The 72,089-nt window shown below is 46.1% G+C and overlaps 1 protein-coding gene and 4 non-coding genes across 5 annotated transcripts; 1 reads left to right on the top strand and 4 right to left on the bottom strand.

Moving 5' to 3' along the window:
* The first annotated feature begins 1,083 nt into the window (after positions 1-1,083).
* On the top strand, positions 1,084-1,157 carry trnat-agu (transfer RNA threonine (anticodon AGU)). The gene has a single exon. It is a non-coding gene; the product is annotated as a tRNA-Thr (tRNA).
* Positions 1,158-17,211: 16,054 nt separating this feature from the next.
* Positions 17,212-17,300, bottom strand: trnaq-uug (transfer RNA glutamine (anticodon UUG)). The gene is given in 2 exon segments: positions 17,212-17,247; positions 17,264-17,300. It is a non-coding gene; the product is annotated as a tRNA-Gln (tRNA).
* Positions 17,301-35,325: 18,025 nt separating this feature from the next.
* On the bottom strand, positions 35,326-35,397 carry trnat-cgu (transfer RNA threonine (anticodon CGU)). Its single transcript has one exon. It is a non-coding gene; the product is annotated as a tRNA-Thr (tRNA).
* A 29,408-nt stretch (positions 35,398-64,805) lies between these two features.
* LOC137361734 (histone H4-like) lies at positions 64,806-66,650 on the bottom strand. Its single transcript, XM_068026411.1, has 2 exons — positions 66,519-66,650; positions 64,806-65,108 (listed from the first exon to the last, which is right to left on the bottom strand). The coding sequence occupies exons 1-2, from the start codon at positions 66,648-66,650 to the stop codon at positions 64,806-64,808; spliced, it is 435 nt and encodes a 144-aa protein (XP_067882512.1).
* A 3,212-nt stretch (positions 66,651-69,862) lies between these two features.
* Positions 69,863-69,945, bottom strand: trnal-cag (transfer RNA leucine (anticodon CAG)). The gene has a single exon. It is a non-coding gene; the product is annotated as a tRNA-Leu (tRNA).
* Between the last annotated feature and the right edge of the window lie 2,144 nt (positions 69,946-72,089).

Raw genomic sequence — 72,089 nt, 5'->3', positions numbered from 1 at the left:
CTTGTATATCGGTTCTCCCTGGCCTGCAAGGAGTTTGGACTGACGATCAGCATCAGGAAGATCAAAGTTATGGGCCAGGACTAGAGACTCCACCTTCCATCAACATCGACAGGCTCACTTTGGAGGTTGTCAACAGCTTCACATACCTTGGATCAACAATCACCAGCAATCTGTCCCTTGATACTGAAATCAGCACCAGGATTGTCAATGCTGCAGCTGTCATGTCAAAGTTGAGAAGACGAATGTGAACCGACAGCAAACTGATCGAAAATACAAAACTCCGCGTGTAACAGGCTTGTGTTCTCAGCACCCTCCTTTATAGTAGAGAAGCATCAACAACTTATGCAAGCCAAGAAAAGCAGCTGAACAGCTTCCACCTCCACTGTCTCAGATGGAAATTGGGCATCTCCTGGCAGGACAGAGTGCCGAATGCAGAAGTACACCAGCGTGCAGGGACCCGCAGCATGTTTGCCCTCTTGAGTCAGCGGTGACTCTGTTGACTGAGTCATGTGTGCTGAATGGATGACGGTCGCTTTGCCAAAGACACGCTCTATGGTGAGCTTGCTATCAGCACGAGACCAACAGGTCACCCACATCTGTGATACAAGGACATCTGCAAAGCGAGATCTCAAGCTGACTGGGATTGGAGTCAATGCATGGGAAGTCCTTCCTGCTGACTGGAATTCCTGGAGAAAGGCATTCAGGAAGACCATGGGAAAAGCAGAGGACAAAAGAAATGACCAGATGGTGGGAAAGAGAGCTCAGAGGAAGGAAAAATTATCAGTCGACCTCGGGCCAATGATATTCATCTGTACCAGCTGCGGAAGGGATCGTCACTCACGAGTCATCCTCTACAGCCACAACAAACGATGTTTCACACAGAAGTGACGTACACCCCGGGTGTAGCCCATCGTCTTCCGAGACAGACGGTTGCCTATTACAATTACAACTACAGCAACAACTGCAAGAGCGAGTCAGAGGCTGGGAACACTGCCGTGATGAACTCAGCTCTTGACTCGCCAAAGCCTGCCCACTATCTACAAGGCCTTCCTCTGATTTCAATTGCACGCACATTCGTGATCTGGCTCTGTAGCTTAGTTGGTTAAAGCACCTGTCTAGTAAACAGGAGATCCTGAGTTCAACTCCCAGCAGAGCCTTATTTCACAGTTGCAACATGCTTGAAAAGTTTCATGATCAACACTGACATCTGTGTCTTGTGAACTTTAATTCAAAATACTTAATGAATTTCAATCACATAAAAAAACAGCCTTGGTGAAGGATATGAGTTTGGAATGGCTGTTTCTCCTTGCACAGAATTTCAGTGCGAATACATCAATGTTAACTTCTTTGACATCAATTTGTTCACAGTTCCATTCAACCTGGAAAACAGCTTGATATTAATCTCACTGAAGAAGAGTGTTTGTGTCATTATGTGTTGCTTTTAACCGAGACTGGGACATGAGGCAAGTGGGAGGGTTTATCTGAGGTTTGGAATATTTGTCAGTCAGGAACAAGAAAAATCAAAGGAACCAAATAAGAAAACCTAAGTCTCATGTGGTTACCGAGAAACGGTGAGACGATATTAAACTTTGTTGTATTTAATACAACTGTGTGAACTTTGATCTTTGCGGCCTTTTATAAACAGTATTTGAAGGGTCTCAGTAAAAATGTTCAGTGTTGATGAGAGTGGGGTCTGGGTGAGCAGCTGCTTCATGTGACAGGGTCAGGACTGGATGCAGGAAGTTCTCTGACAGTCTCTTTCTGATGGGTTGAGTTGATTTTCAACTGGCAGCTGTTGCTGTTTTGATAATTCAAGTTCCCTCCACCGATTTTTTTGGACAGACAGTGCAGTATGAGGATGTTAAGGGTTAATGCTGAAAACAGTGGGATTAACCCCTCCCACAATCAGAGTGATGATGTAACAGTCACATGAGATGAGGTTTGGGAGGAGAGAGCAGCACCAAGGATGCTAGTTTCGGTGGCTTGATGAGTGTGTATATAGTATTGTGTAAATTAGAAAAGAGCTCTTAGTTCTTTCAGCAGGAAATGTGTCCAGAAAATATCACGAAACTCACAATTTCATTATTCAGGAGTTGGAACACAGGGATATTAACTCCAAGTGACAGTAGTGGTTTCATTTAACAAAAGAAAAGGAGAGAATAATATTGCTCATTGATTGAAATCCCCCAGTGAGGAGACAGTTAAACAGGTGATCTGTTGGGGCATCCTTCGATCCAAGGTTTCGGCAGCATTTAATCTCCCTTTTTGGTGAAATTCTCTGTTTTTTGCATCTTTTTTAATCCAGCTTTTATGGACCAGTGAAAAAACTGAAAAAAGTGAACAGATCTATCCTTTCTTTTCTTCCTTCTTCCCATCAGTTTCTCTTTTCTGTCCCAATTTAATCTGCTGTTTTATCCATTCCAATCATAATTCAACATTCCAATCTAATCTATTTGTTATTCCACAGTGTCTCTCCATGTGTTTTATTCTGTTGTATTCTCTCACAGTCTGTTTGATGATCAATTTTACATCTCACTCTCTGTTCTGGTGAAGATCAGAAGCAGTGTTATCTGTTTGCAACACCCGACAAGTCGGCCTGAGGCTGTGTCTCATCGATAATGTGGAGTTAGGAACATAGGAACACAGGAGCAGGAGTCGGCCATTCAGCACATCGAGCCTGCCCCACCATTCAATATGATCATGGCTGATCATCCACTTCAATGCCCTTTTCCCCACACTTTCCTCATATTCCCTTATTTCACTTGTATTTAGAAATCTGTCAATCTCTGCTTTAAACATACTCAACGACTGAGCTTCCACAGCCCTCTGGGGTACAGAATTCCAAAGATTCACAACCCTCTGAGTAACAACATTTCTCCTCAAAACTGTCCGAAGTGGCATGCCCCTTATTTTGAAATTGCGTCCCCTGGTTCTCGACTCCCCAACCAGGGGAAACATCTTAGCTGCATCTACCCTGACTGACCTTTAAATATTTTGTAGGTTTCAATGAGATCACCTCTCATTCTTCAAAACTCCAGAGAATACAGCCCCAGTTTCCCCAATCTCTCTTCATAGGACAGTCCCACCATCCCAGGAACAAGTCTGATGAACCTTCTTTGCACTCTATCTATGGCAATAATATCCTTCCTAAGGCAAGGGGACCAAAACTGCACACAGTACTTCAAGTGCAGTCTCACCAAGGTTCTATACAATTGAAGCAAGAATTCACTACTCCTGTACTCAAATCCTCTTGTGATAAAGGCTAACATACTATTAGCCTTCCTAATTGCTTGCTGCACCTGAATGTTAGCTGTCAGTGACTTATTACCATGGATACCAGGTCACCCTAATACTCTATACCTCAGTTAATAAAGGAAAGGATTCCATTTACCTGCTGAACCAGCTCATTGACCTGCACTGCTACTTCAGGGATCTGTGGACATTCACTCCAACGTCCCTCACTTCCTCTACACCGTTCAGTGTTCTCCCATTAATTGTGGATTCCTTTGCCTTTTTTGACGCCTGCTCTCGCTGTTCCCTGCTCTCCGAGTGAACTCTTGCTCCCTCTCTCTCCTGGGCTCTTTATGCTCCACTCTGCTCTCACTGTTTCCCGCTCTCTTAATGTATCAATATTTCTTTGTCTTGTGTTTAATTTAAAATATGGATTAACTGTATTTTACAGTTGTAGGTTTTATTTGGTAATCCTGTGCAAGTTGTGGATTGGTATTCAATATTAAGCTCTGTGAAAATGATCGTGAATGAAAATATAACTTTCAATCTTATACATGGGCTGGTCTGCAAGCTCCAAGTCCTTCATTTTGTAGTAATGGCTTGATACTGTATCTTTCAGTCTTAATCTCTGTGGGATTTTTGAACTGGTATGTAATGCATAACTTGGTCTAACGTTCTGATGTACATTATTGGTATTCATAGGATCATAGGAAATAGGGGCATTAGGCCATTCAGCCCATCGAGCCTGCTCCAACATTCAAACAGATCGTGACTGATCATCTACCTCTCCGCCATTTTTCCCTGCCATCTCCATATCCCTTGATCTTGTTAGTATTTAGAAAGCTATCGATTTCTGTCTTGAATATGTTCAATGATTGAGCCTCCACAGCCCTCTGGGATAAAGAATTCCACAGATTTCTCACCCTCTGAGTAAAGAAATTCCTGCTCATCTCAGTCTGCCCTTATTCTGAGACTGAGTCCCCTTGTTCTACACTCACTAGACAGAGGAAACATCCTATCCATATCTACCCTGTTACACCCTGTAAGAACTTTGTCTGTTTCAATGAGATCACCTCTCATTCTTCAAAACTCTAGAGAATTTAGGCCCAGTTTCTGCAGTCTCTCATCATAAGACAATCCCACCATCCCAGGGGATGAGACCGGTGAATCTCTGTTGCACTCCCTCTGTGACAAGTCTATCCTTCCTTCGATAAGGAAACCAAAATTGTACAGAATACTCCAGGTGCGGTCTCATCTAGACTTCATACATCTTTACTCATGTACTCAAATACGCTTTCAATGAAGCCAACATACCATTTGCCTTCCTAATTGCTTGCTGCACCTGCAGACTAGCTTTTTGTGTCTCACGAACAAGGACACCCAGGTGCCTTTGGACATCGACACTTCCCAGCCTCTCACCATTTAAGAAATACTCTGTCTTTCTGTTTATTCGACCAAAGTGGAGAACTTCACACTTATTCACATTATATTCCATCTGCCATGTTCTGCCCATTCATTTAACCTGTCCAAATCCCCTTGAAGCCTCCTTGCATTCATTCTGTACCTTTGAATTCTGTAAATTTTGCCTGTTCTATTTCAGATTTTATATTTAAAATGTGGCCATGGTGACAGAGTTTATTTAGATCTGATAGTGAGTTTGTTTTTGGACTGTGATTGATGTATCAACCTGTCAGCTGTACTGAATTGGAGTGAAATAGAAACAACTTCTGTCTCTCCTGCTGTTGTTTGACTGTTGGATTGAAAATGTGTCTCTCTTGACTTTGGGATCAGTGTCTGTCTGACTACATCTTTTGTTTGTTCCAGTGGAACTGATGAGCTGGCAGTATCTCTATGCTTTGGGAGTGATCCTGTACCGACTGTGTGTTGGAACGAGATCACTGCACTTTTCCTTGTGTCCAAGAATCACCACATCCAGTCAGGTTCCTTCATGTATTTTCCTGCAGGAATGAAAGAACTGGTGAGATAGAAGATACAAAAGCGATCAATGTAATCGTCCCAATAATAATCATTATGAACAATCATAAAATGAAAACCAGGAACACAAACAGTGTCAGTGTCTGACTCCACTGCAGTACTGCAGTATTCAGCTTCTGTTTACCAGGTGTTTGCAGTGGATTTACAACAAGTTTGTGACATTCAGAAACAACACAAGCCCTGCACTGCTCAATGACTGGGACTGTCCGATAGAGCAGTGACCTTTACACAGTCACATTTCTATTTCAACGGAAAACAAGCAGCCACTATTTAAAATGTGCCTTTCACACTTCTCACCTGGTGTCTGCAATAAATGCTCTTTGTCTAACTGTCCACATCGTTATTTTGCGGCTATTTTCCCCCCACTGTTCACAATCCAACAAACAGTGAGAGACTGGAACTAAAGCAGGAAAATTCCCTCTCCTTTGGGTGGTGAAATTGTCAGTGATTTTCAATAGTGATTTCTTCCCATTGTGTCTCCCTGAGCCTGTACAGACACTGTCCGAGAATGAACTCTCCCTTCCCCGTGTCCCCGGCTCACTCCATGTTCCGGGAGCAGCTCCTGCTCCACAGTTTCTGTTACAAACACTCCCCGACTCCCCCTCAACTTCCCACCACTCAGTGCTAATCTCTGAGCACATCTGCGGACACGCTCCCAAAGCAATGGCTGCTGGAAGCAGATGCTGTTTGTTCCCTTCCCCCGGGCCCGGGAAGTCTCCATTAGCAGCTGATTTAAAGCATCTTCCCCTGATTGAGTGAATGGCCTCACAGACTGGGTTGGGGAAAGGATGCGCAATGGCTCCACCCCTCATTGTGACGTCCCACTGGGGGCGGGGCAACACAGCGCGTGCGCAGATCTCTGCAGCAATTCAGCATTCAAACATCAATGGGAACTTTCCCCATTTCACCCTCATCAAAGTCCCAAAGAAAGTGAAGAGGGGCTTGGACTGGAGGGAGGGACGGGGTAGGGGGAACCTAGAACCCAGAAAGCTGCCCACTTGCCACATTTTGATGCTCAATTTGCGGTCATTCCCTGCAGGGGGTTTGTTATCATTGAGCCCCTCCTGGTAAAACAATCCGATAGAAAGAGGGGAGAAGGGAGGGAGCCGGTGTGTTTGCTGGGACCTTGCAGAATTCATTTCAGCAGCAAAAGTCCCGGGTTATATTAACCCGAGTGAAACACGCTGTCAGTGAGAGGAAAACCGAACGGCCCTTTTCATCTTTTCATTGGAAACAAAGTAGAGCCGGAAGTGCGGCGAGCAGAGCAGACACACAAGCTCAATGACAGGAGAGCTCGGCCGTCCCTGAGTTTCAACTCCCGGCTCTTCCATTTCCTCATCCACACTGTCTTTACTGTGGATGTTCAGGGGTTCCTTGTCGGATCTGAGGACTGTATCCATTAAACATTCTGAGTCAGGAGATCCACACACTCTCTGTTATCAAGATTTATGGGCAGGAATGTTTCAAAACTTTGTCTATTAAATCATTGTATTATTCACAGAACTAATGAGGCAATTGGTTCATTATCCAGGCCTTGAACTTGGTTTGGGTAGACCGAAAACTGAGAGGTTCAGCACCTTTTCAAACATGCACTGCTGGCTGTGTGGCCTAATGGATAAGGCGTCTGACTTCGGTGTATTTAACGAGGTTATTGGAACATTGTAGGTTCGAGTCCTGCCACGGTCATTTTGGGCGATCAGTGTTTCGCACCGCAGCCTCACAGCTCCAGCGACCCGTGTTCAGTCCCTGTGCGCAGTTTGTGTTCTCCCTGTGACTGCGTGGGTTTCTTCGCACAGCCAAAGACTTGCAGATTGATCGGTAAATTGGCCATTGTAAATTGCCCCCAGTGCAGGTCGGTGGGAGAAGAATGATGGGGCTGTGATAGGGAATATGGGATTAATGTCGGATTAGCATAAATGGGTGGTTGTTGGTCGGCACAGACTTGATGGGCCGAAGGGCCTGTTTCAGTACTGCGTCTATTAATAAATAACTGACTTTTTTGATGAAGTAACAGAATGGTTGATGAAGGGAAAGCAATGGATGTTGTCTACATGGATTTTAAGAAAGCGTTTGACAAACTACCACATAAAAGGCTGGGGAACAAAACTGAGGCTCCTGGAATAGGAGGGTCAGTATCTGCTTAGATTAAAAAATGTATGAAATATCAAGAAAAGCGAGTTGTGGTATTTAGTTGTTTTTCAGAATGGAAGATGGTGGACAGTGATGTCCACAAGTGTCAGTGTCAGGACCACCATATATATAAATGACTTGAATATTGGAATCACAGAATCACAGAATTGTTACTACACATTCACAATGCTTCCAATTTTCGTATCATCCATAAACTTTGAAATTCTGCCCTGTACACCAAGGTCTAGGTCATTAATATATATCAGGAAAGGCAAGGGTCCCAACACTGACTCCTGGGGAACTCCACAACAAACCTTCCTCTAGCCCGAAGAACATCCATTGATCACTACTCTTTGTTTCCTGTCACTCAGCCAATTCCATATCCATGTTACTACTGTCCCTTTTATTCCATGAGTTATAACTTTGTTCACAAGTCTGTTGTGTTGCATTGTATCAAACTCCTTTTGAAAGTCAATAAACGCAAAATACTGCAGATGCTAGAAATCTGAAATATAAACAAAAAGTGCTGGAAATACTCAGCAGGTCTGGCAGCATCTGTGGAGAGAGAAACAGAGTTAATGTTTCAGGTCAGTGACCATTCAGATGCTGCCAGACCTTTTGAAAGTCCATGTACACCACATCAACAGCATTGCCCTCATCAACCCTCTCTGTTACCTCATCAAAAAACTCCAGCAGGACAGTTAAACATGATTTTCCCTGAAGAAATCCATGCTGGCTTTCTTGAATTAACCCACATTTGTCCATGGGACTATTAATTTTGTCCCGAATTATTCTTTCGAGAAGTTTTCCCACCACCAAAATTGAACTGACTGGGGAGTGAGACGAGGTGAGTTGCTCCAACAGAGAGCCAGCACGGGTTCGACAGGCCGAATGATCTCCTTCTGTGCTGTCGCCATTCTGATTGTATGATTCTAGCGACAACTGTTGGTGGAGAGGCAGTGATGCAGGAATGTGTTGACAGAAAGGTGAAAGTCTGGGCTGGTGTGTGTTTGCAGCATTTGCAGCTTGTGTTCGGGTTTGTGAATCAAGGTGATTTGGAAGCTGTGTTCCAAATTGAAGTGTTTATTGGAAGCAAGAAGTTGATGTAAATAAAGAGTAAAACGTGTTAAGATGAAGCGTGGTGTGAATGTGGATAGCAGCAAATATAGTGTTGGTGAATTATTTGTGTGAATAAACTTCCACTGCGCCCTCTGCTGCAGGCTGCTGTTTATATCCAGCTGTGTATTAGTGCTGTGTGTTAGCGAGATAAATGTTTGTTTCAACGCTGTTTATAAAGCAATAGCATTGCACTCAAACAGTCCCAGACATAGCAACACACGTACAAAAGCAAAATACTGCAGATGCTGGAAATCTGAAACGTAAACAGAAAATGCTTGAAATAGTCAGCAGGTCTGGCAGCATCTGTGGAGAGAGAACAAAGTTAATGTGAGCTAAGGAAACAGACCTGAACTGTTAACTGTTTCTTTCTCCGCAGATGCTGCCAGACCTGCTGAGCATTTCCAGCATTTTCTGTTTTTATTACAGCAACACAGGTGTTGGGAGGCTCAACCTGGCTACACAATGTTACAAAGACGCTGAGTAACACCATCGACAACAGGACAGAGAAAAACACACAGAAAACCAATAGACTGTGAGGAAGCAAAACTGAGGGTCAGAGAGAGAGAGACAACGAGACTGAGATGGAGAAACATGATTGTATTCTCCCTGTTGTCTAAAGGTATTTCCTGGTGTGTAAATATGTTTCTGTTGTGTAAAGATGTACCCTGTTGTTGTGTAAAGGTTTTCCATGTTATTGTTTTATTTTCTGTTACTGACCGTCTCCTCACTGTGACCATTTGCCCTGGTTTTATTGTGGCCAACATCACCATCTGGTGGTGGAGCGGAGGCTCTGCAGGAAGGGGTTGACAAAGTGGGAGAGACTCGGCTGGTCCGTGTTTGCAGCTTGTGTTCGTGTGAGCAAAAGTGAGTTGTTGCTGATTGATGTGTTCACTGGAAGGAAAAAGCTGATTGCAATAGAGTGCCTTTGGAAGCATCTTGTCATTTTGGGTAAATACTTGACGTTTTGAAAGTGAACGGTTTGCATTATTGCAAAGCATAAATAGCAGAAAAGGGTTTCGATCCATCGATCTCTGGGTTAAGGGCCCAGCACGCTTCCGCTGTGCCACTCTGCTAACTGCTGCATTAAATTGTAGCTGCCTGTTAGTGAAATATGTTCATTTCCCCCATGTTTTTATGAAAATAGGATTGTCGTCGGATTTCTCAAGAATCCCGGACTCAGCAACACACGTGCTGACGGACTCACCCTCATTGCACAATGACACAAGGACACAGAATAACAGCACCAACAATGAGGCAGGCAGAGAAAGACACACAGAAAACCAGGAAGAGATTATCAGGACCCAGAAATGAACAGACAGAGAAAGGTAAAAGCAAAATACTGCGGATGCTGGAAATCTGAAACAAAAACAAGAAATCCTGGAATCACTCAGCAGGTCTGGCAGCATCTGTGGAAAGAGAAGCAGAGTCAACGTTTCGGGTCAGTGACCCTTTGAAGTTTTGAAAGGTACAGAGAAAGAGACTGAGCAAACCAGCAAGAGACAGCGAGAGACTGATGAACACCACTTGGAGGGAGCACTGAGGGTGGCAAGGGTCCAGAATGTACTCTGCCTGGGGGATTTCAATGTCCATCACCGTGAGTGGCTCGGTAGCAACACGACTGACCATGCTGGCCGAGTCCTAACGGACATAGCTGCTCGATTGGGTCTGCAGTAGGTGGTGAGGGAACGAACAAGAGGGAAATACATACTTGACCTCATCCTCACCAATCTGCCTGCCGCAGATGCATCAGTCCATGACAGTATTGGTAGGAGTGACCACTGCACAGTCCTTGTGGAGATGATGTCCTGTCTTCACATTGAGGATGCCCTCTATCGTGTTGTGTGCCACTACCGCTGTGCTAAATGGGATAGATTTTGAACAGATCTAGCAATGTATAACTGGGCATCCATGAGGTGCTGTGGACCATTACCAGCAGCAGAATTGTTGTCAACCACATTCTATACCCTCATGGCCCGGCATATTCCCCCACTCCAACATTACCAACAAGCTGGGGGATCAACCCTAATTCAATGAAGAGTGCAGGAGGGCATGCCAGGAGCAGCACCAGGCATACCTTGAAATGAGGCGTCAGCCTGATGAAGCTACAGCCCAGGACTACTTTCATGCCAAACAGCAGAAGCAGCATGTAATAGACAGGGCTAAGTGATCCCACAACCAACGGATCAGATCTACACCCTGCCACATCCAATGATGAATGGTGGTGGACAATTAAACAACCAACAGGAGGAGGTGGCTCCACAAATATCCCCAACCTCAATGATGGGGGAGCCCAGCACATCAGTGCAAAAGACAAGGATGAAGAATTTGAAACAATCTTCAGCCAGAAGTGCCGGGTTGATGATCCTTCTCGGCCTCCTTCTGAAGTCCCCAGCACACAGATGCCAGTCTTCAGCCAATTTGATTCACTCAACGTGATATCAAGAAACGACTGAAGGCACTGGATACAGCAAAGGCTACGGGCCCTGACAATATTCCGGCAATAGTACTGAAGACCTGTGCTCCAGAACTTGCCGCGCCCCTAGCCAAGCTGTTCCAGTACATCTACAACACTGGCATCTACTCGGCAATGTGGAAAATTGCCCAGGTATGTCCTGTACACAAATAGCAGGACAAATCCAACCCAGCCAATTGCTGCCGCATCAGTCTACTCTCAATCATCAGTATAGTGATGGAAGGTGTCATCGACGGGGAAGTTGCTTTGCAATAACCTGTTCAGTGACGCTCGGTTGGGTTCCGCCAGGGCCATTCAGCTCCTGACCTCATTACAGCCTTGGTTCAAACAAGGACAAAAGAGCTGAACTCAAGAGGTGAGGTGAGAGTGTCTGCCCTTGACATCAAAGTAGCATTTGACTGAGTATGGCATCAAGGAGCCAGAGCAAAACTGGAGTCAATGGGAATCAAGAGGAAAACTCTCCAGTGGTTGTAATCGTACCTAGCACAAAGGAAAATGGTTGTGATTGTTGGAGGTCAGTCATCTCAGCACCAGGACATTACTGCTGGAGTTCCTCAGGGTAGTATCCTCGGCCCAACCTTCTTCACTACTTCATCAGGGACCTTCCTTCAATCATAAGGTCAGAAATGGGAATGTTCACTGATGATTGCAAAATTTAGCACCATTTGCGACTCCTCAGATACTGAAGCAGTCCATGTAGAAATGCAGCAAGACCTGGACAATATCCAGGCTTGGGCTGATAAGTGGCAAGTAACATTCGCGCCACACAAGTGCCAGGCAATGACCATCTCGAACAAGAGAGAATCTAACGATCTCCCATTGACATTCAACAGCATTACGATCGCTGAATCCCCCACTATCAACTTCCTGGGGGTTCCCATTGACCAGAAACTGAACTGGAGTCGCCTTATAAACAGTGTGACTACATGAGCTGGTCAGAGGGTAGGAAGCATGCGGTGAGTAACTCACCTCCTGACTCCCCAAGCCTGTCCACCATTTACAAGGCACAAGTCTGGAGTGTGATGGAATACTATCCACTTGCCCGGATGGGTGCAGCTCCAACAACATTCAAGAAGCTCGACACCATCCAGGACAAAGCAACACGCTTGATTGGCACCCCGTCCACAACATTCACTCCCTTCACCACTGACGTACAGTGGCAGCAGTGTGTACCATCTACAAGATGCAATGCAACAATGCACCAAGGCTACTCAGGCAGCACCTTCCAAACCTGCATCCTCTACTGCCGAGAAGGACAAGGGCCGCAGATGCATGGGAACACCACCACCTGAAAGTTCTCCTCCAAGCTACACATCATCCTGACTTGGAACTATATCGCTATTCCTTCACTGTCGCTGGGTAAAATTCCTGGAACTCCCTTCCTAATAGCACTGTGGGTGTACCTACCCCACATGGACTGCAGTGGTTCAAGAAGGAAGCTCACCACCACCTTCTCATGGGCAATTAGGGATGGACAATAAATGCTGGCCTGGCTGGCGACGTCCACATCCCATGAAACAAATAATTAAATGCAATAACAGCTCATCTCAATTCCTAGTATTTCTAAATCCCACCAGTCCAACATAAGCTGAACAATTATTGCATGTTGTGATTGACGGTCTGGTCTGTAAACTGCACTGTATCACAGATTGCTGACATTTGCTAACTGGAAGTGAGAACTGCAAAATCGGGACAGTAGTTCACATAGTCTGTCAGTGTGAAAGAATCAGGCAATGTGAGGTAATAGAATTTGTCTGTAAATGTTACACTCATATTGCTTTATATTTTTATATTGAAAATAAAAGTAATCATTTCGTGAAAATAGTGACATGTTGTCCAAACTTTGGTAGCCAGTTGTTTTCGTCTTGCACTCAGCAGGGCAATCTACAAGAATACCAATTTAAGGGAAAACACCAACTTTCTTCTGTGTGAGAAGAGAGTGCTGATTGGTTGGCAAGTGAACTCTGATTGGTCGAGGCATTGCCATTCAGAATGCATCAGTTTATGGTCATTGACAGATAACTGCCCAGCTTTGTTTGAAGTTTAAACCAGGCAGCTTGACTCTGATTGGTCAGGGCATTGCCCTGTGGAATGAGCCAGTGAATGGCTGTCACTTATTTTGTTTAGCTTAAACTGGCACAATGTGTGTGCATGTTCTTTCTGTCTGCAAAGAACAGGGCCCTGTGTATTAATATATGTAGTTTACAGTACACACCAATGCACCACACTGCGAGCCCTACTGACAGTCTTAAATTGGTTGTCAGTGTAATTCTTAGCACACTGAGAATTATTTAGCAAATGTTGTCCTATTGTGGAATCACATCTCATGTTGGATACTGTGTTTTGAGTTTTGCAAGCACGGGTTGGTTGGGTAGGGCCCATTGCGAACAGCGGAAGGGACATGTTATTTGATACAATCCGCCAGTTTTGGGATGTACGGTCTAGAAACCTAGCATCACACTGGTATTGAAATTCATATATCACGTTACTTATTTGTGTGATAGGCAGGACGTCTCTTTTGTTTGACAGCAGCATCCTGTTAGTGGTGAACACCACACTTGTTGCTCCTGCATAGTAACAGCAGGAAACAGCTCGCTTCACCTGTTACTCAAATACTGGGGTTAAATTACCCTTCCAGGGTAATTTGAGGGAGACTGGGCACTTTTCAGGGCTCAAAATGACGTCCTTCAGCCCGTTTATAAGTTTGTGCGATATACAGTGAGAAATGATCTGATCAGTGTAGCCATTGTAATGCAGGATGTCTTTGATTCGCCCTATTTCAGCATCAAGCTTGCATGGAGGTGGTTACGGAGGGAGGGAGGGAGGTGATTACGGAGGGAGGGAGGTGGTTACGGAGGGAGGGAGGGAGGTGGTTACGGAGGGAGGAAGGAGGTTGGACAGGTGAGAACACATAAGGACTTAGAAACAAGGATGAGTATTTTGAAATAAAAACAAGAAATGCTGGAACCACTCAGCAGGTCTGAGGATTTTGAGGTTGAGTTGTTGCTGGACCAGGAGCCAATGTCGGTCAGTGATTGGTTGCCGATAAGGCCAATCTTATCGCGCGTGGAACTGTAATAATCCCAACGCGTGTATTGACCAGTGAAGGTAGGTTTGCGGTAGACCGTGGTAGAAAACCCCTTAGCAGATTTCTCAACTAGTACATCAAGGAAAGGGAGCTCATTTGACAGCTCCATTCCAAAGATGAATTTGAGTGCAGGATGGAGCCCATGAAGACGTGCAAGGAAATTATTTCATGCAGCTGCGGATTCAAATATAGCAAACGTATCATCTACATATTGGAAATATGCAAGAGGTCGGAGGTTAGGTGTCATTCCCTTAAAAACAGGTTTGTCATGGAATCCAACAAAGATGTTTGTGAGAACTGGGCCTAGAGGGGATCCCATGGCAACACCAGCGATACATGGTGTCAATAAAACTGAACTCAACTGTGCAAGTTGCCGAGTTCATAAGTTCAATGAATACTGATTCACACAATGGTGGCGGGTCTAGATCACCATGATATAGCACTGCAGTGCAAATATCTATGGCTTCCTGAAGTGGTACATTGGTGAATAGGCTAGCAATGTCAAATGACACATGGACACGGCATTGCTATCAATATGCAAGTCCTGGATGGTCTTCACAAATGTGAAGGAATCCTTCACTGTGTTTGTGGAGAACTTGCTCAAAAACTGGTTGTAACAATTTGCCCAACCATTTGGCAAATTCATTTCAGGTTACTATTTACATTACTTCAAATAAAGAAAACACAACGACACAAAGAATTGAGCACAACGCTGAAAGTTTCACAGCAAATAGTCAAATGGGAAAAGGATGAAATACAGAAAGAAAAAGCCTAAAATACTGAAAACACTCAGCCAGTCCGGAAACAACTGTGGAGAAGAGAAGCTCGGGTTAGTGGTCCAGTTCTGTTACCCTTCTATAGACCTGAAACATTGCTCCTACCTTCCTCTCTACACAGATACTGCTGGAACTGCTGAGTGTTTCCAGAATCTTCTGTTATTATTCAGGTTTCCAGTGTGTGCAGTATTTCTCTTTTTGAAAATTAAATATTCCCTGAGAGGAATGGAACTTTACATAAAAAATAGGAGTAGGCCATTCGGCCCATCGAAATAGCTCTGCCATTCAATAAGATCACAGCTGATCTCCTACATCAACTCCATCTTACCACACGAGCACAGATCCCTTGATTCCCTTCGTATCCAACAACCTATCGATCTCTCTCTTGGATATACCCAATGATTGAGCATCCACATCTCTAGAATCACAGAGAGATACAGCACTGAAAAAGGCCCTTCGGCCCACCGAGTCTGTGCCGACCAATAACCACCCATTTATACTAATCCTACATTCATCCCATATTCCCTACCACATTCCCACCATTCTCCTACGACCTATCTCCACTAGGGGCAATTTACAATGGTCAATTTACCTATCAACCTGCAAGTCTTTGGCTGTGGGAGGAAACTGGAGCACCCGGCGGAAACCCACGCGGTCACAGAGAAAACTTGCAAACTCCGCACAGGCAATACCCTGAACGGAGCCGAGGTCACTGGAGCTGTGAGGCTGCGGTGCTAACCACTGCGCGTAGAGAATTCCAAAGATTCACAATACTTTGAGTGAAAAGAAATTCTCCTCCTCAGTCCTAAATGATGGAGCCATTTATACTGAGACTGTGATTCCTAGTTCTAGATTCCCCAGCCAGAGGAAACATCGTCCCAGCATTTACCCTGTTAAATCCCTTAAGATTTTTAGGTGCCAGTAAGATTACCTCTGACTCTTCTCAATTCTGAGGAATATCGGCCTCGTCTACTCAATCTCTTCTCATAGGACAATCTCCTCATCCCAGGAAGCAATCGAGTGACACTTTGATACACTTCCTTTAAGGCAAGTATATCCTTCCTTAGATAAGGGGAACCAAAACTGTACACAGTGCTCCAGGTGTGATCTCACCAAGGCTCTGCCTAATTGTAGTCAAACTTCTTTCTTCTTATAAAAACTCTTCACAATGTTGAACACAACTATTAACTGCCCCATTAACATCTCTTCTCTAAGAAGAAGGACCCCAGCTTCACACAACCCAGACCCCTATTCTTTCCACATTAGCTGAATTCCTGCATCTCTGATACATTCTAGTAAATCTCCTCTGCACCCTCTCTAAGGCCTTGCCATTCCTGCTAAAGTGTGGAGCATGGAATTAGACACAATGCTCTAGCTGAGGCCTATTACCAGTGACATTTAGAAAGGTTCAGCCTCAATTCCTTGTCTGTGTCCCGTACTCCCATTTCTGGTTTCTGACTCAATGTCGGCTCTGAGCTGTTGAAACTGCCTGAAGAAACATTTCCACCCAACAAAGCGCTCGGAATGTGAGAAGGGACAAAGTGAGTGACCAAGTACATCAACTCCAAGTAAAACTCCACCGTGTAGTGAAAACACTCGAAACACAACGGCTCTTTTAAGAGCCACCCACAATCTCTCTGAAAAAGCTGCACCAACATCTCTCTAGAATTGGTTTATTTCATTGGTTTTAATGCTCAGTAACTCTCTGGAACTTTCTCACTGTCTTTGTGTTTTCTGTTTCAATCTGGTATGGAGATTCTGGGAAGATGAGTTTCACTGCCTGGGAGGATCTTTGTGGTTTTCCTGCAGAAACACAAAACAAAGTCTCTTTTCAGAGTCAGCCACCGCCTGATCGGGACAGCAGTGACATGGGAACGGGAGCTGGGGTGTGTTTTATGCCGGAAATATCAGTTAATGATTTATGTTGTGCTCTCGTTATAGTCCAATCTCTGAATTGAGCCTTTCCACCGCACCAGGTTTATGGGGAGAGTTTTCATCGTTTCTTTTCCAAACGTACAGACGATGTTATAAAGTTGCTGATTTACCCAGATGGTGGATTCTCCCCTCACAGTGAAAAGTAACATCACACCTTCACATCTGCCCATTGTTTTATAATTGAATAATTAGTCAAATGGAATTATTTGTGATGTTATTTCTCCCGAGACGGTGTTTCCTGCAGTGAAACTGATCAGTTTCAGCTCAGTCATTCAGGGACCTGGAATTCCTGCAGTTTGAGCCCGCTGGAACCCCAGCCCACTTCTGATTGGTCACCCTCTTCTCATGAAGTCAGTGACAGCACATGAGGAGTCCATTCGCCCCATCAAGTCCATGTCGGGTTTCCAATCTGTTCAGTCCCCGACTTGATCCCCAAAGCCCTGCAGAATCCCTTTGGGTCAAAATGACTGCGGCAGGACTCGAACCTGCAATCTTCTGATAACATCATCGAATATACCAAAGTCAGACGCCTTATCCATTAGGCCACACGGCCATTAGTCCTCAGGAATGATTCAATCAGAGAACCTCGAAGCACAAAATACAAAAAATCATTGGTTGAACCTGTCAACCCGGCAGAATATTTTAGTTTGTGAAAGCCGCCAATTTCACTGTGGAAAAGAAGTGATCAACTGGAAAAGTACATAAAAATCTATTTTCCCGTAGCGGTTTAAATAAACTTTTAAAACACAATTTTGCTTTTACCGACTCAAATTTCTGGTGCTATTTTATGAACAGCTTTATTTTGCCAATTTTTGTCAACTTCTCATCTGTAACTGACAGTAAAAGACTCCGTTCAGCAATCTTTCACACGACAAATAACTCAAACTCGGTGTGGAAGTAATAAATTACAGACTATTGGTAATTCCCCTTCACACAGGCTTCAGGGGGACAGTGAGAAGCCGCTGAAATAGTTGCTTCATCCTTTTAAAGGTTCCCATTCTGTCCTGTTACTGACATGTTGGAATCAGATTTGTATTTAACAAGATATTTCTGTGAAAACAAAATCCTCAACGGACCAGCTGGGAATCTGGGAATCACTGAAGTAAAATAAAAGGCTTTTGATTGAGAAGACGGGACCTTCTCACCAGCAGCCGGGTTACATTCCCCTCACATCCTTACACAGTGAGCTGCTCTTTCCCTCGAGAAATAGACAGCAGCAGTTGGAAGTTCAGTAAAAGGATCGGTTCATTGAGACAAGTTTCTGACTGACAGGTGGTGCTGAATATTAATACAAGAAGGTCCTGGAATGGGAAACAAGTGTCCAGAGTGGGGTCTGAAATCAGGACAGGGAAATGGCCAGCACTGACACAGATCATTTCATTATTGCATTGATATCTGACTGTCTATAAGGAGAAGCGAGTTAAACACATGATGGTGAAAGGAATGGGAGATGACGCTGGTTGTTCTCGATGAAGAGGGATAGACAGAGGTGTGGGTACAGCAGACTTCAGACAGTAATCAGCCCTTTCAGATACTGTGGGTGGATCTGAAAAGAGCCTTTGGGATAGGGAAAAAAGCTCTTTGTTTAAAAACCCTCAAATAGCTACCTTATAATTGGTCAGGTTACTAATGTTTTAGTTAGTGTAATTTATGAATAATTACTAATTAGAAAGTGCTGTTTGGACAGAGTGTAAAGCTGTGAGTTGATGTGTGAGGGACTTCACTGACTAGGGGAAGGAGGTGCTCTTTGGTCTCTTCTCTGCTGCCTTTTCAGCCTCCATGATACAGGGGAAGAAGCTGATCGGTGAGTAACTGGTAAATTATTCTACTTATTACACGAGCAATAATGAGTTTGTAAAGCTAAGTAATGGCAGGGCAGCTCGAAAAGTAAAAGTTCGAAATTGGGGGAAGGCAAATTTTACAAAACTGAGAGGTGATTTGGTGGATGTGGACTGGATACAACTAGTTGAAGGAAACCCAAAGATGTTTTATCAGTCCATGAAGAGCGAGAGGATAACTAAGGAAAGGGTATGGCCTATCAGAGATGTACAAGGGAACTTCTGTGTGGATCCAGAAGATGTGGGCGGGGTTCTTAATGAGTTTTTTGTCTCTGCCTTCACAAAGGAGAGGGGTGATGCAGACATTGTAGTAAAAGAAGAGGAGTGTGAAATATTGATAAGCATAATGAGAGTGGAAGAACGAGAGGGTCTGACATCCTTGAAAATGAATAAATCACCAGGGCCAGATGGTTTGCATCTGAGGTTGTTAAAGGAAGCCAAGGAGTAAATAGTGGATGCGCTGAGGATCATCTTCAAATCCTCACTGGATATGGGGGAGGTGCCGGAGGATTGGAGGTCTGCGAACGTTGTACTATTATTTTAAAAGGATGTGGTAAGTCTGACCTCAGTGGTGGGTAAATTATTCGAATCAATTCTGAGGGACAGGATAAACTACCACTTAGAAAGACATGGATTAATCAGGGATAGTCAGCATGGATTTGTTAAGGGAAGGTCATGTCTCACTAACTTGATTGAGTTTTTTGAGGAAGTAACAAGGAGCATTGATGAGGATAGTGCGGTGGATGTGGTTTACATGGATTTTAGTAAGGCATTTGATAAGGTCCCACATGGCAGTCTGGTCAATAAAATGAAAGCCCATGGGATACAGGGGAATGTGGCAGGTTGGATCCAAAATTGACTCAGTGGCAGGAAACAAAGGATAGTAGTCAACGGATGTTTTTGCACATGGAAAGCGGTTTTCAGTGGCGTTGCACAGGGTTCAGTGTTGGGTCCCTTGCTGTTTGTGGTGTATATTACCACACGGGCAGCACAGTGGCGCAGCGGTTCGCACCGCAGCCTCACAGCTCCAGCGACCCGGGTTCAATTCTGGGTGCTCCCTGTGTGGGTTTCCTCTGGGTGCTCCAGTTTCCTCTCACATGCCAAAGACTTGCTGCTTGATAGGTTAATTGGCCATTATAAATTGTCCCTGGGTAGGTGGTAGGGAAATATAGGGACAGGTGGGGATGTGGTAGGAATATGGAATTAGTGTAGGATTAGTATAACATGGATGGTTGATGGTCGGCACAAACTCGGTGGGCCGAAGGGCCTGTTTCAGTGCTGTATCTCTTAAAAAAATAATTATTATTTGGAATTAAATGTGGGAGCTATGATTGGGAAATTGGCTGTGTAATTGATGGTGAGGAGGATAGCTGGAGACTTATGAATGGATTAATTGAGTGGGCGGAAAAGTGGCAAATGGAATTCAATCTGGAGAAGTGTGATGTAATGCATTTGGGGAGGGCAAACAAAGCAAGGGAATACACAATCAACGGGAAGATATTGAGATGGGTAGAAGAAGTGAGAGACTTTGGAGTGCATGTCCACAAGTCCCTGAAAGTGACAGGATAGGTAGATAGAGTGGTGAAGAAGGCATATGGAATGCTTTCCTTTCTTGGTTGACAAAAGCAGGGATGTAATGCGAGAACTGTTTAAAACGGTGGTTTGGCCACAGCTGGAGTATTGCGTACAGTTCTGGTCATCACATTACAGAAAGGACATAATTGTTGTGTAGAGAGTACAGAGGAGATTTACAAGAATGATACTGTGGGTGGCTCTGAAAAGAACCTTTGGGTATTTGATAAAATCCTGGCAGATTGCCTTGGTTTTGGTGCCCGGAGCGCTGGTTTTCTTGGGCAGCAGAATGCCCTAGATATTAGGCAGCACACAGCCCGGAGTGATGGTCACCCCTCCCAGCAGCTTGGTGAGCTCCTCGTCATTCTGGACAGCCAGCTGTAGGTGTCTGAGGATGTTGCGGGTCTTCTTATTGTCCTGGGCTGCTTTACTGGCCAACTCGAGGATTTCAGCGGTCAGATACTCGAGCACAGCAGCCAGATAGACCGGGGCTCCGGCACCCACACGCTCAGCATAGTTGCCCTTTCTCAGGAGCCTGTGAACACGGCCCACCAGGAACTGCAGCCCAGCCCGGGAGGAGCGAGATTTGGCCTTGGACCGAGCTTTCCTGCCGGTCTTTCCTCTTCCAGACTTTTCTTTTCCAAAAATAGACTTGAGGACATTCCGTGCAGACCACTGCCTGATGGATTGGTGGTCAAAGGTGTTTTTCCACACAAACATTTCCACGAACGCACAGTCCAACTGGATGGAGCGTTCCGTGGCAATGTGACCAGATCCATCCTTCGCAACACCGGGGTCAGATAGAACCTCAGCACAAAGTGACACTTGGTGTTTGCACACTGGGGCTCTACGCACAGCTTGATGCAGCCACATACTAAGGCGGCCATCAGGTTGAGGGCGACGTTGAGTACATTTTTTCGCCTTTATCCAGAGGTTTGAACATCGTGTCCCTCTGGACCCTGTCCATTTTGCGTCTTCAGATAAAGCGGGAAATGGCTCGGGTGATCGCCACAGCACAGGAGGGGTGTATGGGCCAGACCTGTGCCACTTACAGCAACAACGTGAGCACCTTGCACCTGATGACCAGGTTCTTACCCACAATAGAGAGAGATCGCTGCTCCCACTTGCTCAGTTTATGTTGTACCCTGGCTACTCGCTCCTCCCAGGTTTTGGTGCACGTCCCGGCCCTGACAAACCATATCCCCAGCACCTTCAGGTAGTCTGACCTGACAGTGAAGGGGACAAAGGATCGGTCAGCCCAGTTTCCAAGGAACATGGCCTCGCTCTTGCCATGGTTAACATTGGCTCCCGAATCCAGTTCGAACTGGTCGCAGATGCTCATCAGTCTGTGAATGGACAGCGGATCCGATCAGAATACAGCAACATCATCCATGTACAGGGAGGCTTTGACCTGAGTGACTCCACTGCCTGGAATTGTCACCTCTCTTATGCCCACATCCTTCCAAATAGACTCAGCAAAGGGTTCGATACAGCAAACACACAAGGCAGGGGAAAGAGGACAGCCCTGTCTGACTCCAGATTTGATTGGAAACTTTCTGATTACCACCCAATTTTTTGGACTGTACTACTGATGTTTGTGTAGAGCAGTTTGATCCAATTGCAGATTCTCTCCCCAAACCCCATTTTGGAGAGCACATCCATCATGTATGTGTGCAATATCCTGTCAAAAGCCTTCTCCTGGTCCAGGCTGATGAGGCAGGTGTCCACCCTCCTGACCCGTACATAGGCGATCGTATCCCTGAGTAGCACGACACTATCAGAGATCTTCCTGCTGGGTACAGTACAGGTCTGGTCAGGGTGAATCACCAACTCCAGAGCAGAGTTGACTCGACTGGCGATGACTTTGGACAGAACCTTGTAGTCTACATTAAGCAGTGAGATGGGCCGCCAATTTCTGATTTCTGCCCTCTCCCCCTTCTGCTTGTAGATGAGGGTGATGATGCCTTTCCTCATGGATTCTGACATGCTTCCGGCCAGGAGCGTACTCTCGTACACTTCCAGCAGGTCTGGGCTGACCCAGTACCACAGGGCCGAATACAACTCAACTGGTAAGCCGTCGCTTCCGGGAGTTTTCTTCGTCTCAAAAGACTTGATGGCCTTTGTCAGCTTGTCCAGAGTTAGCGGTTTGTCCAGATTCTCCTGCAGGCTGTCATCTAAGACCTCTGTGATGGATGACAGGAAGGACTGGGAGGACGTGCAGTCCATAGACTTCACGTCTTACAGCCCAGCATTCAAGGATTTGCTAATCCTTAGTATGTCGGACTGCGAAGTTGTGACCGAGCCATCTTCTTCCTTCAAGCTGCTGATCACAGAGCTCTCTCTGTGTACCTTTTGGAAGAAGAAACGGGAGCACGACTCATCCTGCTCAATGGAGCAGACTCTGGACCGGAGGATGATCTTGGAGGCCTCCGTGGCAAAGAGCGAGGCCTGCTGGCTCTTCACCTCTTGGAAGTCCTCCTTGACCTCAACCCCCATCGACTGCAGCCAGAGCAGATTTTGCATTCTTTTCTGGAGTGCGGACATTTCCCTCTGTCTCTCTCACCCTCTGAACACCTTTGGAGATAAAGAACCTCTTGATGTTCTCCTTGATCACTTCCCACCAGTTCACCGGATACTCAAAGAGGGTCTCACTGTTCTCCAACTTTTTCAATCTCTTTTGAGTTCCTCAATGTTCTCTGGGGTTAGCAGTGTAGCATTGAGCTTCCATGTCCCCCTGCCAACCCGCTGGTCATCCTGTAAGTGACAGTCAACCAGTAAGAGGCAGTGGCCGGAGAAGAACACCAGCTTGACGTCGGTGGATCTGACCGTGAAAGCAGGGGACACATACAGGAAGTCAATCCTGGAACGGGCAACCCGTCCGATCTTGACCAGGTGTATCTACGCTGCTCTCTGTCTGCAGGTTTGATGAAGACATTGTGCAGTTTGGCATTTTATACTGTTTCCTTTAAGAATCTGGGCGGAGCGTCCAGTTTTCTGTCGTCACTGCCAGATCGTCCAGCTGCATCAATGATGCAGTTGAAGTCACCTCCAAGAATGATCGGCCTGGATGTCGCCAGCAGCAGTGGGAGTTGCTGGAGGAAGGTCAGCCGCTCACTGTATTGGACCGGGGCATATACGTTGCTTAACTGGAGCGGAGCATTGTTGTACATTACATCTGCTACGAGAAGGCGACCGCCCACCAGCATCTTAACTTCAGAGATGGTTAAGTTGCCTTCCCGCAGCAGAATCCCCAGGCCGGAGGAACAGGAACCATTTCCTCTGGACCAGATCGATGACCCATGGGATCACCATCGTGACCATTGCCTGTAAGTGCTGCGGTGCAGGATTCCACACTCCTGACGAAGCAGTACGCCAGCTTTGACCTTTGCGAAGTCATCCAAGGTTGAAACACATCACGTGGTGGATTTAACACAATGCATGTTAATCGAAGCAATCTTTATATCCACTATAAAGTTGGGTGTTGCTTACCACACCAGGTGTCCTTGCTAGTCCCGGTCCTTGAGTATGTTCCTGCATACCCATAGTGTACGCAAGCTGTTTCACATTCGTTGAGCCCAGAAACACCTCATGGTTATTCATGAGGGTTTTGTTCCACTGGGGTGACATCGGCGGGTGGGGGGGGCGGGTCTTGTAGGCAGCAAGGCTTGGGTTGTCCTCTATTGTTGGTGTCTTTCCCCTCGGTCCGTCCTCGAAGACATCACTGTTCCTGACTTCCCGGAGCTGGAGCTGGAGTGCGCAGGACACTTCGCTGCTCTCGGTCTCCCGGAGCTGGGGTGCACTGAGCATCTCCTTGGGTTCCATGCTTTTGGTTTGGGGTGCGCTGGGCGTGTCACAGCTTCCAGTGCCCCGGAGCTGGTGGGCTTTATCTTCCAGCTCCTTTGAGTTCTGCTGCTTCTTTTGGAGGTGCCATCGTTCCGGCCCTTCCTCGTCCAGTGAGGAGGAGCTGCTGTAGTCTGTCTCAGACGGTAGCCTCCTCTTGCCACTGGTTGGGTGTTGACGTGTTCTTTTTCTGGAGCTTTTTTCTTTGTGGTCTTCCTTTGTACCACCTGCCACTGACCTGTTTGTCCATCTGCTGCCTCCTCCTCCATTAATTCTGTCTGTGGAGGAGGAGTTTCCAGGCACGGAGTAGGTGTTGGGTCACTGGTTGCAGCTGCCTCCCCTTTCTTCTCTTTCTCAGATAGACTTTCATCGCTGTGGGGAGGATTGCTTGTTTCCCTCCCAGCACCAGACATGTTCACCGTTCCTTAACCCGGTCTTTCCTTGATCCTTGCTGCCTGAGCATAACTGAGGCAGCGTTTGGGCAGGTTTTGTAGAGGTGGCCTGCCCCACCTCACAGGTTGCAGTACTTACAATGATTACAGTCCTTGGTCTGATGGCCTTCCTTCTTGCAGTTCTTGCAGACGACTGTGCTGCAGTTAGCTGCCACGTGACCAGATTTGCCGCAGGTACGACAAACTCTGGGCTGCTCCGCATAGACCATGAAGCCTCGACTTCCCCCGAAAGCAAAGCTGGAGGGAGGATGGATGATGGCTCCGTTGGCATCGACCTTCAAGGTCACCTTGACCTGCTGCTAGCTGGTCCAAATCCAAATGGGTCCTTGACATCAGTGCTGCCGCCGGCCACCTCAACACACCTGGTGAGGAAGGTGAGTACATCCACGACAGGAACATGGGGGTTGTAGAGGTGGCTTCTCACCACCCGGTCACGTTGCGATGGCAGTGTGAAGAGTGGCTCCACTGTGAGGATTGGCAGCGGCGCCTGGTTTCCCTTCTCCTTGAACACCTTCAGGAACTTGATGCATCCTCCACGTTCTTGGACGTCACGTCAAAATATCCACAGCTGGGGAAGTCCTGCAGGCAGAAGATGTTCGCAGCTTGGAATCCACAGCAATCAATAAGGATTTTCTTAATGAAGAAGGTACGATCAACCGGTGCATCTCCATCATTATCCTTCACTACCACCCGAACGGTGTTACACACTCCCTGGCCTGAAGTTACAGAATTGGTTACAGCCATTTTACTCAAAAACTTACCTGAGACAGGATCATGGTCTCTCCCCTGCTCCTCTTCCAGACATTTCCACAATCTCACAAATACTTTCACAAAGAGTGAGGAATTCTTCCCGCACTTCCCTGCTTTACCTTCTGGAGGAATGCAGTCCGGCTACTTCTGATTGGTTACTGTCTGCTGAATCTCATTGGCTGGTTCATGTCACCAATCAGGTAGCTGCTATTTCGCCGATCATCAAAGGGCAATGAGAAAATGGAGCGGAGATTGACAGTGGCAAATTGTCAGAGCTGAAATCCATTCACAAATTTGAAAAGCCCGCAAAAATATTTGTGAAACAAGGAACAGCTGAAATATAATAAATAATATCGTCTAAAGAGTAAAATGTATTTCACTCTCTCCTTATATTGTGTTTCTCCTCATTGTCCGTCACAGATACCAGACTGACTTTCCTTCCGGGGGCGGAGCGGTGAGGAGTGGACCTGTGGGGAGAACGCCGAGAGCAGAACCAATAAATTGAGCCCAAGGATCGCGGCCCAGTCACTCACCTTCCGGGAGATGACTGGACCTGTGGGGAGAACACCGAGAGTGGAGCCGATAAATTGAGCCCGAGGATCGTGGTCCAGTCACTCACCTTCCGGGAGTGGAGCGGACCTGTGGGGAGAACACCGAGAGTGGAGCCGATAAATTGAGCCTGAGGATCGCGGCCTAGTCACTCACCTTCCAGGTGAGAAGCGGAGAGCAGTCCAGGCACGCCGGAGTTTGAAAACAAAGGAGCTGTGATGTCACAGGAAGGCTGCAAGGTGATTGGTTGGTGAGTATCTGCTGTTAGGGAGTTACTCTAAATAGCTGGGTAAGTAACTAAAAGTAAAGGGAAAGGTCTACAGTTTTTTCAATAAAGGAGGTCGTGTTTTCTGGGGGAGAATCAAGGTCCCTAGTGTAAATAATTTAGTTTTTGGGTAATTTAAGGGGATAAATTAAGGGTAAGTTATGGCAGGGCAGCTCAGCAATGGGGAGTGATCCTCCTGTGCAACGTGGGAAGTCAGGGACACTTCAAGTATCCAGGATGAACACGTGTGCAGGAAGTGTCTCCAGCTGCAGCTACTCGAAATCCACGTTTCGGATCTGGAGCGGCGGCTGGAGATACTGTGGAGCATCCGCGAGGCTGAGATCATCATGGATAGCACGTATATGGAGGTGGTCACATCGCAGGTAAAGACTGCTCAGGTAGAAAGGGAATGGGTCACCACCAGGCAGAGTAGAAGAACTAGGCAGGTAGTGAAGGAGTCTCCTGGATCCATCTCCCTTTCTAACAGATTTTCCACTTTGAATACTATTGGGGGAGATAGCTTCTCAGGGGAATGCAGCAAGAACCAAGTCTGTGGCACCACAGGTGGATCAGCTGCACAGGAGGGGAGGAAAAGGAGTAGAAGAGCTATAGTGATGGGGCATTCTATCGTAAGAGGTACAGATAGGCATTTCTGTGGCTGCAAACGTGACTCCAGGATGGTATGTTGCCTCCCTGGTGCATGGGTCAAGGATGTCACAGAGTGGCTGCAGGACAAGTGGGAGGGTGAACAGTCAGAGGTCATGGTACACATTGGCACCAATGACATAGGTAGAAAGAGGGATGAGGTCCTGCAACCAGAATTTAGGGAGCTAGATAGCAGATTAAAAAGCAGGACCTCAAAGGTTGTAATCTCTGGATTACTCCCAATGCCACATGCTAATGAGTATAGGAATAAGAGGGTAGAGCAGATGAATGCCTGGCTGAGGATATGGTGCGGGAGGGAGGGCCTTAGTTTCCTCGACCACTGGGTCTGTTTCTGGCAAAGGTGGGACCTATACAAGTTGGACGGGTTGCACCTGAACTGGAACGGGACCAACATACTTGCTGGGAGGTTTGCTAGTGCTGTTTTGGTGGGTAGGGGGGGTTTAAACTAATTTGGCAGGGGGGTCGGATACAGAGTGGAGGTACAGTAGGGGGTTAAACACAGTCAAATTTAAAAGAGAAACTGAGTCAGTCTGGAAGGCAGAGCAAATATAGACCTGTTACGGCACAAGTGAAAAATGCAAGGTTGGATTGCATCTATTTTAATGCAAGGAGTCTTACTAATAAGGCAGATGAATTGAGGGCGATGGGATTATGATCTTATTCCTATCACAGAGACATGGTTGAGGGAGGGGCTGGACTGGCAGCTCAGTATTCCAGGGTACAGAATCTACAGGCAAGACAGGTGACGGGGTAAAAGAGGAGGTGGCATTGCACTGTTGATCAAGGAGTCAATTACTGCAGGAAGGAAGGATGATATCTTAGAAATTCCTCAAATGAGGCCATATGGGTAGAACTTAATAACAAAAAGGGGACAATCACTTGGCTGGGAGTGTACTACAGGCCTCTAAACAGACAGGAAGAGATAGAGGAGAAAATATGTCTGCAAATCTCAGAGAGGTGTAAGAATCTTCTTCTTCTTTGGCCTCCTTGTCTCGAGAGACAATGGGTAAGCACCTGGAAGTGGTCAGTGGTTTGTGAAGCAGCACCTGGAGTGGCTATGAAGGCCAATTCCAGAGTGATAGACTCTTCCACAGGTGCTGCGGATAAAATTGGTTGTCAGGGCTGTTACACAGTTGGCTCTCCCCTTGCGCTTCTGTCTTTTTTCCTGCCAACTGCGAAGTCTCTTCGACTCGCCACATTTTAGCCCCACCTTTATGGCTGCCCGCCAGCTCTGGCGATCACTGGCAACTGACTCCCACGACTTGTGATCAATGTCGCAGGACTTCATATCGCGTTTGCAGACATCTTTTAAGCGGAGACATGGACGGCCGGTGGGTCTGATACCAGTGATGAGCTCGCTGTGCAATGTGTCCTTGGGGATCCTGCCATCTTCCATGTGGCTCACATGGCCAAGCCATCTCAAGTGCCACTGGCTCACTAGGGTGTATATGCTGGGGATATGTTGGAGATACGGTCCTGCCACCTGATGCCAAGGATTCTACGGAGGCTGCGAAGATGGAATGAATTGAGACGTCGCTCTTGGCTGACATACGTTGTCCAGGCCTATCAGCCGTAGAGCAAGGTACTGAGGACACAGGCTTGATACATTCGGACTTTTGTGTTCCGTGTCAGTGCGCCATTTTCCCACACTCTCTTGGCCAGTCTGGACATAGCAGTGGAAGCCTTTCCCATGCACTTGTTGATTTCTGCATCGAGAGACAGGTTACTGGTGATAGTTGAGCCTAGGTAGGTGAACTCTTGAACCACTTCCAGAGCGTGGTCGCCGATATTGATGGATGGAGCATTTCTGACGTCCTGTCCCATGATGTTCTTTTTCGTGAGGCTGATGGTTGGGCCATATTCGTTGCAGGCAGCCGCAAACCTGTCGATGAGACTCTGCAGCCACTCTTCAGTGTGAGATATTAATGCAGCATCGTCAGCAAAGAGGAGTTCCCTGATGAGGACTTTCCGTACTTTGGTCTTCGCTCTTAGACGGGCAACCTGCCACCTGATCTTGTGTGGAGGAAAATTCCTTCTTCTGAAGGCTTGAACGCATGTGAGAGCAGCAGGGAGAAGAAGATCCCAAACACTGTAGGTGCGAGAACACAGCCCTGTTTCATGCCACTCAGGATAGGATAGGGGTCTGATGAGGTGCCGTTATGCTAAATTGTGCCTTTCATATTGTCATGGAATGAGGTGATGATACTTAGTAGCTTTGGTGGACATCCAATCTTTTCTAGTAGTCTGAAGAGATCACGTCTGCTGACGAGGTCAAAGGCTTTGGTGAGATCTATGAAAGCAACATTGAGGGGCATCTGTTGTTCACGGCATTTCTCCTGTAGCTGGTAAAGGGAGAACAGCATGTCAATGTTGGATCTCTCTGCTCGAAAGCTACACTGTGCCTCAGGGTAGACACGCTCAGCCAGCTTCTGGAGCCCGTTTAAAGCGACTCGAGTGAAGACTTTCCCCACTATCCTGAACAGGGAGATTCCACGGTAATTGTTGCAGTCACCACGGTCACCCTTGTTCTTATAGAGGGTGATGATATTGCCATCGCGCATGTCCTGTGGTACTGCTCCCTCGTCCCAGCACAGGCAAAGCAGTTCGTAGAGTGCTGGAAGTATAGCAGGCTTGGTACTCTTGATTATTTCAGGGTAATGCTGTGCTTCCCAGGTGCTTTTCTGCTGGCTAGAGAATGAATGGCATCACTGAGTTCCGATTTTGTTGGCTGTACGTCCAGCTCATCCATGACTGGCAGAGACTGGGCTGCATTGAGGGCGGTCTCAGTGACAACATTTTCCCTGGAGTACAGTTCTAGGTAGTGCTCCACCCAGCAGTCCATTTACTTCCGTTGGTCAGTGATTGTGTCCCCTGATTTAGATTTGAGGGGGGCGATCTTCTTGATGTTTGGCCCAAAAGCTCTCTTCATGCCATCATACATTCCTCGGATGTTTCCGGTGTCAGAGGCCAGCTGAATATGACTGTATAGGTGTTGCCAGTAGTCATTTGCACAGTGCCTGGCTGTTCTTTGTGCAGCGCTTCTGGCTGCTTTAAGAGCTACGGATGTTAACTCACTGGGGGCTTTCTTGTAGTTCAACAGTGCAATTCGCTTAGCGGCTATGACAGGTTCCAGCTCTTCAAAGTTTGATTGAAACCAGTCTGCATTCTGCTTCACACGTTTGCCATAGGTGATCATAGCTGAGTCATAGATGGCATCTCTGATGTGGGCCCACTTGGTCTCTGCATCCCCTGTCGGAGTGTTTTGATGGACTTTGTCAAGTGAATTTGGAAACTTACGGAACAGCTGTGGATAAGAAATTCTGCTAGTGTTGATGCGCGGGCGGCCCTTCCGCTGGGAGTGATGCAGCTTCTTTGGTTTGAGTCTAACCCTGCTGCATACCACACACTGCAAACCACACACATCCTTGTCCACTCATCACAGTATTGGACTGGCAGGAAAATAAGCTTGTGTGCAGCTTGCTGTGAAATGGCATGAGACTGCCATCTCTTGGTGTGAAATAGAACTGCAAGAGGGAAATTGATTGATAATAAAAAGCTCGGTGGGAATGTCAGCTGTGAGGGGGATACAAAGGGCCGGATTTTATTTGGTTCACTCCCCCCGAGATTCAGGCCCTGCTCCAATTCTGGTCTTTTGAGCATCGCTGATTTTTATCGCTCCACCGTTGGCAGCTGTGCCATCAGCTGTCCAGGCCCGAAGCCTGAGATTTCCCTCCCTGAACTCTCCGCCTCTCGACCTCTCTTCCCTCCTTTAAAACACTCATGGAAGCCTACTTCTGTGACCATGCTTTTGGCCATCTGCTCTAATACGGTCTTGTGTGGCTTGGGGTCCAATTTTGCTTTCCGACACTCCTGTGAAGTGCCATGGGACGCTGTATTGCGTTAAAGGTGCTCTATAAATTTACACACAAGTTGTTGTTGTTTTTGGTCTGGAATGTTTTGCCTGAGAGAATGGTGGAAGGAGACTCAATCGTAAGGTTGAAAAGGGAACTTCGATAAATAGTTGAAAGGAAATGAAAGAGCTGCCACAGGCACGATGGGCCGCCCTGGTTGTAGATGTCGTCGTCATCCTTCATTCTACGTGAGATGATGGACTTGCAGCAAATCCATTGGTGATGGGATAGTTTCCCATGGTGCACTTTGTCCGATAGCTGAAGAGGTCAATATGTGAGAGGCAGGTTCTTCCACAAGTGACACATATGAGGTGGGATTATCAGGTGTCGCTGTTTTCCATGTTGGCACCTGCTGTCAAGCTGCTATAGTCACTGATTGTCATGGTGACGCACACACCAGTCCAGGGGTAATATCACCATTTCCCTCTGTTGTTGGCCAGTGTCTCCCATGTGTGAAAATCGATGTTTCGGGCCTTCATGTCCTGCTTGCAGGCATCCTTGAAGTGGGGCTTTGGGCATCCAACTGGTCTTCTGTCTCCGGCGACCTCCCCATACAGAATACCCTTGGGAATGTGCAATCTTCCATCCTGCGAACGTGCCTGAGCCAGCAAAGTCACCTCTGCTTGACGAGTGTGAGCATACTCGGGAGATTTGCTTTTGAAAGCATTGTTACATTTGTGATTTTGTCCAGTGTTTATTTGCGCAGTGTCTCACTGTCTTTTGCACAATTGCCTTGGCTAATTTCAAGTCATATAATGTTCTGGCTGCTGGTTTCATGTTGTGAATCAGGTCGGTTCTGCTTTTTGCTTCAATAACAGATGTCATCTCTGCTGAGTAGGTGGGGAAGAGACAGTTGCCCACCTCCTTCTGGAATGTGTCTTTGCAAAGCAGGTGTGGAAAGAGATGCAGTGGTTTTTGTCGAGGTTCATCCCAAGCAGCTCTGTAACACAGGAGTCTGTGCTCTACGGGCTGTTCCCAGGGATGCACACCGAGATAAACATCAACTGCTGCTGGAGGACCATCAATTTGGTGATAGACACTCTTTGGTCTGCCCTAAACATGCTGGTCTTCCAGCGCAAAAAGTTGTCCACGACCGAGTGTTGCAGACTGGCACATTCCAAGGTCCAGGACTACGTGCTGAGGGACACACTAAAGCTTGGGGTAGCCACTGCAAAGGCTCAATGGGGAAAGACCACTGTGTAAGGTCCCCCCGCCATAGTGAACTGGGCAGCTGGACTCATTGGAAACCCCTCGTGCTGTATCCACCAGATATGGGTTTGCTGTAAAATGTCCATGTCAGGTAAAATGGAGTGGAAGGGTTGTGAGGCAACTCACTCCTGTATTGAAGAAAACTGATTTCCTTTGCATAATTTGGAATGTCAACTTGGTGCTGTTTTAGATTAGAGATACAGCACTGAAACAGGCCCTTCGGCCCACCGAGTCTGTGCCGACCATCAACCACCCATTTATACTAATCCTACACTAATCCCATATTCCTACCAAATATCCCCACCTGTCCCTATATTTCCCTACCACCTACCTATACTACTGACAATTTTATAATGGTCAATTTACCTACCAACCTGCAAGTCTTTTGGCTTGTGGGAGGAAACCGGAGCACCCGGAGAAAACCCACGCAGACACAGGGAGAACTTGCAAACTCCACACAAGCAGTACCCAGAATCGAACCCGGGTCCCTGGAGCTGTGAGGCTGCAGTGCTAACCACTGCGCCACAGTTTTGAACTGTTGTATAATGCATTTTTTACAGATTTATATGAATAAAGCATATTTTAGGAATAAAAACCTGGGGATTCATATGCATAGTTCTTTGAAGGTGGCAGGACACATTGAGAAAGAAGTTAGCAAAGCATATGGGATCTTGGGCTTCATAAATAGAGGTACTGAGTACAAAAGTAGGTAAGTTATGCTGAACCTGTATAAATTTCTAGTTGGGCCACAACCAGAGAATTGCATCCAGTTCTAGTCAACACACTTTTGAAGGGATGTGAGTGTCCTTGAGAGGGTGGAGGAGATTTAACAGAATGGTTCCAGACATGAGGGATTTTAGCTGTAAGGTTAGGTTGGAGAAGCTGGGGTTGTTCTCCTTGCAGCAAAGGAGATTGAGGGGAGATTTGATAGACATGTACAAGATTATAATAAATATGACAGGTTTAGATAACTTACAGGGCGATGGGGATAGAGCGGGGGAATGGGACTGAATGGATTGATTTACATGGGCTTGATGGGCAAAATGACTTCCTGTACTGTAGTGACTCCAGGACTCAATGACTCTCTCTCCTTCTCTCTCTCTCTCTCTCTGTCTATCGCTTTACCTCTCTCTGCCTCTCTCTCTCTGTCTGTCTTTAGCTGGTCCTCTAACTTTCTATCGCACTCTCTCTCTCTTTTTTTTTCACTCTCTCTCTCTCCATTACACACATATTTGTCAATCACATGTCAAAGAAGGAAGCGTAATGAAGGAATGGCTGCGCCCTTGAAAATGTTTCCAGCAGAATAGTTAAATGTTTAAAGTTTCTGTAGGGAGTTTGACCTGAGATGGTGAGACACAAGGATGTGAGGTTATTAAAGTCTTCACCAAATGTAATAGGGAATAATTTTCTTCACTGGTGAACCCAAAGGAACAAATATGGCACAAGAATGAGAAAAGTCAGAGGATTGAGAAACATCCAATGGTTCTTCACATATACAAGTCAGCAAACCCACAGAAAAACAGTAGGTTGAGAGTTCAGATCCAGTGATAGACTTGACAAATGTCGAGCTCGTGCTTTATTCTTTATAAACCCAACATCTGTCCACTTGGCTATTGCACCTCGTCTCGATGTATCTGATAATACTGATACTATTTGTATTCCACAGTTGCTTTGAAATCACAGGCAATATAAATGGATTGGGAACGTCAATGGTCAGGAACCATTAATGGATTGGGAAAGTCAATGGACTGGAAAATATCAGTGGATTGGGAAATTCTATAGACTGAGTTATATCAATGGATTGGGACAGTTCAGTACATTGTGAAACATCAATGGATTAGGAAACAGGAATTAAAGGGACAGATGGAGTTCAACCTGGAAAAGTGTGAAGTGATTCATTTTGGAAGGTCGAATTTGAATGCAGAATACAGGCTTAAAGACAGGATGCTTGGTGGTGTGGAGGAACAGAGGGATCTTGGGGTCCATGTCCATGTCCATAGATCGCTCAAAGTTGCCACCCAAGTTGATAGGGTTGTTAAGAAGGCGTATGGTGTGTTGGCTTTCATTAACAGGGGGATTGAGTTTAAGAGCCGCGAGGTTATGCTGCAGCTCTATCAAGCCCTGGTTAGACCACACTTGGAATATTGTGTTCAGTTCTGGTCGCCTCATTATAGGAAGGATGTGGAAGCTTCAGAGAGGGTGCAGAGGAAATTTATCAGTATGCTGCCTGGACTGGAGGGTATGTTTTACGAAGAAGGGTTGAGGGTGCTCGGGCTTTTCTCATTGGAACGAAGAAGGATGAGAGGTGACTTGATAGAGGGGTACAAGATGATGAGAGGCATAGATAGAGTGGATAGCCAGAGACATTTTCCCAGGGCAGAAAGGGCTATCACCAGGGGGAATAATTTTAAGGTGATGGAGGAAGGTTTCGGGGAGATGTCAGAGGTAGGCTCTTTACACAGAGAGTGGTGGGTGCGTGGAATGCACTGCCAGCGGTGGTAGTAGAAGCAGATACATTAGGGACATTTAAGCGACTCTTGGATAGGTACATGGATGATAGTAGAATGAAGGGTATGTAGGTAGTTTGATCTTCGAGTAGGTTAAAGGTTCGGCACAACATCATGGGCCGATGGGCCTGTACTGTGCTGTACTGTTCTATGTTCTATGTTCCAGATGAAAGGATTGCATTAATTAATGGACTAGAATGTGGAGAGGCAGGAGAAAATGATGCCATTTTAGGGGGCCGGGGGTTAGTAGAAACAGACCAGGGATATTTTACTCTCTATCTCATTCCTTTCTTCTATCTGGCTCATTATCACATCCTCTCTCTCTCAGAGCGGTGGGAATCACTGGAACCCACACTTGTTGCTCAGGTTGTTTGGTTCCGGGAAAATACAAGGTCCACATCAGATTGACAGGAAAGATAAATGTGATTCAGAGCCAATCATATTCCTTTTGGTGATGTGTGCTCAGCCTTGTTATATCAGCAAAGGCAGCAGGTAATGCAAGTCCTGAAGAGTTTTGATAGAGTGAAGAAGGAGAATGTGTTGCCAGTGACAGAAGGGTCAGTAACCAGAGGAAACACATTTAAAGTAATTGACAAAAGAATTAGAGTTGTGATGAGGAGATTGTTTTTTCAGCAGTGTGTTGCTCTGGTCTGGAATGCAATCCTGAAAGGTCAGTGGAAGCAGATTCAATGTTAACTCTGAATGGAATTGGATACATACCTGACATGGAAAATATAACAGGACAATGGGGGAAAGGACAGGAGTGTGGGATGTGGGATTAATAGAATAGCTCTGTTAAATATCAAGCAAATGCACAGTAATAAGGTTCAGTGCTTGGACCTCAGTTATTTTCACTCTATCAATGGCAGAGAAGGCTCGAGGGACCATGTGGCTGCTCCTCATGTTCTTCCCAGTGTCCAGGATAAAGTGTAACATCACACTGATTTCCAGATGGCCAAAACAAATGCAACGGACATCTTTTCTGGAAACATCACATTTAAAGTGAGAAACTAATCATCAGGCACGGACGGGGATTAAACCCGTGATCTTCAGTTTACGAGACTGACGCCTTACCACTTGGCCACAATGCCTAATGGGCACCTGAGGCTCCAGAGGAGGATTTGTGATTCTTTTTCAATTTGGTTGAAACAGCATCGAGAAACATGCACAGAAATAAAGAGGGATTGTGGAATGGGAAACAGATCAGCCTCATTTACATCATCAGCATCATGAAATCTTCATTCAGACGTTCCATTCTCATCCTCAGCTTTTCTCACATCTGTACAATAATATAAGAGTGGACATTGGGTTGTTACTGGGCAGATTATATAAATAGACAATGTGCATCATCACAGGAAGTGATGTAATATAATCTGTACGGCACCTCATGGAGAGTTGTAGATGAAACTTTCAATGCAAGATGTGCAGAGTAAACTCAGGTTATTTTAACCGTCAGATTCTTATAAATTGTGTACAAAGCCTTGACAGATATCAGAATATTATATGGGGGCCACAGTAAACCAAAGCAATGATGGAGAAATCTTTGCCTGTACCTTTGAAAAGGTCACTGGACTGAACCAAGCCGAGGAGTGGCCGAGGTGGTTCCAGAGGTTTGCAAGGTATCGTACTGCATCGGGTCTCGTGCAGAAGCCAGACATGGAGCAGGTCAGTACACTATTGTCTGCCATGGAGGGAGTGTGTAGGCTACGTGTGAAGAAGTTATTAAGGCACTCAAGACCTATTTTAATTGAGGAAAAAAATGTCATCGTGGAGCCAAAGTTAAAACGCTGCATTTGCTGACAATGCAACCACCAGGTGACGCTTACTAGCACATGCGCAAATGCAGCCTCTTCCACTGAAACGTCACTGTCTGTGACTATCAGGCAGCTGCCAGGATTAAAGATGGAGCTACTCAATTTATCACAGAAAACAACTTAGACCCAAAAATCCCCTCAAAGGTTGCCATCGCCGCCTCCGTCCCACCCCCAATAGTCCCCCGCTACCTCTTGCGCATTCGCCAGTTATAAAGTACCAAGTCATCTTAATTCACCTAAAGTGAATTACTTTCGGAGCAGTGACTGTCATTTCATAAGCAAATACGGCACATATCTACACAATGGACTTGTTTTGGTTGATACTCGGAGAACGTTGTGCTGTTTGAAGTCTCATCAGAAGGACAGCACCTCTGACAGTGCTGCACACCCTCTGTAATTCAGTGAGGTTTCATAGAGTCAGAGAGTTATACAGCACAGAAACAGGCCCTTCGGCCATCGTGTCCGTGCCGGCCATCAAGTACCTGTCTATTCTAATCCCATTTTCCAGCACGTGGCCGTAGCCTTGTATTCTGTGGCGTTTTGAGTGCTCATCTAGATACTTCTTAAATGTTGTGAGGGTTCCTGCCTCTACCACTCCTTCAGGCAATGTGTTCCAGATTCCAACCACCCTCGAGCTGAAACATTTTTTCCTCAAATCCCCTCTAAACAGTGCCATCTCATTCTCCGGACGATCATTCCCCGCTTCCCCCCATCCCACTCTCTGACTGCTCACTCCCCGCTTCCCCCACCACCACCCCCATCCTGCTCTCTGGCCGCTCACACTCCAGGCCATGGGCTCTGCCGCTTCCCTCCTCTCGGCCACTTGCTCCAACATTGCCCCATCTCCCCTCGAGACTCGCCTTGCTTTATCGGGTGGTGCGGTGAAGAATGATCGAATGTTGGAGCGAGAGGCCGAGAGGAGGGAAGCAGCATGGCTTAGAGCTAGTGTCTGGAGGGACGTGTGGGGGAAGCGGGGCGTGAGTGGACGGAGAGAGGGCAGTGCGGGGGTGGGGGGGTAGCAAGCGGCCGGAGGGCGGGGGAGCAGGGTAGCGAGGAGCGGGCAGCGAGCGGCCTGGAGTGAGTGGCTGAGAGGGGGTAGAGAGTTTTCCTGCGCATGCGCCACTTCGTCCTGGAAGACGTAGGCTGAGCATGCGCAGCACCTCAAAGCGCAGGAGACTGTTTGTGCATGTGCGCAGCTTGGAGCGCTCTGATGACGTCGGCTGGCCGCTGCATTGTCAGGAATCACTTTGAATTTAATAAGCGTACAAAACAGAAATGGGGAGGGTATTCATTCATTTATCAATGACTTGTACAAACTCACGGAGGTTTGTGAATACAGCAACTTAAGAGAAGAGCTGAATGGAGACAGGATTGTGTTCGGGGTATTAGACAACACCCTTTCAGATCATCTACAGTCCAGGGCTGATCTCACATTAACGAAAGAGTTTCAATTGAGCAGACAAACAGAGGTTAGAAAGTTTAACCAATCCGTTGTTCGAGGGGACAGGGAGAGTCTGATCTCCAGAGTTGCAGACTCAATTGAATTTGTTCAGAAAACAAAAGGAAAAATTAGTGGGAAAAGACAAGAAAGACGGGAAGAGCATCTAGTGGTAGCTGCAACCAATGGCAGTCGGTGTGGCTGAGAGAGACACAAGTGGGAAAACTGCCTCGCCAAAGAAGCTGAGTGTTTTTCCTGCAGAAAGATGGGACACTTTCAGTCAGTGTGTGGCAGTAAAATACCAGCACTGAATATAATTAAAGGGAAATCCCCAGAGAGCAAAAACATTAATGAAGTACAGGATATCCAAAGTGTGGAAATACATTTTTTAGGTGAAATCCAGGAAATAAAGTGAGAGTTGCTGGACGACAGAAATTCTGAAATATTTTAAGATAGATGTAGATAGATTCTTGATCAACAAGGGGGTGAAAGGTTATCGGGGGCAGGTGGGAATGTGGAGTTGAGGTTACAATCAGATCAGCCATGATCTTATTGAATGGTGGAGCAGACTCGAGGGGCCGAGTGGTCTACTCCTGCTCCTAATTGGTATGTTTGTATGTAAGAAAACATGTTCCAGATACAATGAGAACTATCATTTGTTTGGAATTGGATTTGAAACCCCCTTTTTTCAAAAGGTGATAGAGCTTTAATTTTTCTACAATTAACAGACAAATCCTTGTGCAGTTGAGATTGACAGAAATAATGGGCTGGATTCTATAGAGCCCTCAACGTCGAGATCTGTGGTGGGGGTGGGGTGGGAGCCGCCTGAAGATGGCCCCGGATGAGGCCCGCCATGGACCTCAACGTCGGCAGGGCCTGGCTCGATATTGCCTGCGACGGCGAGGCGTTGTGGGGGGACTCCCACCGCTCGACAACGGGACCACAAACCTGCATTAATTATTATCCCATCACTTCCTGATATCCAGCTGCGATCTTCAGCCCGGTGACCGGCACTGCCATGCCTTCGGAGCCCCATCCGGGGAAATGAGGTGCAACACTGGTGGGTAGGGGGGAGAAGGTAAGTTTCTCAGTGTGGGGGAGGGGGGACTTAGTCAAATTAATGTCATGGGTGTAGGGGATGGTGGGAAGGGTTATAGTTTACAGTTTGTGCAGTTTTGGGCGGAAGGTCAGATGGTAAAGGTAGGTTTTGGGAGGGAAGGGCAAATAATTAATTTAACTGTTATTGGGGGGATGGGAGAGAGGCAAAAGCAATGTATTTATTTCATTTCATTTAATCTTCCTTTAAATATTTTCCAGTAGGACTAACAGCCCTTTAAAAATGGCTGACACTCCAGTACAGTACTAAGGCAGTGCTGCACTATCAGAAATGCTGTTTTTCAGGTGAAACAGAAAACTGAGGATCCCTCTGCCCTCTCAGGTGGATGTTAAAGGTACCATGGCACTATTTCAGAGAATAGAAGGGGAATTATTTCTGGGGTGCTGGTCATTGTTTAACCCTGAATCAACATCACTTAAAAACAGATTATCTCGTTTTTATCACATTGTTGTTTCTGGGAGCTTGCTGTGCCCACATTGGCCACCATGTTTCCTACATGACTACAGTGACTACACTTGGAAAGTCCTTCATTGGCTGTAAAAGGCTTTGCAACGTCCTGTGGTCGTGAAATGCAAGTCTTGCTTTTTCCATTGTTATCAGTGTCATTGTGATCAAAAGATCGGATGCGTGAACACAAAGTTTAAATCAATTTTGATTAAAATAATGTAAAAGCATCTATATTCTTGCACTGTACTTAATAATCTCCATCTTCCTATCCTTACAGAGTGCAATGTCATCGACCCTGAAATTGATTCCACAATCTCATAGAATCTTAGACTCACAGAAAGTTGAAGGCACAGAAAGAGGCCACTTGGCCCTCAGACAATTTCAGCCCAGTTCTGATGAAAGGTCACAGATCTGAAACGTTAACTCTGTTTCTCTCTCCACAGATGCTGCCAGACCTGCTGAGTATTTCCAGCATTTTCTGTTTTTATTTCAGATTTCCAGTATCTGCAGTATTTTGCTTCTGTGTTAATTTGAAAGTTAAAACTGAACCACCTGTTTACAATTCACACTGGGGTCTCCCATGAAATGATTCTGTATAATATTGATATAATGAATACAGATTCCGACACAGAGCTTCCTGTGGGGAATTGGGGATATGAAAACCAGCAGACTCTGCAGGAATTTCCACTGGGAGCACAAATTCACAAAATCTACCTTTTATATATCGATTCATTTTGATTGTCCTTCTGGAAAATTATTTTGCAACAATTTAAACATCAACCCACATCTCCATGACTGGGTCAATTATGAGGTCATCCTCTGACAGGTCATGTGACAGCTGGAGCCACAAGACATCAGAACCAGATTTGTGACTGGATTAAAACCCGGAATCCTGTCCCAATGGCTTTTCAAATAAAGCTGTTGCTGTTTGAAAACACAGCAGTTAAACTTTCTGCCTGACCATGAGGGGAGCTAGGGAGAAATTTACAAAACTCAATCCTTCAACAAAATAGTTCAAAAATCATTCATATCGAAATCATGTGAGGATTCATATGCAGTGGAGAAACAAGCAAAATACAGAAAGTACAGAGGAGAGCTGAAAAAGGAAATGAGATCAGCAAGAGAATCTATGAGAAAAGATTAGCAGGTCACATAACTGGGAACACTGAAGTCTGTTACCAACATATGGACAGTCAGTGAAAGGGGGGATCAATTAGGAGATCCTGTGGAGACAGAGGGTGTGGCTGAGGCACTAATTAAGTATCACAAAATAAGCGGATGCTGCAAATGTCACAGTAAAGGAGGAGGAAGTGAAGAAATTGGACAGGATGAAAATAGATAAAGAGGAGACAATTACAAGGTTGGCAGCTCTCACAGTAGAAAAGTCACCCAGTTTGAATGGGCTGCATCCTGGGTTGCTGAGGGAAGTAAGGGTGGACATATCAGAGACTCGAACCACAATCTTTCAATCCTCCTTAAATATGGGAATGTTGCCAGAGGACTGGAGGATGCAGGTAAGCTTGGGTAGTTCGATCTTAGTTTAACTTGACCATTTTTATAATGTATCCATTGTAATAACTAACAAGGTCAAGAAAGCCATTTTATGATTAACACATGACCAAAGGAGCCATTTTGTGTTCAGTGCAAATGTGCCGCGAAGAGGACACTATTTGTGCTTAAACATTAGCACAACACGGGAAGAAACGGTTACCGATTATAAGCTCTCACTCAATTGGTGCAGAGTATGAGCACCAGGGGTTACTTCTGACAGTTGAAGAGATCATCGCATCTCATTGGATAGCTACCACCCACTCCAAGCTGGGTAGCCCCCAATCAGTTAGATGCTGTCCTGCCACAACCTGCTTGCTTCAATGGGTGCTTGGAGCTTCGAGAGTCATCTCTCAACAGGCGGATCGATAATCAATGCACCAAGAAAAACAAGCTCAACAAAGAAGACACCAGTCCTTCGCATCGCAAGCTGGAATGTGAGCACCATGTTTCCTGACCTTACTGACAACCTTCTGCAGGTTGATGAGACACACAAGACAGCTTTGATGGACAAAGAACTCACAAGGCTCAATGTGGACATTGCTGTGCTGCAAGAAACTAGACTCGTCCAAAGTGGATCCCTCAAAGAGAAACACTACACCTTCTTCTGGCAGGGGAAATCCCAAGAGGCAACTCGTGAGCATGGAGTGGTTTTCACAGTAAAAAACACGCCACTTGAGATGAGTGAACCCCCCACAGTAGGCTCAGAGAGACTTCTTACTCTTCACTTGTCAACAAGCGTGGGCCCAGTTAATCTCATGTGCATCTATGTCCCGACACTCACCTCCACCCCAGATGTCAAGGATCAATTCTATGTGACACTTGATACTGCCATCAGTAGAATTCCCAGCACTGAGGGACTGTACCTTCTAGGAGACTTCAACACAAGCTTGGGTACTGACTACACAGCTTTGCCAATGTGCATAGAGCACCAGGGGATTGGCAAGATGAATGAAAATGGACAGAGGTTGCTGGAGCTATGCTGTCACCATGGATTCTGTGTGATGAACAGCTACTTCCAGGTCAAGCTGTGCCACAGGGTGTCCTGGAGACATCTGAGATCACGCCACTGGCACCAGCTAGACCTTATCATCACCAGACATACCACCCTCAGCAGTGTCCTCATCACTCACAGCTATCACAGCGCTGACTGTGACACTGACCACTCCCTGGTGTGTAACAAGGTCAGGCTTCAGCCAAGGAAGCTTCATCCATCCAAGAAGAACGTCGTCCTCAGATCAACACATGACGAACCACTGATCCAGAAAGGACCCAGGAGTTCCTCAACATCCTCGATCAGGCTCTTTCAGACAACAATGCTCAAGGTCTCAGTGCGGTGTCAAAGTGGAATCATCTGTTAACAAGCAGATGGAAAGGTGAGTGGAGCATTACCTTAAACTCTACATAACGGAGAATATTGTCATTGAAGTGGCTCTCAGTGCCATTCCAGACTTCCCTGTCATGGAGGAGCTGGACAGTGACCCCACCATAGTGGAGCTCAACAAAGCCATTGACCATCTTGCCAGTGGTAAAGCCCCGGGAAATGATGGTATTCCACCTGGAGTCATCAAGAGTGGATAAGCGGTTCTACTGCAGCATCTCCATGAACTTCTGTGTCTCTGTTGGAAGGAAAGATCTGCACCTCAAAACATGCGTGATGCAAACATTGTCACCTTGTACAACAATAAGGGGGAATCGCAGTGACTGCAGCAATTAGCGAGGCATCTCCTTGCTAAGTATTGTGGGGAAGGTCTTTGCTCGCATTGCTCTGACCAGATTGCAGACCCTGGCATCACACATCTATCCTGAGTCTCAGTGCAGCTTCAGAGCTGGTAGATCGACAGTCGACATGATTGTCTCACTTCGGCAGTTACAGGAGAAGTACTGTGAACAGTACAGACCACTCTACATTGTCTTTACATATGAACATACGAATTAGGAGCAGGAGTGGGCCACTCGTCCCTTCGAGCCTGCTTCACCATTCAATAAGCTCATGGCTGAACTGATTACTCCACATTTCCATCTACCTCCGATAACCTTTCACCCCCTTGCAGATAAAGAATCTATCCATCTATCCCTTAAAAATATTCAAAGACTCTGCTTCCACCGCCTTTTGAGGAAGAAAATTCCAAATACTCACGACCCTCTGAGGGGGAAAATTGCTCCTCATCTCTGTCTTAAATGGGTGACCCCTTATTTTTAAACAGTGACCCCTAGCTCTATATTCTCCCACAAGGGGAAACATCCTTTCCACATCCACCCTGTCAAAACCCCTCAGGATCTTGTATGTTTCAATCATGTCGCCTCTTTCTCTTCTAAACTCTAGTGGATACGAACCTAGCCTGTCCAATCTTTCCCCGTAAGACAGCCCACCCATTCCATGTATTAGTCTAGTAAACCTTCTCTGTACTACCTCCAATGCATTTATATCCTTCCATAAATAAGGAGACCAGTACTGTACTCAGTGTTGCAGAAGAGGTCTCACCAATGCCCTGTATAGCTGAAGCATAACCTCCCTACTATTGTATCCAATTCCCCTGGCGACAAATGATAACATTCTATTAGCTTTCCTAATTACGTGCTGTACCTGCAGACTAACCTTTTGCGATTCGTGCACTAGGACACTCAGATCCCCTGCATCTCAGATCTCCGCAATCTCTCACCATTTAGATAATATGCTTTTTTATTCTTCCTGCCAAAGTGGACAATTTCCCACTTTCCCACATTATACTCCATTTGCCAGGTCTTTGCCCAGTCACTTAACCTATCTATATCCCTTTGTAGCCCCCTTATGTCCTCTTCACAACCTACTTTCCTACCTATCTTTGTCATCAGCAAATTTAGCAACCATACTTTTGGTCCCTTCATCAAAGTCATTTCGAGAATTGTAGAAGGTTGAGGCCCCAGCACAGATCCCTGTGGACCACTCGTTACTTCTTGCCAACCAGAAAATGACCCATTTATGCTGACTCTCTGTTTCCTGTCAGCTAGCCAATCCTCTATCCATGCCAATATGTTACCCCTGACACCATGAGCTTTTATTTTCTGCAATAACCTTTGATATGTCACCTTATCCTTCTGGAAATCGAAGTAAAATAGATCCACCGGTTCCCCTTTATCCACAGCACATGTAACTCCCTCAAAGAACTCCAATAAATTGGTTAAACATGATTTCCCTTTCACAAAACCATGTTGACTCAGCCTGATTAGCTTTATTTTTTCTAAATGCCCTGCTATAACATCTTCAGTAATCGCTCCTAACATTTTCCCTGAGACAGATGTTAAGCTAACTGGCCTGTCGTTTCCTGCTTTCTGTCTCCCTCCCTTTTTGAATAAATGAATTACATTCGCTACTTTCCAATCTAACAGAACCTTCCCGAAGCGAGGGAATTTTGGAAAATTAAAACCAGCGCATCAACTATCTCACTAGCCACTTCAGGACCTGGCGACTTGTCAGCCCGCAGCTCCAACAATTTGTTCAGTACCACTTCACTGGTGATTGTAATTTTCTTGAGTTCCTCCCTCCCTTCCATTTCCTGACTTACAGCTAATACTGGGATGTTATTTGTATCCTCAATAGTGAAGACCAATCCAAAGTATCTGTTCAATTCATCTGCCATCTCTTAATTATCCATTATTAATTCCCCAGACACACTTTCCATAGGACCAACACTCACTTTGTTATCTCTTTTCTTTTTAAAATATCTATCGAAACTCTTACTAGTTGTCTTTATATTTCTCGCTAGCTTTCTCTCATACTCTAATTTTACCTTCCTTATCAATCTTTTAGTCATTCTTTGCTGTTTTTTTATATTCTGTCCAATCTTCTGACCTGCCTCCCATCTTTGCACAATTATAGGCTTTTTCTTTAAGTTTGATAGTATCTTTAACTGTTTTCCTGAACCATGGATGGTGAGTCCCACCTTTGGAATTTTTCTTTCTCGTTGAAATATATCTATTCTGTGTATTCTGAAATTTTCCTTAAATGTCTGCCACTGCATCTCTATTGACTTATCCCTTAACCTAATTTGCCAGTTCACTTTAGCTAGCTCTGCTTTCATGCCCTTATAATTGCCCTTATTTAAGTTTAAAATACTCGTTTGGGACCCACTCTTCTCTCCCTCAAACTGAATGTAAAATTCAATCATATTATGATCGCTACTACCTAGGGGCACCTTAACTACGAGGTCATTAATTAATCCTATCTCGTTGCACAATGCCAGGTCTAGTATAGCCTGCTCTCAGGTTGGCTCCAGAACTTATTTTTCCAAGAAATTATCCCAAAAACATTCTATGTACTCCTCATCTAGGCTACCTCTGCCCATCAGAATTTCCAGTCTATATGTAGATTAAAATCCCCCATAATTATTGCTGTACCTTTCTGACAAGCTGCCATTATTTCTTTTTTTATACCCCATCCTACAGTGTGGTTAATGTTAGCTGGCCTGTACACCACTCCCACAAGTGACTTCTTGCCTGTATTATTTCTCATCTCAACTCAAACTGCTTCTACATCGTGATCTCCTGAACTTAGGTCATCCCTCTCTATTGCGCTAATACCATCATTAATTAACAGAGTTACCCCATCACCTTTTCCAAGCTTCCTGTCCTTCCTAAATGCCATGTCACCTCCAATATTCTCATCCCAATCTCTGTCGCCCTGCAGCCATGTCTCTGTAATGACTATCAGATCGTACTTATTTATTCTATTTGTGCTCTCTGTTCATCTGTTTTGTTTCGAAAGCTCCATGCATTCAGATACAGAGCACTTAGTTTTGTCCTTTTATTATTTTTGTAACCTCTAGCCTTATCTGTTGATTTACTCTTAGATTTGTACATTCTGTCCCTTCCTGTCACAGTCTGTTTATCATTTCCCATATTTATACCTTTCTCTCTTGCCTTGCCTCTCCTCCTTGATTCACCATATCTTCCCAAATTTGATCCCTTGCCCCCACTATTCAGTTTAAAACCGTCTCTACGTCCCTCGTTATGTGGCTCGCGAGAACACCGGCACCAGCACGTTTCAGGTGTAGACCATCCCAACGGTACAGCCACCTCTTTCCCCAGTACTGGTGCCAATGCCCCACGAACCAGAACCCACTACTACCACACCAGTCTTTCAGCCGCACATTACTTTCTCTAATCTTATTTGTCCTATGCCAATTTGCACATGGCTCAGGTAATAATCCAGAGATGATTACCTTTGAGGTTCTGCTTCTTAATTTGGTGCCTAGTTCCTCATACTGACTATGCAGAATCTCTATCCTTGTCCTGCCTATGTCGTTGGTACCGACATGGACCACGACAACTGGATCCTCCCCCTCCCATTGTATGTTTCGCTCCAGCCCTGAGCAGACGTCCTGAATCCTGGCACCGGCAGGCAACACAGCCGTCTGGACTCTTGCTCTTTGCTGCAGAGAACAGTGTTAATCCACCTTACTATACTGTCCCCTACTACCACTACATTCCTTTTTTCTCACACTTTGAGACGCAAACACGTTTTTTTAATTTTCAAAATATACTTTATTCATAAAAATCTGCAAATATTACATTGCCAAACAGTTTCAAACAGCACCAAAAAATACAAACATTGCAAGGGAGATCAGTTTCCTTCTCTCCTATCATGAGTTTCTTCACAACCCTTCCATTTCACTATTGTCATGCCAATTACAGTTTTACATTTACAGCAAAAGAAAATATCAACGATACAGTTCGAGGGATTTCCCATGGATCCAGCCCCTCAGTTCAGCTTGGTGGGGGGACCTTACACTGTGGTCTTTCCCTATTGAGCCTTTGCTGCGGCTGCTCCAAGCTTTAGTGCGTCCCTCAGCACGTAGTCCTGGACCTTGGAATGTGCCAGTCTGCAACATTCGGTGGTGGACAACACTTTGCGCTGGAAGACCAGCAAGTTTCGGGCAGACCAAAGGGCGTCTTTCACCGAATTGATAGTCCTCCAGCAGCAGTTGATGTTTGTCTCGGTGTGCGTCCCTGGGAGCAGCCCTGAGAGCACTGACTCCTGTGTTACAGAGCTGCTTGGGATGAACCTCGACAAAAACCACTGCATCTCTTTCCACACCTGCTTTGCAAAGACACATTCCAGGAGGAGGTGGGCGACCGTCTCTTCCCCACCACAGCCAACGCGGGGGCACTGTGCGGAGGGGGCGAGACATCGGGTGTGCAGGAAGGATCTGACGGAAAGGGCCCGTCTCACCACCAGCCAAGCTACGTCTTGGTGCTTGTTTGAAAGATCTGGTGATGAGGCATTCCGCCAAATGCCTTTGACGGTCTGCTCGGGGAACCATCCGACAGGATCCACCATCTCCTTTTCCCGTAGGCCCTTGAGGACATTCCGTGCAGACCACTGCCTGATGGACCGGTGGTCAAAGGTGTTTTGCCGCAGAAACTAAACACTTTTTTTTTATTTCCAAAATATACTTTATTCATAAACATCTGTAAAAATTACATTGCCAAACAGTTTCCAAACAGCACCAAAAAATACAAACATTGCAAGGGAGATCAGTTTCCTTCAATACTCTCATGAGTTTCTTCCCAACCCTTCCGTTTCACAATTGTCATGTCAATTACAGTTTTACATTTGCAGCAAAATGGACCTTAATCACTTGCAGATACTCATCAAACATGCAGCTTTTTCCAAACCAATCAACTACCTGCTTGCCTGTGATGTCACAGCTCAACAGATCCTCACCAAGCAGCTCCTTCCACTGCACCGAAGCAAGAACCAAATCCTGTAAACTCACCCCAGCGGCTCTCTGTTTCCCTGCTCTCACTCTCCATTGTCATATCACTTTTTGATTGTTTTACCCCAGCTCTGCTCCTGCTGTGCTCCTCTCTGTCGCTCTGTCTCTGAGTCGGTGCTTTTGACACACTTGTTCACTCTCTGTTCCGTCGTGCTCTTCTGTTTCTGGTCCAAAATTTGACTCTGGGGGGATTTGAACCCACAACCTTTGAATGCCTTCTTTATCATTATTTAGAAGTCCAACACGCTATCCATTGCGCCACAGACCCGCACACATTTTGATAAACATCACCAAGGCCTTTGATCTTGTAAGCAGAGGCGGACTCTTCAAATTGCGATGGAAACTCGGCTGCCCTCCTGAACTCTTGGGCATCATCTCTTCTTTCCACGAGAACATGCACAGTTCCATCAGTTACAATGGAGCAACATCAGACACTTTCAAGATCAGCAGTGGGGTAAAGCAAGGCTGCGTGCTGGCGCCAACTCTCTTAGGAACAGAGGAACATAGGAGTAGGCCATTCATCCCGTCGAGCCTTTTCTGCCATTCAATTCGATCATGGCTGATCATCTACCTCAACGCCCCTTTCCCGTGCTCTCCCCATATCCCTTGATGTCATGAGTATCAAGATTTCTAACAATTTATGTCTTGAACATGCTCAATGATTGAACAGCCACAGCTCTCTGCGGTAGAGAATTCCAATGATTCACCACCGTCTGAGTGTAGAAATTCAACTCGATCTCAGTTTTAAATGGCCTACTCCTTATTCTGAGACTTGGTCCCCTGATTTTAGACTCACCAACCAGGGCAAACATCCTATCTACATCCACACTGTCACGCCCTATAAGAATTTTATCAGTTTCAATGAGATCACCTCTCATTCTTCGAAACTTTAAGGAATACAGGCCCAGTTTCCTCAAAAGACAATCCCACCATCCCAGGGATTAGTCTGGTGACCCTCTGTTTCACTCCCTCTATGGCAAGTATATCCTTCCTTAGATGAGGAGACCAAACTATACACAATACTCCAGCGCGGTTTCACAAAGGCTCTATACAATTGCAACAAGACATCTTTACTCCTGTACTCATGACCCCTCGTGTGAAGGCCAACATACCATTTGCCTTCCTAATTGATTGCTGCACCTGCACAAGAGCTTTTAGTGTCTCATGAACAAGGACACCCAGGTCCCTTTGGACATCAACACTTCCCAACCTCTCACCATTTAAGAAATACTCTGTCTTTCTGTTTATTCCACCAAAGTGGAGAACTTCACACTTACTCACATTATATTCCATCTGCCATGTTCTTTCCCATTCACTTAGCCTCTCCAGGTTCCCTGGAAGCCTCTCTGCATCCTTCTCACAGCTCACACTTCACCTAGCTTTGTGTCATCTGCAAACTTGGAAATATTACATTTAATCCCTACATCCAAATCATTTATTTCGGTTGTTAACAGCTGTGGCTCCAACACTGATTCTTGCAGTACCCCAATAGTAACAGCCTGCCATCCTGAGGAGGACCCGTTATTCCTGCTCTCTGTTTTCGGTCTGTTAACCAATTCTCAATCCATACCAGTATATTATCTCCAATCCTATGTGCTCTAATTTTGTTTACTCACCTCCTGTGTGGGACATTACCAAAGCATCCACTGGTTCTCCTTTATCTGTTCTACAGGTAACATCCTCAAAAAACTCAACGGGTTTTTTCAAACCTGTTTTCCTTTTCATAAATCTATGTTGACTCTGCCCAATCATATCATTATTTTCTAACTGTCTATTTATCACATCCTTTATAACTGGTGTATTCTTCTCCATGCTGCTATTGTACACTTTCAGTGACACAGATGGGGGTGTTCACCTGCATATCAGAGCTGACGACAAGCTGTTCATCTTGGCAAGACTCCACTTGGACGTAGAGACTTGGACGTAGAGACTCCACTTTCTATCAACATTGACAACATCACTTTGGAAGTTGTCAACAGCTTCACATACCTTGGATCAACAATCACCAGCAATCTGTCCCTTGATGCTGAAATCAGCACCAGGATCGCCAATGCTGCAGCTGTCATGTCAAAGTTGAGAAGACGGGTGTGAACCGACAGCAAACTGACCGTAAATACAAAGCTCCACGTGTACCAGGCTTGTGTTCTCAGCACCCTCCTTTATAGTAGAGAATCATCAAGAACTTATGCAAGCCAAGAAAAGCAGCTGAACAGCTTCCACCTCCACTGCCTCAGATGGATATTGGACATCTCCTGGCAGGACAGAGTGCCGAATGAGGAAGTACACCAGCGTGCAGGGATCCACAGCATGTTTGCCCTCTTGAGTCAGAGGCGGCTCTGTTGACTGGGCCAAATGAATGACAGTCACATTGCCAAATACATGCTCTGTGGTGAGCTTGCTATCAGCACAAGACCAACAGGTCAGGGAAAAAATCAAGTTATTTGGAGAGGTTTGAGTTAATTAAGGAGAGTGGGCATGGATTTATAAATGAAAGTTCATGCTTGATGAATCTAACTGCATTTTTTGATAAACTATCTGAGAAAGTTGATGAAGGGAATGCAGTGGATGTTGTTTATATGGATTTTACAAAAGCATTTTATAAAGTACCACATAAAAGGGTGGTTAACAAAATTGAGGTTCATGGATTAGGAGGGTCAGTGTCCATTTGGATAGGAAATTGTTTTAAGGACAGAAAACAGCGAGTCATATGAAATGGTTCTTGGTCAGACCGGAGGATAGTCGACAGTGGTGTTCCCCAAGGGTCAGTGCTAGAACCATTGCTTTTTTTTGCCACAGATTAATGACTTGGATCTTGGAATATCGAGCAGAATCCCAAAATATGCCGATGACACCAAACTTGGAGGAGTGGCAAACAGTGAGGATGATATGAACTGCCTGAAACAGGTTAGTTATCGGCTAGTAGGATGGGCAGAGAGGTGGCAGATGGAATTTAATAGTGACAAGTGTGAGGTGATGCATTTTAGCAGAAGAAATAGGTAGAGGCAATATATACTCAATGCTACAGTTCTGAAGAGTGTGCTGGAACAGAGGGACCTGGAGTACGTGTCCATCATTCTTTGAAGTTGGCAAGACATATTGCGAGAGTGGTTAGCAAAGCATGTGGGATCTTGGGCTTTATAAATAGAGACATTGAGTACAAAAGCAGGGTTGTTATGCTGAACTCTGGTTAGGCCCCAATTGGAGTGTTGCATTCAGATCTGCTCACCAATCTTTAGAAAGGATGTGCGGATTCTTGAGAGGATGCAGAGAATATTTACCAGAATAGTTCCAGGGATGGAGGGTTTTAGTTTCAAGGTTAGGTTAGAAAAACAGGGTTTTTTCTGCCTGTATCAAAGGAGATTGAGGGGAGAATGATAGAGGTGTCGAAGGCTATGACAGTTTTAGATAAGTTGGGAAAGAAAAATTGTTCCCATTAATATTGGTACAAGGACTAGGGGATTCAGATTGAAGGTTTTGGACAAGAGATGCAGGGGGAATGTGCGGAAGAGCTTTTTTACGCAGTGATTGGTAATGATCTGTAACTCGCTGCCCCCGAGGGCGGAGGAAGTGGAGACAATCGTTGGTTACAAAAGGAATTTCGATGGGCATTTGAAGGAAATAAATTTACAGGGCTAGGGGGATCGAGCAGACGAGTGGGACTGACTGGATCGCTCCATGGAGAGCTGGCCTGTACTCGATGGGGCAAATGGCCTCCTTTTGTACCACAAATGACCCAATGACTCGATGACTCTATGTCACTCTCAGAATCAAGACAACAGAGTGACAGATTTAACACAACATTATAACATATGTTTGGTTTGACAAATTCAATAATAACTCGTCTCCACTCCTAGTATTTCTAAATCCCACACATTCACTATAATGTCAACAATTATTTCCTGTTGTGTCTCTCTCAGATTTGTAAACTTCACTATATTGGAGTGAGGTGACATCTACTGGCGGGAAGCAAGAACTGCAATCAAGCAGCAGAAACTCCACAGTCTGTCAGGGTTGAAGAAACATTGCAATATGAGGAAATAGTGAAGGGGTTTGATCGGGTTGATGGAAACATGATTCCACTTGTGGTATCGTATGAAGCAAGGGCCGGAAATATAAAACTGTCGTTAATAAAAGAAATGAGGAATTCATGAAAAATGCATTTGCTTAGAGAATGGTTATGGAGATATACAGCACTGATATAGGCCCTTTGGCCCACTGAGTCTGCACTGACCATCAACCACCCATTTATACTAATCCTATGTTAACCCAGAATTCCCTACCACATCCCCACATTTCTCCTATCACCTACCCTAGGGCCAATTTACAACAGTCAATTTATCTATCAACAAACAAGTCTTTCGTTGTGGGAGGAAACCAGAGTACCTTGTGGAAGCCCACATAAACAACTTGCAAACTCCACACAGGCAGTATACAGAACTGAATCGGGGTCATTGAAGTTGTGAAGCTGCAGTGCTCACCACTGCACCACCCTTAGAATGTGGATAGAGTAAAAAGTGAGATTGGATGGACAGAAGCAGTCTGAAAAGATGGCTCAAACAAAAGGTGAAAACCCTGAAATGCTAACTCTTTTCTCTCTCCACAGATGCTGTCAGAGGTGCTGAGTATTTCCAGCACTTTCTGTTTTTATTTCAGCTTTGTAGGATATTGTTTTGATCTGAAAAAAATGCATGATCGGCTGTGGGTGCCAGTGAAATTCCACAGGAGCGAATAAAAGCTATGCCAACGGTGGCTCGTTGGTTTAGGGGTATGATTCTCGCTTTGGGTACATAAGTGATTAATATGTGGGAGGTCCTGGGTTCAAATCCCAGACGAGTCCTTCTCTGTTGCCATTTTCAGTTTAAGGTAATCGATTGCTTCTAGAAAGCGGAATCGATTTCCAAACTGAGCCTGCTTGAGGACCGGGCAACTGGATTCAAAGAGCTTGTCGACAACATTGAAATGAACAAAATATTCAGATTGTTAAGTGGGAATATAAGGTTGCAACAGTAACTAAAGGCCTGCTCGGGTCAGCAAATGAAACCCGACCCAAGCCTGACAGCACCACATCCGACCTGGTCCGAGTCCTTTCATTTTTTTCCCGTGCCCGAACTGACCACCAGAATGTTCAGTTAAACTTGCTTCCGTTTTTCACTTTTTAAGCTTGTGCAGGTAAGGCAACAAAAACTGTAACTGGACTTGAAAGGTTGTTTAAATGTACATTAAGATTAGAGCTACGTACCGGAGGTGATGAGCTGAAGATTGTTACCATAGAAGTTAGTGATTGTGAGGTCACTAGTTAAAGAGAAAGTCATGGAGTTGTGCCCAGACAGGTTGTCTCACACTGTATTGATTAAAATATTGCCCGAAGGCTAGAAAATATCATTATACATTCCCTAGACTCCTGCTTTACAGGTTGAAATACTTTCTGCAAGTTTATCCAGAGAGCAGCTGAGATGCAGAGACCAGGAAGGTCTTGAGTGATTAATTATTATAAAATATACATTCTTATATTAAAGAGATTGTGCTCTACCTTCGATGGAATCGCTCACTGCAGACTAGTGCGGAGTGTTTCCCGCCTTGACGTCCTGGCTGTCACTGGATCTTGAGTCCAGGCCTCTGGGTTACTGGTCCAGTAATCTTTGAAATTTCTCCCTTGATCTAATATTTTAATCTGGTAAGTCAGATTTTACAAAAAACAATTAAATGATTTAAGACTGCTTCATGTTCAGCAGTGCCAGATGAATAAAGAAATTCAAATATATTCAAAATTATATATCAACTATTAAATACTAATGCCCAGCTTTGAATACAAAAAATGCCTCTAATTGTGTTCTGGTCTGGAATGGAATTCTTCAGTGTTTCTGTTTAGCTTGGATTGACTCATCGATTTTCTTGTTTTTCACTTTGTCGATGCCTTTGAATAATTGTGGATCCTTCTTCAGGGTGTCTTCTTTCACCAGGTAGTTCTGACCTCTGATGATGTTGATCGTAATCAGCTTCCATTTGCTGATAGTTTTGGAAGTGAGCAGATTTCCTTTGCTTGAGTTTACAACATGGAACTTAGTCTGACGTGTGGACCCATGGGAGGATTTGAAAGCTGCCCTTGCATTGGAGCATACAGTTGCATCCATCCAAACAGAGGTACAGTAGAAGTGACATATTCAGTTCAGTCTGTCGATCATAGGACTTTTAATCTTAGGGTTGTGAGTTTGAGCGCCATTTAGTTTTTGCATTTTTTAGGCTTCATTAGCAGAGAATACAGGGAGTGTTTGAAATGAAATTCAACAACAGTATGAGAAACGCTCTCTTTCATTCGGAACTCTCGAGAGCGAGGAGTGAACAGCTGGGAAGTCAATTTCATCGGGAGTTTTGGCGGAGCAGGGACTGCTGGGTAAGTAGAAACCTATATATTTGGGCTGTGTAAATTCTCTTACCTTTTCGATGTGCAGCTTTTCCAGGAACACAGGCATTGCGAGCGAGGAGTGAACAGCTGGGAAGTCAAATTCATCGGGAGTTTCGGTGGAGCAGGGACTGCTGGGTAAGGAGAAACCTATAGATTTGGGCTGTGTAAATTCTCTTACCTTTTCGTTGTGCAGCTTTTCCAGGAGCACAGGCATTGCGAGCGAAGAGTGAACAGCTGGGAAGTCAATATCATCGGGAGTTTCGGTGGAGCAGGGACTGCTGGGTAAGTAGAAACCTATATATTTGGGCTGTGTAAATTCTCTTACCTTTTCGTTGTGCAGCTTTTCCAGGAGCACAGGCATTGCGAGCGAGGAGTGAACAGCTGGGAAGTCAATTTCATCGGGAGTTTCGGTGGAGCAGGGATTGCTGGGTAAGTAGAAATCTATATATTTGGACTGTGTAAATTCTCTTACCTTTTCGTTGTGCAGCTTTTCCAGGAGCACAGGCATTGCGAGCGAGGAGTGAACAGCTGGGAAGTCAATTTCATCGGGAGTTTCGGTGGAGCAGGGACTGCTGGGTAAGTAGAAACCTATATATTTGGGCTGTGTAAATTCTCTTACCTTTTCATTGTGCAGCTTTTCCAGGAGCACAGGCATTGCGAGCGAAGAGTGAACAGCTGGGAAGTCAATTTCGTCGGGAGTTTCGGTGGAGCAGGGACTGCTGGGTAAGTAGAAACCTATATATTTGAGCTGTTTCTGAACCCGAGACACTACTCTTGTCGTGTCTCCCACCCGCCCTCCTCCTCTTACCAAAAAAAAGGACTCGTTTGTGTGTAGGTAAGGTAAGGCTTTTTCTATTTCTCTTCTTGTTTTATCGTGTGATTGGTTAAAAACTTGGGTATTTAGAATTGTGGGAATGGAGGTTAAGGCAGTTGAATGTTCCTCCTGCAGAATGTGGGAGGTAAGGGTCGCCAAGGGTGTCCCTGCTGACTGCATCTGCAGGAAGTGCACCCAGCTCCAGCTCCTCGAGGACCGCGTTAGGGAACTGGAGCTGGATCTGGAGGAACTTCGGATCATTCGGGAGGCGGAGGGGATTATTGAGAGGAGTTATCGGGAGGCAGTCACACCTCAGGTAAAAGAAGAAGGTAGATGGGTTACTGTCAGGGGAAGGAGAGGGAACCAGCAGGCAGTGCAGGGATCCCCTGTGGCCGTTTCCCTCAACAACAGGTATACCGTTTTGGATACTGTTGGGGGAGACGACTTATCAGGGGTAGGCAATGGGATACAGGTCTCTGGCGCAGAGTCTGTCCCTGTTGCTCAGAAGGGAAGGGGTAAGAGGAGCAGAGCATTAGTCATTGGGGACTCCATAGTTAGGGGAACAGATAGGAGGTTTTGTGGGAACGAGAGAGACTCACGGTTGGTGTGTTGCCTCCCAGGTGCCAGGGTACGTGATGTCTCTGATCGTGTTTTTGGGATCCTCAAGGGGGAGGGGGAGCAGCCCCAAGTCGTGGTACACATAGGCACCAACGACATAGGTAGGAAGACAGATGGGGATTTAAGGCAGAAATTCAGGGAGCTAGGGTGGAAGCTTAGAGCGAGAACAAACAGAGTTGTTATCTCTGGGTTGTTGCCCGTGCCACGTGCTAGCGAAGTGAGGAATAGGGAGAGAGAGGAGTTGAACACGTGGCTGCAGGGATGGTGTAGGAGGGAGTGTTTTGGTTTCCTGGATAATTGGGGCTCTTTCTGGGGTAGGTGGGACCTCTACAAACAGGATGGTCTTCACCTGAACCAGAGGGGTACCAATATCCTGGGGGGGAGATTTGCTAGTGCTCTTCGGGGGAGTTTAAACTAATTGAGCAGGGGGATGGGAACCTAAATTGTAGTTCCAGTGTGCAGGATGTTGAGAGTAGTGAGGGCAGAGATAAGGTTATAAGGACACAAGAGGGCACTGGCAAGCAAGAGCTTGGTTTAAAATGTGTCTACTTCAACGCCAGGAGCATCCGGAATAAGGTGGGTGAGTTTGCAGCATGGGTTGGTACCTGGGATCTCGATGTAGTGGCCATTTCAGAGACATGGGTAGAGCAGGGACATGAATGGATGTTGCGGGTTCCGGGATTTAGATGTTTCACTAAGAACAGAGAAGAGGGTAAAAGAGGGGGGCGGGGGGGGGGGGTGTGGCATTGTTAATCAAGGAAAGTATTACAGCGGCAGAAAGGACGTTTGAGGATTCGTCTACAGAGGTAGTCTGGGCCGAGGTTAGAAACAGGAGAGGTGAGGTCACCCTGTTGGGAGTTTTCCATAGACCTCCAAATAGTTCCAGAGATGTAGAGGAAAGGATAGCAAAGATGATTCTTGACAGGAGCGAGAGTAACAGGGTAGTGGTTATGGGGGACTTTAACTTTCCAAATATTGACTGGAAATACTACAGTTCGAGAACTTTAGATGGGTCTGTTTTTGTCCAGTGTGTGCAGGAGGGTTTTCTGACACAGTATGTAGACAGGCCAACCAGGGGCGATGCCACATTGGATTTGGTACTGGGTAATGAACCCGGCCAGGTGTTAGATTTAGACGTTGGTGAGCACTTTGGTGATAGTGATCACAATTCGGTTAGGTTTACCTTAGCGATGGGCAGGGACAGGCATATACAGCAGGGCAAGAATTATAGCTGGGGGAAAGGAAATTATGATGCGATTAGGCAAGATTTAGGATGCGTAGGATGGGGAAGGAAACTGCAGGGGATGGGCACAATCGAAATGTGAAGCTTATTCAAGGAGCAGCTACTGCGTGTCCTTGATAAGTATGTACCTGTCAGGCAGGGAGGAAGTTGTCGAGCGAGGGAGCTGTGGTTTACTAAAGAAGTTGAAGAGCTTGTCAAGAGGAAGAAGAAGGCTTATGTTAGGATGAGACGTGAAGGCTCAGTTAGGGCGCTTGAGAGTTACAAGCTAGCCAGGAAGGATCTAAAGGGAGATATAAGAAGAGCAAGGAGAGGACACGAGAAGTCATTGGCGGATAGGATCAAAGAAAACCCTAAGGCTTTCTATCGGTATATCAGGAATAAAAGAATGACTAGAGATAGGTTAGGGCCAAACAAGGATAGTAGTGGGAAGTTGTGTGTGGAATCGGAAGAGATAGGGGAAGTGTTAAATGAATATTTTTCGTCAGTATTTACTGTGGAGAAAGAAAATGTTGTCGAGGAGAATACTGAGATACAGACTACTGGGCTAGATGGGATTGAGGTTCACAAGGAGGAGGTGTTATCAATTTTGGAAAGTGTGAAAATAGATAAGTCCCCTGGGCCAGATGGGATTTATCCTAGGATTCTCTGGGAAGCCAGGGAGGAGATTGCAGAGCCTTTGTCCTTGATTTTTATGTCGTCATTGTCGACAGGAATAGTGCCGGAAGACTGGAGGATAGCAAATGTTGTCCCCTTGTTCAAGAAGGGGAGTAGAGACAGCTCTGGTAATTATAGACCTGTGAGCCTTACTTCGGTTGTGGGTAAAATGTTGTAAAAGGTTATAAGAGATAGGATTTATAATCATTTTGAAAAGAATAAGTTCATTTGAGATGGTCAGCACGGTTTTGTGACGGGTAGGTCGTGCCTCACAAACCTTATTGAGTTTTTCGAGAAGGTGACCAAACAGGTGGATGAGGGTAAAGCCGTGTATGTGGTCTATATGGATTTCAGTAAGGCGTTTGATAAAGTTCCCCACGGTAGGCTATTGCAGAAAATATGGAAGTATGGGATTGAAGGTGAATTAGTGCTTTGGATCAGAAATTGGCTAGCTGAAAAAAGACAGAGGGTGGTGGTTGATGGGAAATGTTCATCCTGGAGTTTAGTTACTAGTGGTGTACCGCAAGGATCTGTTTTGGGGCCACTGCTGTTTGTCATTTTTATAAATGACCTGGATGAGGGTGTAGAAGGGTGGGTTAGTAAATTTGCGGATGACACGAAGGTCGGTGGAGTTGTGGATAGTGCCGAAGGATGTTGTAGGTTACAGAGGGACATAGATAGGCTGCAGAGCTGGGCTGAGAGATGGCAAATGGAGTTTAATGCGGAAAAGTGTGAGGTGATTCACTTCGGAAGGAGTAACAGGATTGCAGAATACTGGGCTAATGGGAAGAATCTTGGTAGTGTAGATGAGCAGAGAGATCTTGGTGTCCAGGTACATAAATCCCTGAAAGTTGCCACCCAGGTTAATAGAGCTGTTAAGAAGGCATATGGTGTTTTAGCTTTTATTAGTAGGGGGATCGAGTTTAGGAGCCACGAGGTCATGCTGCAGCTGTACAGGACTCTGGTGCGGCCGTACCTGGAGTATTGCGTGCAGTTCTGGTCACCGCATTATCGGAAGGATGTGGAAGCTTTGGAAAAGGTGCAGAGGAGATTTACTAGGATGTTGCCTGGTATGGAGGGAAGGTCTTACGAGGAAAGGCTGAGGGACTTGAGGTTGTTTTCGTTAGAGAGAAGGAGGAGAAGAGGTGACTTAATAGAGACATATAAGATAATCAGAGGGCTGGACAGGGTGGACAGTGAGAGCCTTTTTCCTCGGATGGTGATGGCAAACACGAGGGGACATAGCTTTAAGTTGAGGGGTGATAGATATCGGACAGATGTCAGAGGTAGTTTCTTTACACAGAGAGTAGTAGGGGCGTGAAACGCCCTGCCTGCAACAGTAGTAGACTCGCCAACTTTAAGGGCATTTAAGTGGTCATTGGATAGACATATGGATGAAAATGGAATAGTGTAGGTCAGATGGTTTCACAGGTCAGCGCAACATCGAGGGCTGAAGGGCCTGTACTGCGTTGTAATGTTCTGTGTTCTATAACTCTCTGCAGCATCTCGCTGTGAAAGATTGAACTTTATCTCATTTCTTTTTCAGCTGGGAGTCAGTGCGGCTCAGTGGGACTTCTAGCTGCCTCCCACCTCACAATCCATCAGTGCTGAGAAAGCAATGGGAAATATTACTCATGGCTGAGCAAGCAGAGGACACCGATTTAAGGTGAATGGGAAAAGAACCAAAGGCAACATGAGGAAAAACCTTTTTTATGCAGCAAATGGTTAAGATCTGATATGTACTGCCTGAGAGTGTGACGGAGGAAGATTCAACCATAGCTTTCAAAAGGATATATGATAATTATCTGAAGGGAAAAAAAATCAGGTTTTCATTGAATACATGAGGATGTGGCATGAGCTGAGTTGCTTGTGCAGAGAGGCAGCACAAGCACGATGAGCTGAATCCCTCCTTTTGTGCTGTAAGTATTCTGTGATCTATGATTCTATACAAAGTGAAACCAACACTCACAGATGAGAAACTGACAGGTACAGTGTAAACCCCACACTAACAAACCAGCAAATGCCAGGGACAGAGTAAAACCAACAGTCCTCGACAAGAAACTGACAGATACTGTGTGAAACCCAAAAATCACTTATCAGGATTTGGCAGTTAATGTGTAAAAACCTCTCTTCAATATCCATCCTGCAAGGTACAAAGAAAATTAGGTACAAACCCAGGCTCATACTTCGAAGACTGAGAGATAAAGAGCAAAACACAGACTCACCTACAAGAGGCTGACAAGTACAGAGCATAAAATAGAGGGGGTGCAGATGAAAAACACATGCATGTAACGGATACTGATAGGGATAGAATCAAACCCTTTCTCACACATGACACGAAAATTGGTGGTGTCGTAAATAGTGAGGAGGAAAGCCTTAGATTACAGGCCAATATAGATCGTCCGAGGCAGAGAATATAAGAGCAGGGAGGTTATGACGGAGCTGTATAAAATGCTAGTTAGGCCACAGCTGGAGTACTGTGTACTGTTCTGGGCACCACACTATAGGAAGGATGTGATTGCACTGGAGAGGGTGCAGAAGAGAGTCACCAGGATGTTGCCTGGGCTGGAGCATTTCAGCTATGAAGAGAGACTGAAAAGGCTAGCATTGTTTTCCTTAGAGCAGAGAAGGTTGAGGGGAGATAAGATTGAGGTTTACAAAATTATGAGGGGCATTGATGGGTTAGATAGGAAGAAACATTTTACCTTAGCGGAGGGGTCAATAGCCAGGTGGCATAGATTTAAGGTAAGGGGCAGGAGGTTTAGATGGGATTTGAGGAAAAAAATTTTACCCAGAGGGTGGTTGGAATCTGGAACGCACTCCCTGAAGAGGTGGTAGAGGCCGGAACCCTCACAACATTTAAGAAGTATTTAGATGAGCACTTGAAATGCTATAGCATACAAGGCTACGGGCCAAATACTGGAAAATGGGATTAGAATAGTTAGGTGCTTGATGGCCAGCACAGACACAATGGGCTGAAGGGCCTGTTTCTGTGCTGTATAACTCTATGACTCTATATCAGAAACTGATAGATCTGGACAAAAGCTGATGTTCACATACAAGTTGTTGAAAGATATGTGATGAAACTCACATTTTTTTTATTTCCAAAATATACTTTATTCACAAAAATCTGTAAAAATTACATTCCCAAACAGTTTAAAACAGCATCAAGTCAAAAAATACAAACAGTGCAAAGGTGATCAGTTTCCTTCAATACAATCATGAGTTGCCTCACAACCCTTCCATTTCATTGTCATGCCATATACATTTTTACATTTACACAAAATTTCTCCGATACAGTTCGAGGGATTTCCCATGGATCCAGCCCCTCACTTCAGCTTGGTGGGGGGACCTTCCACTGTGGTCTTTCCCCATTGAGCCTTTGCTGCGGCTGCCCCAAGCTTTAGTGCGTCCCTCAGCACGTAGTCCTGGACCTTGGAGTGTGCCAGTCTGCAACATTTGGTGGTGGACAACTCTTTTCGCTGGAAGATCAGCAAGTTTCGGGCAGACCAAAGGGCGTCTTTCACCGAATTGATAGTCCTCCAGCAGCAGTTGATGTTTGTCTCGGTGTGCGTCCCTGGGAATAGCCCGGAGTGCACAGACTCCTGTGTTACAGAGCTGCTTGGGATGAACATCGACAAGAACCACTGCATCTCTTTCCACAGAGTTAACTCACATAGCAATAGCAGAAGCAGTCACAAACCAAAAACTGAAACTTACAGAGTAAAAACCCACATTCTCACACCAGAAATTCACGGCTGCAAAGTGAAGCTGACTCTCTCCTCCCAGGCACTGACAGGTACAAAAGAAAACACACACTAACATACCAGGAAATGAAATGTAGGAAATAAAACCTGATTATCATGTCAGAGATTGGCATTAATGATAGTTGAGGTACCCAGAATGCCCTGCGCTCTAGAATTTGCCTTGTCTCTGATAAGGAGCAGGCGCGGTAGTGGCTGAGCTTCATCTGCAGCTGGAGCGGAATATTCACAAAGTGCAGGGAGACCGTGCCCGTAGCGGGTGCACACAGCTGGAGCAGGGCGTCAAGGCCACAATAGGATGGAACAATCCCGTTTGTGTCCCTGCGGGTGGCGGTGAAGCTTTTCCCTGTGAGGCTTCCCGAAACTGCCCGCCAGCAAGGTCAAATGATCAGAGAGCGTCTGTAAATGGATAGGAATTGGGGATTGAGCAGGGAGCGTCTCTAAATGAATAAGATTTGGGGACTGGGCAAGGATCGTCTGTAAATGGATAAGAATTGGGGATTTGGTAGGGAGCGTTTTTTTATCCGTTCGTGGGATGTGGGCGTCGCTGGCTCGATCTCAGCAACAGTAATGTGTCCAGTTCTGGGCACCAGGTTTCAGAAAGGACATCAAAGCTTTTGAGACAGTTCGGAGGAGATTTACGAGAATGATACCAGAGATGAGGGGTTTCAGTTCTCTGGACAGGGTGGTGAAGCTGGGATTGTTGGCCAAAAATGTCAAGGGGAGGTGAGGAGAGATCTTTTTACCCAGTAACTGATTCGGATTTGGAATGAATTGTCTGACAGGGTGGTGGAAACAGATTCAATTATAACTTTCATAAAGGAATTGGACAAATATTTCAAAGTGAATTTCTCCAGGACGATGGGGAAATAGGCAGGGGGTTGGACTAATTGCATCATTTTTTTCACAGATTCAGCACAGGCACAAAAGACCGAAAGGCCTCCTTCTGTGCTGTATGATTCTATGAAATAGTGACAGTCAGGGCAAGTCTGTATAAGAAGGAGAAATGGAGACAGGTCAGGGAGAGCACATCATCAAAACTGGAAGATACGACATTGGACAGGGAGGGTCGGAGGGGGAGAGAGCAGGTACATACAGTCAGAATCAGCACCTTCAGGGGAAGAGAGAGAGAGGAACCAGTGAGTGTAAACGTGAACCCAGCCAGAGTCAACCTGCTGAAACACCAGTGAGTTCACACTGGGGAGAGATCATTCACCTGCTCCGTGTGTCGGAAGGGGTTCATTCAGTCATCCAACCTCACTGAACATCAACTTGTTCACACTGATCAGAGACCTTTTCAATGTCCTGACTGTGAGAAGAGCTTGAAAAGCAGTAATGATCTGCTGAAACACCAACACATTCACTCTGGGGAGAGGCCGTTCCCCTGCCATGTGTGTGGGAAGGGATTCACTCAGTCATTCAATCTGCTGCAACATCAGCAAGTTCACATGTAACTGCAGGGGTTGGATTCTGCTGTTGTTGCTGCTATTCATCACTTTCAGAGACAAAGTTGGGTCTTACTTTATAACCAGTGTAGTCCAGAGCAAAAGCGTCTTCTTAATGTTGAGATAAATGGGAGAGGAAACCGGGAAGTGGCGGCGAGGATGGGGGAGGTGCTGCACCATCACTTTAATGGTGCACCCTCCCTCCCCCGGGGTCCTCGCTGCACGTCCGCCAGGCCTGGTGGCTCTGATTGGGGTCGTGAGAGCCAATGAGACTCGGTGCAGCTGAGGCTGCGCTCACCCCCGCTCAGCTCTGTTGTGATATTTAAAATACGAAAGGCCTGTTGGACTGAGAGCTGATCTGGAATTTAGAAAGCAGCATTACTGGAGGCTCATTGCTGCTCAGCACAATCTCACCCCCAATCCTGGGAATTGTTGATTCTGACACCCTGTAGTTCAGTTCTGCAATTAACTAGAGGGGGAGATGTGTGAGCAGAGAAACAGAGCGACATGAAAACACAGCTGGACAGATGTGCAACAGGTCAATCCACTGTTACAATAACTCCATCACTGACTCCCTCCTGACAGTAACCAGCCCTTTCACAGAGACTGTGGGTGGCTCTGAAAAGAGCCTTTGGTTTATTAGATGTCATTTCGGCCGCTTTACTTTTTCTGGGAGCTCTGAGTGCTGGTTTTCTTGGGCAGCAGCAAGGCCTGGATATTAGGCAGCACCCCGCCCTGAGCGATGGTCACGTCTCCCAGCAGCTTGATGAGCTCCTCGTTGTTGCGGACGGCCAGCTGCAGGTGTCTGGGGATGATGCGGGTCTTCTTGTTGTCCCGGGCCACGTTACCGGCCAGCTCGAGGATTTCAGCGGTCAGATACTCGAGCATTTTGCAGCGCCAACATCATCACATTTCCGCAACAAATCCATCTTCGTGCATGCGTGATAAAGCATCATTGGGTATCTAGCCACCCCATCCCCCCACCACTTGGCTGGAGGAAGTGGTTGAATGGGAGATTTTGAAGCTGTAGCTCTCCCCCCTCGGCAACTCACTCCAGGCCTCGACGATTCCCCCCCTCAGCCGCTCGCTCCAGACCTCGCTGCTCGCCCCCGCCCCACTCCCCTGGCCAGTTGTTCCTCGCTTCGCACCACCCCACTCTCTGGCCACTCGCTCCAGGCCGTGCCGCTTCCCTCCTCTCAGCCACTCTCTCCTCCGTCGCCCCGTCACTCCTTGCGGCCCTCCTGCTTCTGCAGGTCGCGCCTGGTGAAGAAATGTGGGAGCGAGTGTCACGGCCAGAGCTAGCAGCTGTGGGCTGGGCTGGGACAGGGTGGGGGGTGGGGGTGCGGAGAGCGAACAGACAGAGTGCGGAATTTCGCCAGTAGGGAGGAGGGGGAGAAAGCGAGTTGCAGAGGGGGGAGAGCGGTCAGTGGGGTGGGAGCTAGTAGCTGCGTTCGGGTGAAGTCAATCCTGGTCAGTTATATAAACAAATCACAATAACGAATTGGCAGCACATTTTATCCTCTGCCCGATTTTCCTTTCCATCGATCGGGGTGCTAATTCACTATCTTCCAATGGAAATTCAATCATAAAATTCCTTTTGTACTTAATGGGATTACTGAAATGTTAAATGGATCTGAGGATTACAGTTAGTATTAGCAAACGCACCCGAGTGAATTAGCACCCCAATCGATGGAAAGGAAAATCGGGGAAAGTATAAAATGTGCTGCCAATTCGTTATTGAGATTCGTTGAGTAATTCGATTCTGCCCAACACTGAAATTGGCGGGTTTTTTGAATTCAATCTTTCTGCCAGGACGACAATTTAAGCCAATGATTTGCTGTATTTTCTAATTCGAGGCTCGGCAATTGGTTAAGACATGCGAATGGAAAGAGGGTGACCAATCAGAAGTAGGCTCTGGATAGCGCGGGCTCAAACTACGGGAATTCCAGGTCCCTGAATGAATGAGCTGAAACTGATCAGTTTCACAAACCCTGTCAGTTTCAGTGCAGGAAACACCGTCTCGGGAGAAATAACATCACAAGTGGGTCTGGTTCCAGTGACGGCTGCTGCAAAACTCCCGGATTCTCTCATTGCAGCGAAATCATTTTGAAATTCTATGAAAACAATGAGTGATTCTGGAGGAGTGATGGCTTTTCACTGAGGGCATGTGTCGACTGGAGAAATAACTAACTGTAGAGCCTCGGGCACTGTTTCCACAGCCCGTTCAGAAAATCAAATCCACTGCACATCCTTGCTACAAATGAAATGTCAAATTTGGGGATTCTAGTTTTGTATCTCGAGCACAGCACAGATTTATTCCAGACAGTTCTAAACAGCCTATCCCAGCTCCCGTTTCCAGGTCACTGCTCTCTCTGTGAGGTGGTGGGTGTCTCTTAGAAGAGCATTTGTTGTGTTTGCTGGAAAGGGTCGAGTTGTTCAGCCGCTGAATTCGTAGAGAGTGCGGCCCTGACGTTTCAGAGCGTACACCACATCCATGGCAGTGACCGTCTTGCGCTTGGCGTGCTCAGTGTAGGTGACCGCATCCCTGATCACATTCTCCAGGAAAACCTTCAATACCCCGCGAGTCTCCTCATAGATCAAACCTGAGATCCGCTTGACCCCGCCACGGCGAGCCAGGCGGCGGATTGCTGGTTTAGTGATGCCCTGGATATTATCAGGAAGCACTTTGCGGTGCCGCTTTGCTCCGTCTTTACCCAGTCCTTTCCCTCCTTTACCTCTGCCAGACTTTCTTTTATTAATTTCCAAAATATACTTTATTCATAAAAATCTGTAAAAAAAAAATACATTACAAAACAGTTCCAAAAAGCACCAAGTCAAACAATACAAAGAGTGCAAAGGAGATCAGTTTCCTTCAATACAGGAGTGAGTTGCCTCACAACCCTTCCATTTCATTGTCATGCCATGTACATTTTACAGCAAACAAATATTTTCTGGCTACAGTTCGAGTGGTTTCCCATGGATCCAGCTCCTCAGTTCAGCTTGGTGAGGGGACCTTACACTGTGGTCTTTCCACATTGAGCCTTTGCTGCGGCTGCCCCAAGTTTTAGTGCGTCCCTCAGCACGTAGTCCTGGACCTTGGAATGTGCCAGTCTGCAACATTCGGTCATGGACAACTCTTTGCGCTGGAAGACCAGCATGTTTCGGGCAGACCAAAGAGCGTCTTTCAACGAATTGATAGTCCTCCAGCAACAGTTGATTTTTATCTTGGTGTGCGTCCCTGGGAACAGCCCATAGAGCACAGACTCCTGTGCGACAGAGCTGCTTGGGATGAACCTCGACAAAAACCACTGCATCTCTTCCACACCTGCTTTGCAAAGACACATTCCAGAAAGACGTGGGCAACGTCTCTTTTCCACCACAGCCACCTCGAGGGCCGCGTGTGGATGGGGTGAGACTTCAGGTGTGCAGGAAGGATCTGACAGGGAGGGCTTTTCTCACCATCAGCCAGGCTACATCTTGGTGCTTGTTTGAAAGTTCTGGTGATGAGGCATTCTGCCAAATGACTTTGGACTTCTGCTCAGGGGACCATCCGACAGGATCCACCATCTCCTTTTCCCGTAGGGCCTTGAGGATATTCCGTGCAGACCACTGCCTGATGGATTGGTGGTCAAAGGTGTTTTTCCACAGAAACTTTTCCATGAAGGAAAGGCAGTACGGCACAGTCCAACTGGATGGAGCATTCCACGGCAATATGACCAGGCCCATCCTTTGCAACACTGGGGACAGATAGAACCACAGCACGTAGTGACACTTAAAGTTTGCAAACTGGGGATCTACACACAGCTTGATGCAGCCGCATACAAAGGTAGCCATAAGGATGAAGGCGACGTTGGGTACATTTTTCCCGCCCTTATCCAGAGGTTTGAACATCGTTTCCCTCCGGACCCGGATCATTTTGGATCCCCAGATGAAGCGGAAAATGGCTCAGGTGATCGCCACAGCGCAGGAATGCGGTATGGGCCAGACCTGCTCCACGAATGTGAGCGCCTCGCACCTGATGACCAGGTTCTTACCCATAATGGAGAGAGATCGCTGCTCCCACATGCTCAGCTTATGTTGTACCCTGGCTACTCGCTCCTTCCAGGTTTTGGTGCACATCTCAGCCCTTCCAAACCATATCCCCAGCACCTTCAGGTAATCTGACCTAACGGTGAAGGGGACAAAGGATCGGTCAGCCAAGTTCCCAAATAACATGGCCTCGCTCTTGCCGTGTTTAACATTGGCTCCCAAGGCCAGTTCGAGCTGGTCGCAGATGCTCATCACTCTGCGCACAGACAGTGGATCCGAGCATAAAACGGCGACGTCATCCATGTACAGGGAGGTTTTAACCTGAGTGCCTCCGCTGCCTGGGATTGTCACCCCTCTGATGCTCGCATTCTTCCTAATAGACTCAGCAAAGGGTTCAATACTGCAAACAAACAAGACAGGGGAGAGAGGACAGCCCTGTCTGACTCCAGATTGGATCGGGAAACTTTCTGATTCCCACCCATTGATTGAGACTGCACTACTGATGTTTGTGTAGAGTAGTTTGATCCAATTGCAGATTCCCTCCCCAAACCCCATTTTGGAATGCACATCCATCATGTAAGTGTGCGATATCCTGTCAAAAGCCTTCTCCTGGTCCAGGCTGATGAGGCAGGTGTCCACCCTCCTGTCCCGTACATAGGTGATCATATCCCTGAGTAGCGCAAAGCTATCAGAGATTGTCCTGCCTGGTTTAAAGAACAAAGATAATTACAGCACAGGAACAGGCCCTTCGGCCCTCCAAGCCTGCGCCGATCCAGATCCTCTCTCTAAACATGTCGCCTATTTTCTAAGGTTCTATGTCTCTTTTCTTCCTGCCCATTCATGTATCTGTCTAGATACATCTTAAAAGAATCCATCGTGCCCGCATCTACCACCTCCGCTGGCAATGTGTTCCAGGTGCCCACCACCCTCTGCGTAAAGAACTTTCCACGCATATCCCCCCTAAACTTTTCCCCTTTCACTTAGTATAGGTCTGATCAGGGTGAATCACCAACTCCAGAGCAGACTTGAATCGACTGGCTATGTCTTTTGACAGAAGCTTGTAGTCAGCATTAAGCAGAAATTGGGCCACCAATTTCTGATTTCTGTCCTCTCCCCCTTCTGCTTGTCGATGAGGGTGATGATGCCTTTCCTCATGGATTCTAACATGCTGCCAGCCTGGAGCATACTCTTGTTTACTGGCAGACATGTTGATTCTTTCCTCAAATCAGTGCACAATAAAAGAGACTGATTCTGTCAGGCTCCTTTTTATACAGGCCACCTGGACCTGGCTGAGAAAGGCAGAGTGAGAGCAGGGAGGGGAGGAGACAAGAGTGAAGATTAAACAGAGAGCGAGATGGAGGAGACACCCAGAGTGACAGACAGAGAGAGAACGGCCCCTCATCTTTCAGCTCCACCTCCAGTTTCCTCCGGGCTGCCAATTTCAAACCCTTTATTAACAGTAGAACCAAAACCCAGCTCTCCACACAAACCCTTCCAGACTCGGCCTTCATAGTCAAGGCTTTCCAGAAAGCCGGAGCTTTTAAATATGGTCCCGATGCAATTAACACTCAGTAATATTCCCACCTAAACACAGTCCATTCTATACTGAGAAACCTCCTCAGTAACATCACCATTTCCTCACACATCCGCTTCCTGCAGTTTACAAACACCTTACTGCAGCTGTTTGGGGAATCTCCTGTGTTAAGATTGGAGTTGGAAAGCGGCCTTTACCCGGCAGTGTTATTGTCTCACACTGAATCTGCCAGACATCCTGTTCTCTTTATTGCGAGAGAGAAAGCACGGATTTAGGAAATGTTCATTTGAAATGATCTCTATTGAGAACGAGCCCGGCCGTGGGACAGGTATTCCAGTGCAAAGAGCTGTCCATGACCGAGTGTTGCAGACTGACACATTGCAACGTCCAAGACTATGTGCTGTGGGACGGCATGAAAGCTTGGGGAAGCCACCATGGAGATTCAATGGGGAAAGGCTGCAGTCTGAGGCCCTAGTAGGCCATAGTACAGTGAGGGGCTGGAACCCGTGTAAAACCCCTCGGACTGTTTGCACCAGAGAATGTTTGATGTGTAATGTAAATACTGTAAATATAACCTGTGCAGGCAGGGATAGTGAGATACATCATGTGCATTATTGAAGGAAACTGATCTGTATTGTACCTTATGTAATATTAAATTTGAACTGCTTTGCAATGTAATTGCACAAATTATATGAATAAAATACATATTGTGCAAAAGAAAGCAGCTTTCCTGTCAACACACACCTTGTCTCAGGGCACAACTTTCCTGTGATCTTGTCATACCCAACTTCGCTCTATATCTTCTGACACACACACTTTACAGTCTGTCATTTCCAAAAACAAGCATTCTAAAATCAAAAGACCTTTTGTTTATTTCTCCTTTCTTTTCATTTCTCCTCTATTCTTCTCAATCACTCCCTTCAGCAGTCCTATTCAGATCAAGGTGGAATGTGAATAGTGTCACAACTCACCTGACACTATTATTACCCTTCTTTTCTCTTGTCTCATTCAATGGGAAAGTTTTATTCACCAGTCTGTTGCTGTTTTACACTCTTGCCATACCATCTGGTATTGCATCCATCTGAATTCTGTGCTTTCATGGCCTTACATATCTTTTCCTCTTCTGGATGATTTGTTTGCTTCAGTTCCATTCAACCAGGCTGGACCACAGGGAAGCTTAGAACCTTTGCCTTGGACGGGTCCACGTTGATCCATTACATTCAGAATCACCTCCTTGAAATAACTCCATAGTACAACTACAGTAACCACACAGAATCTGCTTCAAACACTCCTCCACATTTTATCTGTTCTGACCGTCAACACCTCCAGCTCTTTTGTTTAAGTGGAACCCATCAGGTGTGTATAGCCTCCTTCTATTCTGAAAGCTGTAGCACTGGTTCAGGGAATTCAGCCCTGTTTCTCTACTCTAAAGGCTCAGCCATGCCTGATCTGCTTGGTATTTTACTTTTATTGGAACGTTACAAGACCTCCAATCCTCTGGAAAATGATGGTCAGACCTTCCACTATTTCTTCCCTGGCTTCTTTCAACAGCCTGGGGTACATTTCATCTGGACCTGGTGATTTATCTACATTCAAGGATGTTCATCCCATTAAGACTTCCTCTCTCGTTCAGTTATCACGTCCAATACTTCACACTCCTCCTCCTTCATAACAATATTTGCATCGCCCTCTCATTCGGGAAAACAGTAAAGTATTCATTAAGGATATTGGCAACATCTTCCACCCCGATACAAAGGTTACATTTTTGATCTTTTATGTGCCCTGCTGTTTGCCTCGTTGCCTCTTACTCTCATGTTTAGTTGCAACATCTTTGGGTCCATTGTTGCTTTGTTTGTCCATGTTCTTTCCGGCTTTCTCTTTGCTCTTCACCGCTGCTCCCAAACGCCTCCAGTGCAGTCAAAACACAAGGTGTCACAAGTGGGATTCGAACCCACGCCTCCAATGGAGACTGCGACCTGATTGCAGTGCCTTAGACCGCTCGGCCATCCTGACTACCTGCGACGGGCTATCAATGCTAAGGAAATTATTCATTCTTTGTGAAAGTATTTGTGAGATTGTGGAAATGTCTGGAAGAGGAAAGACCAGCGGGAAAGCTCGAGCCAAGGCCAAGTCTCGCTCCTCCCGGGCTGGACTGCAGTTCCCGGTGGGCCGTGTTCACAGGCTCCTGAGAAAGGGCAACTATGCTGAGCGTGTGGGTGCCGGAGCCCCGGTCTATCTGGCTGCTGTGCTCGAGTATCTGACCGCTGAAATCCTCGAGCTGGCCGGGAACGCGGCCCGGGACAACAAGAAGACCCGCAACATCCTCAGACACCTGCAGCTGGCCGCCCGCAACGACGAGGAGCTCAACAAGCTGCTGGGAGGAGTGACTATCGCTCAGGGCGGGGTGCTGCCTAATATCCAGGCCGTGCTGCTGCCCAAGAAAACCAGCGCTCAGAGCTCCCAGAAAAAGTAAAGCGGCCAAAATGTCATCAAATAAACCAAAGGCTCTTTTCAGAGCCACCCACAGTCTCTGTGAAAGGACTGGTTACTGTCAGGAGGGAGTCAGTGATGGAGTTATTTTCACAGTGGATTGACCTGCTTCACATCTGTCCAGGTGTGTTTTCAGTTCCCTCTCTGGATTTCGCTCTGTTTCTCTGCTCACACATCTCCCCCTCTAGTTAAGTGAAGAACTGAACTACAGGGTGTCAGAATCAACACTTTAATAAATCCCGCTGCCTTCGATTTTATAAATCCCGAGACCATCCCGGTACATTAACGGGAACTGGTTCGGAGCTGATGAATTAATTTAATAATGGAAGTGTCCGGGTTAATTCTCTGTTTTTCATTTGGACAGTTTGAATTGTGTTTTTTTTTTCTCTCCGGTGATCTGAGCGCCGCTTCTCAATGAGAATCTGCTCCCGGAACAGTGTAAATGCAGGAAGGAAGAGGCCATTCTCGGGCTGTGTGTTTCTCTCCTAACCTGATCTGTTTAGACCGCACTGTTCCCAGAGGACGGAATCAGTGAGAGTTGTGCACACACAGGAGCTGAGTCCATTGCAGCGCTTTCAGATGTGCCTTCCCCCCGGCCCTCCCTATTCTGCGGACACAGAGCTGTCTGTTTCCCCCGGCGGCGGGATAGAGTCGGGGATTCTCTCCCCGCAGTGTCAGGGTCTGCAGCCCCGGGGAACTGGCGGTTTCAGTCAGAGTGACCGAGCTGCCTGACATATCCTGTGTACTGATCTCCAATGGATTCAAATATTAGTGAACTCATTGGGTAATGTTTGTAAATAACCCTCATGTGAACGGACCCGGCTCCATTAATGCCATCCAAATAAAACTGGGATCCATTTCTTATCCCCAAATGCCAGCTAACGGATCCCAGGAGCGGGGTTGAGATTGTGCTGAGCAGCAATGAGTCTCCGGTAATGCTGCTTTCTAAATTCCAGATCAGCTCTCAGTCCTACAGGCCTTTCGGGAAAGTGATGTGACAAAACAGAAACCATGTGGCCGCCCCTCCAATCTAATGGGTTTGATGATGAACAGAGATGTCAGCTCTTTCCTTTGCTGATTTGGTGGCTCTGAAAAGAGCTTGTTACACTTGTTACTGAAGCTGGGTTTTAGGTGCGTTCCTCGCGGATGCAGCGGGCCAGCTGGATGTCTTTGGCCATGATGGACCGGGATCATTCTGGTGAATCTGCTCATTTTCCGGCAGAAGCATCAGTCGCTGTTTGAACTGTTTAAAGTCAGGGGTGTATTAGCAGCCAGAAAGTGAAGGGCAGTTCATTGCTCCCTGCAGCATTATCCGCCTCTTTCAGGAGAAAAGATCAGAAACCGCTCGTTTCTGTCAGTCCCCGAGAAGCCTGTGAGAAGCGGTTAGTCGCTAATTTGTTCCTTTTACAGAGTGGAAGCTGATATTTGTCCCGTTTTAAATTGCTGAACCGGACCTTCCTCCCGCCGCTTACAGTTAACAGATTGAAAAATGAAAACGATTCCTAAAATCGCGTCAGGATTTTGTGACAGTAAATACAGTAAAACAGAACATAAAATGAGAGGTTTTAAAATTGTTGCCTGAAAATTGAAATTTTCCATCACTTCAATTCCTTCCTGCTCTGGAATTGCCGGGCTTTTTCCAATTGGAAAATCTAAGCCAATGAGAA

This window comes from Heterodontus francisci, unplaced genomic scaffold (genome assembly GCF_036365525.1).
Source record: "Heterodontus francisci isolate sHetFra1 unplaced genomic scaffold, sHetFra1.hap1 HAP1_SCAFFOLD_286, whole genome shotgun sequence".
In the NCBI taxonomy this organism is placed as follows: domain Eukaryota; kingdom Metazoa; phylum Chordata; class Chondrichthyes; order Heterodontiformes; family Heterodontidae; genus Heterodontus; species Heterodontus francisci.
The sequence above is the reverse complement of the archived record's forward strand: the minus strand, read 5'-3'. Positions and strand labels throughout refer to the sequence as shown.

Coding starts and splice junctions, on each gene's coding strand:
- LOC137361734 (XM_068026411.1), bottom strand. CDS start 66,650: ATGAGCATCTGCGACCAGCTCGAACTGGCCTTGGGAGCCAATGTTAAA. Junction 65,109..66,518: donor TTAGGTCAGATTACCTGAAG/GTGCTGGGGATA, acceptor AGAAAGTCTGGC/AGAGGTAAAGGAGGGAAAGG.